This window comes from Pistacia vera, unplaced genomic scaffold (assembly GCF_008641045.1).
Source record: "Pistacia vera cultivar Batoury unplaced genomic scaffold, PisVer_v2 Contig786, whole genome shotgun sequence".
Taxonomy (NCBI): domain Eukaryota; kingdom Viridiplantae; phylum Streptophyta; class Magnoliopsida; order Sapindales; family Anacardiaceae; genus Pistacia; species Pistacia vera.
In genome coordinates, this window is record NW_022196652.1 from 123,182 (window position 1) to 192,558 (window position 69,377).

The 69,377-nt window shown below is 36.7% G+C and overlaps 4 protein-coding genes and 2 pseudogenes across 4 annotated transcripts; 1 reads left to right on the forward strand and 5 right to left on the reverse strand.

Moving 5' to 3' along the window:
- Positions 1-8,966: 8,966 nt before the first annotated feature.
- LOC116116851 lies at positions 8,967-9,691 on the reverse strand. Its single transcript, XM_031402900.1, has 2 exons — positions 9,088-9,691; positions 8,967-8,980 (listed from the first exon to the last, which is right to left on the reverse strand). Exons 1-2 carry the CDS (start codon positions 9,689-9,691, stop codon positions 8,967-8,969), a joined length of 618 nt encoding a protein of 205 aa, XP_031258760.1.
- Positions 9,692-23,028: 13,337 nt separating this feature from the next.
- Positions 23,029-23,697, forward strand: LOC116116853 (uncharacterized mitochondrial protein AtMg00810-like). Its single transcript, XM_031402901.1, has one exon. The coding sequence runs from the start codon at positions 23,029-23,031 to the stop codon at positions 23,695-23,697; it is 669 nt and encodes a 222-aa protein (XP_031258761.1).
- A 4,283-nt stretch (positions 23,698-27,980) lies between these two features.
- LOC116116854 (anthranilate phosphoribosyltransferase, chloroplastic-like) lies at positions 27,981-33,398 on the reverse strand. Its single transcript, XM_031402902.1, has 13 exons — positions 33,275-33,398; positions 32,699-32,709; positions 32,090-32,180; positions 31,590-31,696; positions 31,285-31,380; positions 30,768-30,950; positions 30,574-30,657; positions 29,819-30,003; positions 29,294-29,388; positions 29,093-29,150; positions 28,727-28,898; positions 28,471-28,608; positions 27,981-28,067 (listed from the first exon to the last, which is right to left on the reverse strand). Exons 1-13 carry the CDS (start codon positions 33,396-33,398, stop codon positions 27,981-27,983), a joined length of 1,431 nt encoding a protein of 476 aa, XP_031258762.1.
- An 18-nt stretch (positions 33,399-33,416) lies between these two features.
- LOC116116855 lies at positions 33,417-36,403 on the reverse strand (annotated as a pseudogene).
- A 291-nt stretch (positions 36,404-36,694) lies between these two features.
- On the reverse strand, positions 36,695-40,840 carry LOC116116856 (anthranilate phosphoribosyltransferase, chloroplastic-like). The gene is given in 10 exon segments (XM_031402904.1): positions 36,695-36,856; positions 37,081-37,172; positions 37,367-37,426; positions 37,550-37,640; positions 38,083-38,271; positions 38,824-38,907; positions 39,018-39,155; positions 39,475-39,624; positions 39,743-39,931; positions 40,643-40,840. Coding segments are annotated over 10 exon segments (1,353 nt in total).
- Positions 40,841-45,551: 4,711 nt separating this feature from the next.
- LOC116116857 lies at positions 45,552-52,349 on the reverse strand (annotated as a pseudogene).
- Between the last annotated feature and the right edge of the window lie 17,028 nt (positions 52,350-69,377).

Consider the following 69,377-nt stretch of genomic DNA (forward strand, 5'->3'; position numbering starts at 1 on the left):
TTTACTATCCCACATTCCTTCAGGTATTCAAAAAACCCTGAGCTCAATTATTCACCTCCTCGATCCGACCGAAGAGCTTTAATACTTTTGCCCAACATATTCTGTACTTCATTCCTGAATTTTTTGAACTTATCAAAGGCTTCAGATTTATGTCTTATGAGGTAGACATAATCATATCTACTAAAATCATAATTAAATGTGATGAAGTAGGAATATTCACCTCTAGCTTCAACTATTAGTGGACCACATACATTACTATGGATGATGTCTGACAGTTCAGTAGCCCTTTCATTTTGTCCTGTGAAACGTGACTTGGTCATCTTGCCTAAAAGGCATGACTCGCATACCTGAAATGACTGGAAGTCAAAAAGGTCCAAAACTCCACCGCTTTGAAGTTTTGCAATACGAGTCTGATTAACATGACCCAATCTACGCCAGATGCATGTATGGTTTTGATTGCTATGTTTAGCTTTCTTAGTTTCAATGTTGAGAATATCCTTATTGTTTAAATCAAGAACATATGTTATATAACCTTGCAATTCCAAATAGAATACCATTCAAACTAAAGGACAACAATCCATTAGAAATCTCAAAATGATATCCTATATTATCCAAAGCGTATACTGAAATAATATTTCTAGAAATTGCAGGTACAAAATAACAATCTGTGAGTTCTAATAATGAGCCTATAGGCAAAGATAAACAATAAGTCCCTACAGCTAATGCAACCACACGTGCTCCATTTCCAACTCGTAGGTCCACTTCTCCCTTGGCGAGCAATCTACTCTGCCTTAGTCCCTACACATCAGTACAAATGTGGGTACCACACCCTGTGTCAATGACCCAAGATGTTGAAGGAGAGAAGTTAATCTCAATCATGTGCATACTTGAAGTTGAAGCGTCTGACTGCTTCTTGTTTGCGAGGAAAGCCTTGCAGTGTTTCCTCCAATGGCCAAGCTTGCCATAATAGAAGCAGACTACCTTCCCATCTTTTCCAATACCACCCTCAGGCTTGGGAGCATCCTGTCCTTCGGGCTTGGGCTTGGGATTGGCCTTAGCCTTTCCCTTGCCCTTACCCTTACCTTTTCCTTTACTGGTAGCAACAAGTAAAACAGGCTTGGACTTTTTTATGTCCTCATCTGCAATCCTCGGCATGTTCATATTGAAGTTTATTATGAACGATGAAAAGGAATCAGGTAAGGATTGCAGAATTAAATCCATTTGTAATTCTGCCTCAAATCCAAATCCCAAAGTCTCAAGCCTCTCTATGTACCCAATCATCTTGAACACATAAAGACCAACTTAGGCTCTCTTAGTCATGCGATTTCTAAACAACGCACTCGACACCTTATACCTCTCATGTCGATTGTTTCCTTCGAAAAGCTCCTTAAGGTGTAGAATTGTGGCAGCAACGTCTATATTCTCATGCTGCTTTTACAGTTCAAGTGTCATCGATGCTAACATAAGGCATTGAACAATATCAACGTCGTCAAGGAACCTTTGGTAAGTTTCCTTTACTTCCTGAGTGGCATCAGGATCAGGCTCAACCAAATAAGGCTTATCAAGGATATATAATTTCTTTTTGGACTTCAGTACAATCCAAAGATTTCGATACCAGTCTCAGAAATTAGATCCATCCAGATTGTTTTCTTTCTCGATTATCGATCGTAGGTTGATATTGCTCGTTTTTAAACAAATCTACAATACAGAAAAGTAAAGTTATTATCATGTTTATTTTCAATATTTAATCAAGCCTTTTATTAAATAATCACTCCCACTATTTTCCTCAAGCCAATAGCCCTCACTATTAACTCGGAAAAGCCCGTTGGCTTTCCTAGTGGATTGAAATCCCATCTAGCCCATTTCAAACCTTTGCTTTGGCGAAGAAGCCAAAATGGGTTGATTAGGTAGGCCAACAAACTTAATCCACACTAGTTGATAGCTCCCACTACCAACCTCAAATGTAGAGTAAGCCAACAAGCCAATCACACAATAAAGTGGACACTACATGTTGCCACGTACAAATAACGAGTGTACTTCTCTGCTATGCCCATGACATGTTTATCAACCTTTGCTTTGGCGAACAAGGAAAACTGTCATTTAAGTTGACCTATCACCATTAAGGAAACTCCAATGAATTTTAACCTCCCACTGGCAGAAGTGTACCCTTTGCTTTGGCAAACAAGGTTCCGACGAATAGTGGTTTGATTTAAACCCATGGTAATGGAAGGCATTGTTTGGCATGTTATTGAACATTCAACCTTAGCATGCAGTTTAAACAAAATAAAACATGTCAGTATATGGCCCACTAAAACCGATTTCCTCGAGCCTAGAGGAATCGGTAGGTCAACCTAGGGTTTAAAAGTTAATCTTAGGTCTTCAAGTTGTTCCTCTTCATAGCTTCTTCGTTTCTTCTCCACGATCATTACAAAGAGTTTTATAATAAAAACTCTATTCTAATTTACATCAATAAATTAGAAACCTTTCGTTACATACGAGGGGAGTGAGATGAGAAGAAGAAATACATCGAGATATTAGAGAGAGAGAGGCAAGACACGCAGGTCCTATTTCTTTATAAAAGTACAAGCAAACCCAAAATTACAAAAAAGCATACCAAAAGTCTAAGGCTCATGTACTGGGCACCATGCAATTTCAAACAAAAACATCGCATATAGTCAAAACAAACATTTTGAATTGGGTGGGTGAAAATTATTAAATTACCCTTCTTATATGTGCAGAATGATTATTGACTTTAAAGGTTCAAAAACTGCAATTTGGCCCCTTATACGAAAAATGAAAAGCAAAAACGGAACAGTAGCTTTCTTGTTGCAGCGAAGAAATTATTTTCCCCAGTGAAGTTCATATACACATGGTCGCTACAGCGAAGTTTTATTTCATCGCGGCAAACGCTGTAAACTTCCAGAAAATACAAAACGTTCCAGAGAGTTTTGTGCAACGGCAAATTTTTATTTAGCTGCAACGTGATCTACTTTTCCGCCCCGATGCCGCAGCGAAGTTATATTTCGCCAAGGCAGATTTACTTTTGGCATCTCACCGTGGCGAAGTTTTATTTTGTTGCGGCAAACACCGTAAAACTGCGAATCGCACAGTGATGCCTTTTGCAATTTTTTTACGTAATGACACGGATCAAAATTGAATCAAATGCACAAGCATTCGACCAGGACACCAACCAACCACTAAGTCACTCATCAACACATCATTAGTCAATTGATCAATTAAACCAATCAATATACATAAATCTTTCAGATTCATGAAAACAGTTTATACAAAAACATGTTATCAAACAAATCATGTTATCAAACATCAATGATTAAACAAGACAATCTGATACTCGAGGCTCGGATACCACTGTTAGTAAATGATCAGGTTCGCGTAGCAGAAAAATGAAATTTTAAAATGAAAAAGATCACTTACACATCCCAAAATCTAGGCGCAAATTGTATTATTCACATGTATAAACTTAAAACGTAGAATAAAAGCTATGTAAAAACAAATCCATACGATGATTTAGTTCATACCCACGTTTGGAGGCTCCTCCGAATATCTCTGATTTCGCTCACAAACACTGTTCATAGCACTGTTCACCTGCTACTGTTCATCGACACTGTTCACCTGATTCTTTGCTATTTGATCCAATGTAGGATCGTACTCACGAAAATCCACACAAAGACAATTCATAAAACCCTTGATTATTTTGCTAGAACAATCAAGGGCTTCAAGAATCAAGAAAGAACACAAGGAAAAATATTTCCTTTCACTAAGGAGTGAAAATGTGAGAGAGAGATAACCTTTTGGGTGGCTAGGGTTTTAATTGAATGAATATCACTTATTTCAATTTTAAGTTGCATTTATTTAGTGCAACAATTAAAACCCTATTCCACTTAGGAATAGCCATGGACTCCAACCCTAGTTCACCCTTGCAACCAAACGCCATGTAATTGGTATTTTAAATTAATTAATTATTATTATAATTAAAATCAATTAATATATAATAATATATTAACATTTAATTAATAATAATAATTCATTTAAATATATGCATACATATATTTAAATATAATTTCACTAATTTAACTTTACTATCAAATTAAATACAGGCAACAACCTCAAAAAATTTAATTGCACTACAAGATTACCAAAATACCCATTCGTCTTGAAAGACAAAAATACCCTTCTCACAAATTGATTCTTAAATTATCTTTTAAGTGTGTGACCCGTAGGCTCCTCATCATATCGACAGTGTGTAGTATCGCGATTAACACCAATTAATCGTCTCACTACACATAGACCAAGATTGGCCCCTAGCAAGGCATCATGGCCACCCGATAGATTCAGATTCAGCAAAATTGTAGCCTATCTATAGTATGGTTACCGTGCAATCAAATCATTTCATCAACTGTTATCTCATCGAGACTGAGGTACAGAAATAGTGTCAACCTCAGATATCCTCCACATGTTTGTATTCAGTTACTGGACCAATGACAGGAATATCAAATTGGTCTCACTGTGGCCACATATTTAGTGTCATTGCCATTTACTGAATTACTCATTGAGATAACTTCTCTCATACCCAGGAGTGATGAATCCTTTTGTCGATCCACCATACTCTCGATACACTTCTCAGTATAGTCAATCACTATTGTATTGATAGCTCTGAATAGAACTACGTTGGGCTAGTATCAAACTACACCAATCGGTGTACAAGGCGCTCTGGTGATCTCAAGTCTAAGGATCACATGCACCACCATCCGTTAGAGAATTTATTCCATAGACACTGGGGTTACCATCCATATGGAATCCTCTGGTGGGTCTATCTAGTGAACTTGCCTCTAGCAAGCACCCATGCATTGCACCATGTTGTCGGCAAACAACCTTAACAAGTGAGATCAGTCACTGCCTTTCGACAGGGTCATTCAACACTATGATAGCCTTACCATATCATCTAAAGCAAAAACATATTCATGTCCAAACCAAGCCATTTTTCACCAAAAATGCTACATGCATGCTTGAATTTAACATGCTCTGATACCATTGTTGGGATTCATTTATTTTGGACATGGAAATGGAGAGAAAATGATGATCAATATGATGGACATAAGGTAGAAAGCAAACCATTATAACATTAACATATTAATGTAAGAAAATGATAGAAAATTATGAACTCCTTTTGGTATTAAAAGCTTGATGTTGAAACTTGGAGTCTAGATTCTTCAAAAGAGAATGAAGAAACTCAAAATGAAGTCCACCCAAGCCAAAGATGAGAGAGCTGAGAGAGTGAGAGATTTCCCTTTTCCAATGTTTATTTACGTTCGTCTGGGAACTCGAGATTGGACTATTTTGAGTTAATAGATCCCATCTTAACCATCACTTGTCCTCGCACATGAATAACATATGACCAAACCGGCTTATTACACAAGACATGACTAGTCTCGTGGTTATACACCATATGAACCATATGCATCCTATGTTGAATCTAACCGTGATGTCTCAAGTCTAAGGATCAGTGGTACACTAGCACGATCCTACAATGCATCATTTACCATATCCATGTGATTCATCGTAATCAGTCGTATTCGATAAACAGTTCACTAACCGTTTATCCATGCTAATGCCTTAGTGACATACCTCTTATAATCACCCACACTAATACCATCACATGATATTCAATGGAGACATTAAACATGCCTACTATGCAATATTATCGCCCAATTAACATTACTTGCGTAGGAAATTCTTTGATGATTTGATCTTCTGAAGATCTGTGTCATCCGGACATTTCACATGCAATATTAAATATAATATAATATAATATAATATAAATGAAGCAGAAAATCAACATGTGAAATAAGAACACTTTCTTTTATTCATAAGACATTTACAAGATATAATGTCCTGAAACCGACAACACGATTGGTTCCTACGGCATACAATAACAAAACTCCCACTTGCACTAGAGCCAATCGCTATGGTATCTAATACCCATCTTCTCAAGATGATAGTCCAACTGTTTTTGTGTCATCGCTTTAGTGAGTGGGTTAGCTACATTCTCTGCTGAAGGTGTTTTTTGCACCAAAATTTCTCCAGCTCCAACGAATTCTCTCAAAATGTGATATTTACGCTGAATATGTTTTGACTTTTGGTGTGCTCTTGGCTCCTTTGCCTATGCAATAGCACCAGTATTGTCACAGTACAAGGTTATCGGATAAACCATGTTTGGAACCACACTAAGTTCAGTCATGGACTTGGGCATTCAAACAGCTTCCTTTGCTGCTTCTGAAGCGATAATGTATTTAGCTTCAGTTTTGGAATCGGCAGTAGTTGATTGTTTAGAACTCTTCCAATTGACTGCTCCTCCATTGCATATGAAAATGAACCCGGATGTAGACTTTCTATCATCCATATCTGATTGAAAATCAGAATCAAAGTATCCTTCAATTTTCAACTCTAAACCTCCATAACTTAGTATTAGATACTTAGTTCTTCTTAAGTACTTAAGGATCGTCTTAACAGCTGACCAGTATTTTTCCCCTGGGTCGGACTGATATCTGCTTGTAACACTCACAACATATGCAATATCAAGCCTCGTACATAGCATAACGTACGTGAGACTACCTATGGTTGAAGCATAGGGTATTCCATGCATCAGCTCACGCTCCTGATTAGTCTTTGGACTCATATCTTTTGAAAGATGAATTCCGTGACTGCAAGGCAAAATTCCCCTTTTGGAGTCTTACATGCTGAACTATTTCAGCATCTTTTCTATGTACATCTTCTGGGATAAGCCTATTAATCCTTTCGTTCTATCTCTATAGATACGAATTCCTAGGATGTAGGTCGCGTCTTTTAGTCTTTCATGGAGAAAGTTCCGGATAACCACAGCTTAACGTTAGTCATCATCCCAATGTCATTTCCATTAATAGTATGCCATCTACATATAGTATGAGAAATATGATTGCATGATCCTTTGTCTATTTATAAACACAAGGTTCATCCGGATTCTTTATAAAACCAAACGTTTTTATTATTTCATTAAACCGAATGTTCCAGCTTTTTGAAGCTTGTTTTAACCCGTAAATGGATTTATGCAGCTTGCACACTTTATTTCTTTCAGAACTGGATACAAAACCTATAGGTTGTTGCATGTAGATATTTTCCTCAATAAATTCATTAAGGAATGCTGTTTTGACATCCATTTGCCATATCTCATAATCATAGTGTGCAGCTATGGCTAGCATAATTGTGATTGATTTAAGCATAGCAACTGGTGAGAAAGTTTCCTCATAATCCAACCCTTGTTTTTTAGTATAACCTTTCGCAACCAGTCTTGCTTTGTAGGTCTCTACATTTCCATCTTTGCCAATCTTTCTCTTAAAGATCCATTTACATCCAATAGGAACTATTCCTTCTGGAGGATCAACGAGAGTCCATACTTGATTAGCATGCATGGATTCTATCTCAGAATTCATAGCTTCTAGCTATTTTTCAGAATCGATATCTAATATCGCTTCTTCATAACTTCTAGGATCATCCCCATGACTGACTTCTCGAATCATGATTGATTCAAAAATCTCTTCATGAAGTAACCCATATCTTTCTGGAGGTCGAGATACTTTAGATGATTTACGAATCGAAACCGTTTCAGGTATTAATGTTTCCTGAAAGGCACCACCCATTTGAGTATTTTCGATCCGAGGCTCCTCGGACTCTTCCTGGAGCACAATTTTTCTTCCCACACCACTCTCTTCTAAGAACTCTTTCTAAAGAAAGTGTGCATTCCTACTGATCGAAATTCATTGATCAGTGTGGAAGTAAAAATAATATCCCAAATTATTTTTGGGATACCCTATAAACCGACCTTTCTCAAATTTAACGTCCAATTTGTCTGTCTTGACAATCTTGACATAAGCTAGGCAACCCCAAATTCTCATATATTTGAGACTGGGAGGTTTACCATACTACGTTTCATATGGTGTCATCTCAATAGATTTAGATGGTACCTTATTCAGAATATGCACAGCGGATTCAAGGGCAAATCCCCATAATGACATTGGCAAGTCCGTAAAACTTACCATCGATTGTACCATATCCAATAAAGTATGGTTCCTCCTTTCAGACACACTGTTATGTTGCGGCGTATACGGAGGAGTCAACTGGGATATTATACCATTCTCCTTTAGAAAATCTCAAAATTATGTACTTAAGTATTCACCACCACGATTTGATCGCAAAGGCTTAATACTCTTTTCAGCCTGTTTCTCTACTTCATTCTTAAACTCTTTGAACTTTTCAAAGGATTCAGAGTTGTATTTCATTAAATACAAATACCCGTACCTAGAATAATCATCGGTAAAAGTAATGAAGTATTGAAAACCTCCTCGAGCCATTTCATTAAATGGCCCGCATACATCTGAGTGTACAACCTCTAATAATTCTTTGGATCTTTCCCTTTTACCCTTAAAAGATGATTTGGTCATTTTTCCTTGAAGACAGGATTCACAAGTTGGATAGGGTTCTAAACCTAATGGGCTTAAAAGCCTATTTGCTTCTAACAAGATTATCCTTTTATCTCCTATATGACCTAATCGATGATGCCAAAGTAATTTTGGATTAATTTCATTTCGAGATCTCTTATTTGTAATGGTATTCATTATGTCATAATCATTCATTACCAAAACATACAAACCATTTGTATTAATTGCTTTGCCAACTAATTCATTTCCAAAATAAATTAGACATTCATTTCCATTAAACTATATTTTGTAACCAGATTTACATAAAACAGAAATAGAAACGAGATTTCTAGTTGCTTTGGCAAAATACAAAGTTCTGTACAAATACAAAATGTGTCCTGATGGCAATGTCAAATGGCAAGTCCCTAGTGCCTCAGCCGCAACTTTTGCTCCATTTACCATCTTCAAAATTACTTCACCTTTAACAGTGCAAAACTATTCCACAGTGTCTGCAATGAAACACAAATGTGAGATGTAGCAGCTGAATCTAATATCCAGAAATGATCATTTGAACTAACATTTGATTCAAATTCTATAACATAAGAATGGAACATACCTGCTGGAGCTTTCTTCAAGCTCTTCATATAAAGATGACAATTCCTCTTCCAATGTCCATCTTTCTTGCAGTGGAAACATTGGCCTTTATCATTGACCTTTTCTTTGCCCTTCTCAATCTTAGAAGCATCCTTCTTAAAATGCCTTTTTCGTGGTCCAACTTTTGGACCTTTCTTTTCCTTCCATTGCTTCTTCTTAGTCTTACTAGAAGAAGCTGCAAAAACATCCTCTTGCCCCTTTTCCTTTCTTCCCTGCTTATAGAACTGTTGAATCTCATTCGAGAGTTCTACAAGAGTGTGCTCAATCCTATTGAGATTATAATTTTTGATGAAGGGCTTGAAACTTGGTGGAAGGGATTGTAGAATCAAATTCACCTCAAGACTGTGTGGCATCACAATCTCAAGTGTACGCAATTGCCCTATAATATTACTCATTTTCATAACATGATCATTTGGGGCAACTCCCTCCCTAAGCCTTATTGTGAATAGTGTCAAACACAATTCGTATTGCTTCACCACTGAGTTCTCACCATACAACTCTTGTAAATGGATTATCTCATTCGCACTTTCCATCTTTTCATGCTCAACCTGGAGCTCAGCATTCATTGATGCTAGCATGTAGGTTCAAGTTCGTAAGTCATCCTCCTGCCACTTATCGAAAACTTCATTTTCTTGCGGTCTGGCATCAGGAGACAAAGAATGTGGAAGGGGAGCTTCCAAGACATAATCGGCCTTTTCAGAATTAAGAATAATTCTCAAATTCCTTAACCAATTATTAAAATTAGGTCTGATCAGCATGTTATTATCGAGAATCCTCAAAAGCAAGTTATTGCTCATTTTCGTTAACTAAATATCACAAAATACCGAAAGAGACTGCAAGGAAAAATATAAGTTTTATTAGTGTCTTGTAAATTCAAACCCTTTAATGCTAATCTTATTAGCTCCTACTATTTTATTCAAATCCCATACTGCCCTAAATGATGATTTGGAAATTTTGTTGGAATAAATTTCTTGTGGGGAATCAAATTCTTATTAAATTTAATTAAACGTCACATAATACAAATCTTGGTCAATTAAATTTAACAAGTAGGAAACTATTTCCTTTTATATCACTATATAAGGTATGATTCAATAGTTTTGGATACCTCACATAATAGAAATCTTGGTACCCTAGAGTAGTTAAATCCAACCCATTATGCTTTCTTAAAATAGAATTCCCATTATACCCTCAGATAATAGAAATCTTGGGTACTATGAAAATTTATATCCAAGAACTAAGACAATTAATTCCATGTCATAAAATTAGCATCCCTCACATAATAAAAATCTTGGGATCTCTAATTTTATGCCAAAGAATTAATTGGCCCATAATGGAAGGCTTGGATCTAATATTGTTTGTTAGGGAGATTATTAGGTTTAACCTTTGATTAAAAAATGTTTTACATTTATCACATACATTAATTCAAATGCATCCATATAAATATAAAACATGGTGGGATGATCATGGCGTTTTAGAAAATGAATCCTAATTAGGTAAACTATTCACCTAATTCTATTACTCCTTGCGGATCTTCATCCGGTGATTGATCGGATCTCCATCCTCCGTCCGATCGTACGATTACATAAACCAATTTAGGACACGTAGGCCCGGATAACAAACTAATAATAAAATTAATTATTATTACAAGCCATTGAAAGAATAATTACATGCCCAAATATCAAATATTTTTGGGAAAAATAAATATACACCTATGATCATCCCCTAATTAATATTCATCCATCACATTAATAAATATTAATTCAATCAAGGGTATATAAATAAATATTTATGCAAGTTGCAATATTTATAAATAAAGGACTTCATGCAATAAATGTATAAAATATGTCATGATTAAACCAAGGGTACATGCATAATTTCATCACCATAATATTTATAAAAAATATTATATTACCCATCACATTAAAAAATCTCTCACATCACATTCAATCAAATAAAATTAAAAAATGCAAATCTATGCATCATGCACCGATTTTTACTCAAAGATGAATCAACCAACTTGCATTCACAATACAATCTAAGTCAAATGCATTTATAGACTATCGTATCACATATAACACTTTCAAATATGCATTTAAAATATATTATTCATTTGAATCAGTTTTGACCGAATTCAACCCTTTCTCAAAATCATCAAATTTGCATCAAATATGCTTATATTACACATGCATGTATCATATGAATGAGACATATTCATATTTAACAAAAATGCATCAAGATGCAATAAATCAAACATGCATGTTACATATGACTTCAAGAACAAGAAATTTTGTATTCAAAATATCAAAATTTCATATAAGCATGTTAATAAGCATGAATATCACATATCCATCATCATTTGTATTCAAAATACACAATAACTTCAACATGCATCTAAAGCAAAAACATATTCATGTCCAAACCAAGCCATTTTTCACCAAAAATGCTACATGCATGCATGAATTTAAACATGCTCTGATACCATTGTTGGGATTCATGCATTTTGGGCATGGAAATGGAAAGAAAATGATGATCAATATAATGGACATAAAGTAGAAAACAAACCATTATAACATTAACATATTAATGTAAGAAAATGATAGAAAATTACGAACTCCTTTTGCTATTAAAAGCTTAATGTTGAAACTTGGAGTCTAGGTTCTTCAAAAGAGAATGAAGAAACTCAAAATGAAGTCCACCCAAGCCAAAGATGAGAGAGCCGAGAGAGTGAGAGCGAAAGTGAGAGATTGCTTTTTGTTTCAATTGATTCAATTGAATTAAAATGGTATAAAACTTAATTTATATACCATAGGCACAAAGTGTAATTTTAAATTGTTTTGGGAAGGCCTCAAACAATTTAAAATTAACTTGAGAATAAACATTTATGTCAAATCCTTGGTTTTATGGTTAATTCATAATTAGACCAAATTTTAATTCCATTAAATATTCTAACCCTTTAGAATAAAACCAATGCACTTTTTCCCCAATCATTGAATCCAATTCAATAATAATATTTAATAAATCCTTATTACCCTTGGTTAGTGCTAACTTTCCATGGATAATCATTTCTCACCAATACATTAATTCGGATGCAACCGTTTACGTCCGAATATCATTAATCTGATTAATGATATGTATTACTCTCTCTCCTTGAGCTTGGTTTTATGTGTGACCATTTTGGTTCACTGTGATCTAGTTGTTGGCCCAATATCTGATTTTGATATGTTTCGTTATAATTTTTTATAATCGAAACTCCCACTAATTATGGTAGACGTCTAGTAATGTTCCATAACCCTTAAACCACAATGAAGTGTGAACTCCAATGAACCTATTTTGATCGTACGTACCGTGTAGTCAAATCCCTCTGTTATCTAATCCCGATTAAGAATGGTTCATGGTATGTCAAAACCTTTAACTTAATCTTTAATCGAACTGTCAATCTATACAATGGAACTCGTCAACATGAAACTACTTTTCATCTGACATTCATTATACTCTGGCCAGAGATTTCCCTTTTCTAATGTTTATTGACATTCGTCTGGGAACTCGAGATTGGACTATTTTGAGTTAACGGATTCCATCTTGACCATCACTTGTCCTCACACATGAATAACATATGACCAAACCGGCTTATTACACAAGACATGACTAGTCTCATGCTTATACACTATATGAACCATATGCATCTTATGTTGAATCCAACCGTGATGTCTCAGGTCTAAGGATCAGTGGTACACTAGCATGATCCTACGATGCATCATTGACCATATCCATGTGATTCATCGTAATCGGTCGTATTCGATAAATAGTTCACTAACCGTTTATCCATGCTAATGCCTTAGTGACATACCTCTTATAATCACCCACACTAATATCATCACATGATATTCAATGGAGACATTCAACATGCCTACTATGCAATGTTATTGCCCAATTAACATTACCTGTGTAGGGAATTCTTTGATGATTTGATCTTCTAAAGATCCGTGTCATCCGGACATTTCACATGCAATATTAAATATAATATAATATAATATAAATGAAGCAGAAAATCAACATGTGAAATAAGAACACTTTCTTTTATTCATAATACGTTTACAAGATATAATGTCCTGAAACCGACAACACGATTGGTTCCTAGGGCATACACTAACACTTAAAAGGTTAAACGGCTTCGAAGTACCACGAGCTTGGAATGTTGAACATCTTCGCCCCTATTATCAGTAATTTTGAACTCCCTTACAGCTTTGATTTTTTCTTTGAACTTGTAAAATTGTCCTTCTTGTAAGTATCATGAATAAGATTGTTCCGCTTCTTCTCGAAGAAAAACTTGTGTTGTGATCTCAAGTCTTTTCGTTAATAATCTTGTTCTTTTTAACATTTTGCAAGTTCATTGGTCAGATAAGTTATATTTGTGTTGTAAAGTGCTTAAATTATAAAAGTGCTATCACAAGTGACCAAAGGTTCCTTTTATATATTGAGAAAATGTACAAGGGCGACAAGAAATTATAAAAGTTAAAAGCTGGGAGAACCGCAAGGATAGAAAGAGAGTGATCAATGGTCTTCATTTCCAGGCTCTCTGAGCGCGACCTCCCGATCCTTTGGACGATCGTCAGCCTCTGGATCATCCGCCCGATCTTTGGGGATGTTCGACTGGTCATCTTCCGGGGGAGGTTCCTATTGTTCCTGTTGCTTGACCTCTTCAGCCTCAAGCATGAAAACAAGGATGGGTTGGTATTCGTCCAGAAGGTTAGAGATGTCCATCTCCGGTTCCTCTGCCGTAGGCTATAAATGGCTTGTATTGCCCAATGAGCAATCAACCCCTCGAGCTTGAGGTTTTGTCGCCTCATCTGCTCAGTTAGTGAAGCAACTCGCCCTTGAGACAGCTTGAGGTCCGCCTCTATCACCCTCTTTTGCCTCTCAGAGTTCCCCCACAGCTGAGCCTAACTCTCCTCCACCACCTTCGCGCGATCGGTGCTCACCTTCAACTCTTTCTCTCTCTCGCTTAGCTCCTTGGTAAGTCTTGCCACCGTCTATTGGAGCTCCTTGTTGTCCCCATGTCTCTTTTTGAGCTTGGCCTTCTGGAAGTCCGTGGCCCAAAGTGTAGAATCCCTGTCTACCAGGCACTGATCCGCTTGAATGCAAGCCGCTTTAGCTTCTGCGTCTGTGGCCATAAGGTCCTGTTTTAGCATGGCATTCTCCTCATTCAGCTCGTGGAGATTGTCAGCGGAGTCCATATAGATCTTCTGTTGAGCCACGATCAGGGCAAATAGGGACTGCATAGGAAAAAAGAAAAAAGTTAGTTTCCTTTTCTTAAAATCATAAAAAGCTAGAAAGGTTCTCAAAGGGAACATGTCGCTTTACCTAACTATGCAATTGGAGCGCAGTAGCCACCAGGTCGATAGGTCGAGAAGCCACAAACCCCTCAAAGGCCAAGGCAAGCTGGCCTTCAAGCAGAGTGTGCATTACCAGTTGCAATTACTCTGGTAGTTGCCTTAAAGAATCCAGCACGGACGGGTTTGGCCTCGAGGGGACAAGTGCATCCTTGACCCGTTGATTGCCCGCTCTCTTCTGGGCAACCGTGGTCACTCCCGCTCCCTGGCGTGAGTTCCCAAGGGCCGTCAAAGTGCCAAGAGGGCCCATCGAGGGTACTTCCGAACGAGTGATCGGGTAGGGCTGAATTCTTTCTAGCAGCACCCCGAAGCCTTCTGGCTCCGACTCCGACTCCGACTCCGTTTCCTCTTCGGTGGCCAGTTGTTTCCTTTTCTTGGTTTTTTGGCCCATGGTTTTCTGCTATGTGGCACTAGCAACCACAGGCCGGGGAGCTTCTTTGCGTCGCTCTATGGGTGGTTGCCTTCCGGCGCAGATCTGCACCCCTCCTGTGAGGATAGCGTTGGGGATCACTTCGGCTAGCTCAGTTGGGTTGACCCGGGGAAATACAAACCCCCCAACCCTTGTCGATGGCTTCGGAACCCTTAGTAGCATGGTTACTGCATGCCATGAAAAGGTGTCAGCAAAAAAGTCATCTTTGGCACAAGGCTAAAAGATCTTTTGGATACGAAGATACTTATGGGCCGAAGCTTCCAAAGATGCCTCAGGGCTAAAAAATCGATACTTTCGCAAGTCGTCAGTGGTCACAAGCAATTTTGTGTCGCGACTCTGATCGGGTAAACAACCGAACGCCTCGATACAGCTGAAATCTACTAGAGTCGACAACCTGGTCGTCTTGTTCTCTGCAAAAAAGAAAAAATCACATTAGTCTTAACTATCAAAAGAGAGTTAAAGGGAAGGATAGTCAGTTTGGAAATTAAAAGGGAAAAACCTATTCGGCTCCCTAAATTTACAAACACCATCATACTCGAAGAAGAAATATTTGGTGTCATAAGCCCTCAATCGTAGATTGCTTCGAGAGGTAGAAGGAACCCTTGTCCTTGCTTTTCTTTAAGTAGTAGGTGCATGCAAGTTCCAACGCTGTTAACACACAAAGTTCGTGTTCGCGGCATGCGATATACATAGTAATCGCAATCATGTACATGTTGGGCGTTAGTTGGAATGGCGCGACCTCGAAGTGGTCGAGGATCAATTTGATAAAGGGGTGAAAAGGTATCGTCACTCAGCATTTAAAGATTGCCTTTGAGATCACAGCCATTCCCTCTGGAGGGTCCTAAGTGGTGTGCGACCTATGCTGGTAGATGTTTACGTTGATCGCAAATTGGTCTACCACTTTTTGAATCTCATCCGTAATGGCTGCTAATTGCACCGCCTATGCGAGACCCGTAGAGGTGCTCTGGGGCTACAAACTGGTTCCTTCAGTTGCTCTCATATTCGAAGCGTCCATTGCTCATAAAGTCTAAAAAGATGTGACACATAGAGGTGACTTAGTCTCCGTACACAGTGTTTCATACAACAACTTACAAGAGTAAGAAAAACCCTAATTTTCCTTCCTTAACTCCTAAAAACCCTAAACATCTTTGAGAACTAGTTCCCAAGGATCTGTGCTCTAGGTTTTCGATTCTTAAAGGTGTTCCTTTTTTAGCGCCACCCCAAAATGTGCATCATGTAAGTTTGCCAGGCATTCAAACCCACCATTGCTGTCAAAGAACCGATTTTTTAACAGGAATGAAAAGAAGAAAGAGAAGAGTTTTCCTTACCTCCTGGTTACTGGGAACGCTCTCTTTATTGTAACGGCAAGTACGCATCAACTGGAAGACGGATGAACTGGTTTCTTGAGTGTGAAAACTTTGTTTTTCCCATTGAAGATTCGAGTTCTATGAAAATTCTGAAGTGGGCTTAGGGCTTTATAGGGAAAAAAGCGACGCTTGATTTCCTTTGCAAGCAACGTTTGGGTGGGATGCATTCCCAATCGTTGGATGCAACCACGTGTCGCCAATCCTTGCGAAGAGTAACTTTCACGTTTCATGAAGATCAATCGATGTTTGCTTCCGTTGAAGACACCAAACGTCGGCGTGTTTATCTTCACCACATTAAATGCGCCCTCATCCACATTTAATTCATTAAAAGAGAATGTCGTTTTAGCATGACTTGCATTTAATGCTCATGGTTGACATTTATTGCGCAAAGACACATCTGTCAAATAAATCTTACTTTACTGACCCGGCCAGCTGCCAAGCTCAACGGATAACATCTGAAGAGGTCATTCGAGTGAAACACTCTTCTCTGTGTATTGAGCTCGAAGCGAAGTGACTTCCAATTTTCGGCAAAAACAATCTAAGTGTTTTCAGGTCGCGAGCGATGGGTAAAGTTCCAAGCACATCAGGTCACTTGAGCAATTCGCAAAGCGTTGCATCGAGACTTCCACCTAGTTCGCTGGTCGAGTAAAATCGTGAGATTCATGTTATCTCGGTCGTTCTCCATCAACAATTTGAGCAAGCAATCCTCAGAATGAGTCAAATCATGGCATAATCATGAAGTTCTCAAAATTCAAGCCTTGAACCTTAAGAACTGGGAGGCTTCTGTTATGCCTAAAAAATCAGGGTTGACATAGGCTTATGTCAGTGAGGACCAATTAGAGTTCAGGAAGGCATTGCGCAGTCCAAGCGCTGCCATGTCGTCCAAAGGTAGAAGAAGGTTGTCATCAACTTGGTAGGTAAAGGTATGGCTAGTAAGTGGTTGGGAGTCACCCACTTGTCCAAGCCCTACGCGATTTAAGGATATCTACCATGCAGCCAGCCAATGGGAAGCAAGGTAGGAACTGTACGACACCTACCTATTGGCAGAACCATAATCATTGCCCAAAAACCTCTTACTATAATTAGAGAGCTCCCCTCTCATCATCCGGATTCAGCTTCTGATAATATAAACACTCTCTCTCACTCTCTGTATTTCTATCTCCCTAATCGCTATTTGCGACCTGATTGTAACCTTTCATTTATAAAAAGACAGTGGACGTAAGATTTACTTTGAGCATCCGAACCACTTTAAAAATCGTCTCCCTTTTTATTTATTTTCATTTCCAGTTCATGTGTAATTTCTAAGTCTACTCAGTACTTTGCACGTGCGAATAGTTTTGGTAATGTCAATAACGATTTAGTGCTATCATTAAAAAATTTCAAACACCAAAATGTCATTGATAAAGAATTTATATAAGACCAAAAATTTAACCCAAAACATCAAGGATGAAATTGTTACTTTCTGATTGATTTAATTATATTAGATATAGATTCCTATTCGAAGGCAAATTAAATCTCTATCATATATTTTATGGTTCATCAGTAATATATATAACATATTTATGCAATACAATTTCATTAGAAAATAGTTAATTCTTATTCTTTAGAATTTGGAGATACAAATCAAAATCAACTGCCGTCAGTTATATTCTTTTTGTACCTTTAAAATAGTATATGACAAGTATCATTTTTTTTTTAAAAAGTGTTTTTAATTTTATTATTGCAGTAAAAATGTCAAAACAATGACCACATGACAAGTAAATGAAGATTATTTATTTTAAGTGACTACATTGAGGATGAAAATTGGGATTTTTATTTCCCATTGGAATTGAGTATCAAGTGGGTGGTGTTTGATAATACAATTTCATCTACTATAAATCTGTAATAATAACTGTAATAATAAGATAATAATGGTTTGGAATCAATTATCCATTCAATAATAATTCCAACAAGTATGAAAACAACACTAACAGCAGATGATAATTCACTAAATCAGTATTATCATTTATCAATGTGATGGAAAACTCTTGCCAAAAGGTTCAAATCCACACAAACGCACCAGCAAAACAGAGAAGAAGCAATTCTGCAACAATTATATTAATCAACAAGAGTAAACAAGACCTTTAGATCCAAAAAGAGACTCAAAACAGAACAAATAAAAGAAAACAAGGATAGATCCTAGCATTTCGAGGAGCTAGGGACCTCCATTGATAAACCTTTCAAGAAAAATTACTTAACCCTTTCGCAAGTCTTAAACCCAACTTTATATACTAATGAATCCTCTAAAATATCCCCTTAACAAATCTGCCACGTGGATATTCTCTTAACTAACTCCCCACTAAAGCTCATTCACACTCCTAACCCTTCTGTATCCTTTGTGCCCTTTATGCCCCTTCAATTGGTAGACTTTAGTAATAAGAGGTCTATCAATAGCCCTCCCTTGAAGTGCCACCTTGTCCCTAAGGTGGAAGTAAGGAAATTGTTAGGCAATCACGTCATAAGATTCCCATGTGGATTCGAAAGGAAAAAGGTCTTCCCACTGAATGAAGACTTCTTTAGTTCCATCCATTAAAGAGCGTACTGCCAGGACTGAATTTGGTTGAACCTAGAGTTCCAAATCTTCGGAAAGGAAAGAAGGCAGCGGTTGAATGGGGACTTAACTATGTGGATTTTGCTTAAGCCGAGAGACATGGAAAACAAGATGTAAAAGGGAGATCCAGCCTATAGGCTAGCTGATCAATCTTCTCCAATACCATGAATGGCCCATAAAACCGGGGATTGAGTTTTTCATTCAGTTTCTTGGCTAAAGATTTGAACTTGTAAGGCTGAAATATACTAAATCACTAAGTTAAAAGTGGACATCCCTCCGATGTGAGTTCGCTTGTGCCTTCACGTGGCCTTGTGCCATTGCCAAATTATGCTTGAGTTGATTGAGGATGGAGTTTCTTTCCAACAATTGTCGGTTGACATCTTCAACGAATGAAGGAAAATCAATAAGCTTGAGTAAGAGAGAAGCATCGTGACCATATAAGGCTTTAAAAGGAGTCATCTTTGTTGAACGATGGTACATGGTATTGTACCAATATTCTGCCCACAAAAGCCAAGAAGGTCATTCTTTTGGTTGGGAGCTGCAGAAACACCGCAAATAAGCTTCTAGACACCGATTGACCACCTTTGTTTGGCCATCGGTTTGGGGGTGATGAAGTTGGTGATAACCTGCTGGAAATGGGCCAAAATCCGGCTGAAGGTTTAAATTGTATTTTGGAGCCAAAGTTTCTGTTTTTGTTTTGTTAGGCTGCAGTGGTTGTGGAGCAGATATTAGGCCAATCAAGTTAAGTTGTTTATGACATGTGTAGTTGAGATTAAGACTTGATTTGGTGTATGTTTTTGTTAAAATTCAGATGTAATATTTTAATGTATTGCAGTAGGTAAAATAGTGATATCTTGTTGTATATTTGTCTCTGTTCAATGAATGAAAATGCAGAGAGAAAAACTCTCAATTCTTGTCGTCTCTTTCCATTGCAATCTCTCATTTTTACTCTGATCATCTTCCCAACTGAACTAACAATTGGTATCAGGGCACCACTGATCTTAAGGGACTGATAAACTCATCTCCTCACTCACTTTCTCAACCTCTGTTACGGTAAAACCACCTATCTAGGTCCACTCAGCCTGACTAAATGGCACAACACACAACCTCCCTTACTCCTCCAACCTTCAATGGTGATCAATATCACATTTAGGCTGTCAAAATGAAAACCTTCCTAAGGGAACAAGGTTTGTGGCAGTATGTTGAAGAGGATAAACAACCACCAGTGTTGAGGCCAAACCCCACTCTAAACCAGATCAGGTTCCATGATGAAGAAGCCACCAAATCACCTAGAGCCTTGTCTCATATCCATGTAGCAGTGACTGAACAGGTGTTTACAAGAATCATGGCATATGTGTCAGCCAAGGAAGCATGGGATAAACTCAAAGAGGAGTTCGGTGGCAGTGATACAACCAAGAACATGCAGGTGTTGAACCTAAGGAGGGAGTTTGAAATGTTGAAAATGTAGGAGTCATAATCAATAAAGGAATATGTGGATAGGTTGATGAATGTAATGAATAAAATCAGATTAATGGGAAAAGAGATGATAGATAAAAGGATAGTGGAAAAGGTCCTAGTTAGTCTACCCGAAAGGTTTGAATCTAAGATATCCTCACTTGAGGATTCTAAGGACTTGACACAAATCACTCACACCGATTTAGTGTATGCCTTGCAAGCTCAAGAGCTAAGGAGATTGTTGAGGCAAGAGGACTCGAGTGAGGGTGCTATGGTGGCAGGATTCAAAAGCAAACCAGGTCAAGGTGGAAGCAAGAGGTCTGCGGGAGAAAATAAAGGAAAGGAGAAGATGGCCAACCAGTGGAGCAAACCAAGTGGAATGAGAGAGTTTCCACCGTGTGCTCACTGCAAGAAGAAGAGGCATATTGAAAAAAGGTGCTGGTTCGGGCCTAACATCCAATGTAGAGCATGCAAACAATATGGTCACATTGAGAAGGTGTGCAAAAACAAACCAAATCAGTCAACACAGCAAGCACAGATCGTTGAAGACCAGCAGCCAAACTCAGATTCTGAGCAACTATTTATGGCTTCATGCTGTGCAGTTCAAGCTCACAGTGATGATTGCCTGATAGACAGTTGGTGTACCAATCATAAGACAGCAAACCTGGAGGACTTTGTGAATTTAGACAAGTCATACCAATCCAAAGTTAAAGTTGGAAATGGGGAGTTTGTGGTTGTCAAAAAGAGAAGTGATATTGTTGTGCAAACAAATTCAGGTATCAAACTTATCCCAAATGTTTTGTATGTGCCTAATATAAGACATAACTTGTTGAGTGTTGGACAGATGATAGAAAAGAGGTATGCCCTGCACTTCCAGGATCAGTTTTGCACAATCCTAAATAGTGAAGGCAATGAGTTAATGAAGGTTAGAATGATGGGAAAAAGCTTCACTATTAGGCTGAAAAAACTAGAATCAGAAGCATATGTTGTTGACGTGGATGAGTCAGAATTGTGTCACAAAATATTAGGCCACTTCAATTATCATAGCCTTAGGGAAATTCAGACCAAAGAGTTGGTCTATAATCTACCTGAAATTGTAAAAACCAAATCTATATGTGCTACCTGTCAACTTGGCAAGATGAGTAGACTATCATTCCCTGTAAACAAAGCCTGGAGAGCTACTGAAAAGCTCCAGCTTATCCACACGGATGTGTGTGGACCTATGCAAACACCATCCCTAAATGGAAGCAAATATTTTATCCTTTTCATTGATGACTACTCCCAGATGTGCTGGGTTTATTTTTTGAAACAGAAGAGTGAAGTTGCAATGGTGTTTGAAAGGTTTAAACTGCAGATTGAAAAACAAACTGGTCTAAGCATTAAGATTGTCAAAAGTGACAATGGGAGTGAGTATACCTCCACTAAATTTGAGAAAATCTGCAAGCAAGCTGGAATTGTGCACCAGATCAGTAGTCCATATACTCCACAGCAAAATGGAGTCAGTGAGAGGAAGAATATGACTATCATGGAGATGGCCAAGTGCATGGTTGCTGAGAAGAAGTTGCCCAAATCCTTTTGGGCAGAAGCTGTAAATGCATTGCTTAATAGACTCCCTACTAAGGCCTTAACTAATCAAATACCCTATGAGGCCTGGTATGGAGTGAAGCCTTTGGTTAGAAATCTGAAAATCTTTGGGAGTGTGTGCTATGCACTCATTCCAGCAGCTAAGAGAAGCAAGTTGGATGAGAAGGATATGACAGGGATTTTTATAGGGTACAGTCAGCAGTCCAAGGCCTATAGAGTTTATGTTCCAGGAACCAGGAAAATCACATCACTAGAGATGTGAAAGTAGATGAAAGAAGGATCTGGAACTGGAAGAAAAATGAAGCTAAAGAAGACACAAGAAAGCAGATTGCAGACACAACAGCAGGCAGATTTGATGATCCAGAAGAGGCAGATTTAGATGATGATTTTCCAATCAGCGGTACAAGGTCTCTGGCAGAGGTTTATGAAAGATGCAATGCAGCCTTGCTTGAGCCTACAAATTTCAGGGAGGCTGCTAAGTTAGAGGTCTAGAAGAATGCAATGGAGGAGGAGATAAAAATGATTGAAAAGAATGGCACATGGGAATTGGTTGACAGACCAACTACTAGAAGAGTAATGCAAGCAAAATGGATTTATAAAAAGAAGCTGAGGCCTGATGGATCTGTGTACAAACATAAAGCAAGATTAGTAGTCAATGGGTTTGCTTAACAATTTGGAGTGGACTTCTCGGATACTTTTGCACCCGTGGCTAGGCATGATACAATTAGGCTTCTCCTTGCCTTGGCAGCCCAATTTGAATGAAAAATCTATCAACTGGATGTCAAATCAGCCTTCCTAAATGGTTGGCTCAATGAGGAAATCTATGTGGAACAACCGGAGGGCTATGAAGTGGAAGGGTAGGAGCATAAGGTCTATTTGTTGAGAAATGCCCTATATGGCCTAAAACAGGCTCCTAGAGCCTGGTACAGTAGAATTAATGAGTATTTGATCAGCTTAGGATATTCAAGGAGTGTTAATGAACACACACTATATGTGAGAAGGCTGGAAAGTGAATTCACTAGTGTCATTGTATGTTGATGACTTACTCATCATGGGAAGCAGCTCAATTCAACTTGAGGAGTTTAAAATGGCCATGCACAATGAGTTTGAGATGACTGACCTTGGGGAGATATCCTATTTTCTTAGAATGGAGATCCACCAAAGTCACAATGGCATATTTGTTAATCAAATGAGGTTTGCCAATGAAATTCTGCATAAGTTTGACATGGACAGATGCAAACCAGTGGACACAACATTGGTTGTAAATTTGAAGCTGAGCAAGGATGATGGGGCTGAGAAAGTTGATGAGAAAATGTATAGAAGTGTGATTGGTTGTGTACTGTATTTGACTGCCACCAGACCAGATTTGATGTTTGCAACCAGTGTTCTCTCTAGATTCATGACCAGCCCGAGTGAAATCCATCTCAAGGCAGCCAAGAGGGTGCTAAGGTATGTCAAAGGAAGTGCTGAGCTTGGAATATGGTTCAAGAAGACTGAAAACCTTCAACTTATTGGGTACTTAGATAGTGATTGGGCTGGATGCATTGATGATATGAGGAGTACATTAGGTTATGTTTTCTTCTTAAATTCAAGAGCCATATGTTGGCATTCCAAGAAGCAAGAAACCACTGCTCAAGTCTACGGTAGAAGCAGAATACATTTCTGCTGCTGCCATAGTAAACCAGAATATATGGCTGAGGAAGATTATGCAAGATTTGAGGCAAATTCAAGAAGAACCAACTGTGATATTTTGTGACAATCAGTCAACTGTTGCAATGGCAAAGAATCCAATCTTACACGGCAAAACAAAACACATCAAAATTAAATTCCATGCGGTGAGAGAAGTAGAAAGTAATGCTGAAGTGAAATTAGTCCACTGCAGGGGTGAAGAACAAATTACGGATATTATGACCAAGGGCCTATCTAAAACCGAGTTTGAGAGTTTGAGACTTAAACTTGGTGTTTCCAACAAGTTTATCAAGGAGGAGTGATGAAGTTGGTGATAACCTGCTGGAAATGGGTCAAAATCCGATTGAAGGTTTAAATTGTATTTTGGAGCCAAAGTTTCTGTTTTTGTTTTGTTAGGCTATAATGGTTGTGTAGCAGATATTAGGCCAATCAAGTTAAGTTGTTTATGACATGTGTAGTTGAGATTAAGACTTGATTTGGTGTATGTTTTTGTTAAAATTCAAATGTAATATTTTAATGTATTGCAGTAGGTAAAACAGTGATATCTTCTTGTATATTTGTCTTTGTTCAATGAATGAAAATGTAGAGAGAAAAACTCTCAATTCTTGTCGTCTCTTTCCATTGCAATCTCTCATTTTACTCTGATCATCTTCCCAACTGAACTAACAGAGGGTGATAGGCTAAGCTGAATTTTAGATTTGTACCTGCAACTTTAAAAATCTTTTGCCAAAAGTGGCTCATAAAAACCCTATCTCTGTCTGTCACTATAGATTGAGGAAACCTATCCAATTTCACAATCTCCTTTACAAACACTGATGATACATCCTTGGCGTTATAAAGGTGGGACAACGGAATGAAATGATTGAATCTGGTAAGCCTGTACACCACAACTAAGATAGTGTCATACCTTTTAGCTCGCGGCAAACCCCCAACGAAGTCCATTGTGAGGTCTTCGAAGTAGCCTTGAAGGCTTTAAGGTTGAATGCTTGCTAAGTTGGCAAGTGGCACAATTCTTGACAAAATTCTGAACATTTGATCTAATCCCCTCCCAAAATGCTATATTAGCCACCCTTTTATAAGTTCTATAGAATCTTGAATGACCTCTCCGAGGGTTGCAATGAAACTCTTCCATTGGTGATGAACCGAGAGCCCTTAAGGAGAACCAATAGGTATTTTTATAACAAACACCCATGCTGAAACTTGTAATGTGGTTCCACTATCACATCCTGAATAATGACCTAAAGTTTAGGATCCTTATGGGCCTCAGCTGCCAAATCCTCATATTTTGAAAATTTGACTACATAAGTTGCATTCAAGGTTGTTGCATCCTCCCTTCAAGACAAAGCATTCACTACCCAATTGGTGTTTCCAAGGTAGTAATGAATTTCAAATGAATATACCATGAGTTTGGCTATCCACTTCTATTGTTCAAGAGTTTTTACCCGCTGATCGATAAGAAACTGGAGACATTTTGATCCGTTTTAATCACAAACTTTCTACCCAAGAGATAGTGACTCCATTTCGCAAAGACTATAACCATAAGGTCTTGCTCGTACATGAATTTTTGCTTGGATTGGGGGAGAAAGCTTTAATCAAAAAGGCAATGGGTCGAGATGCTTGCACTAAGAAACTCCTATGCCAAAACCTAAAGCATCAGTTTGTACTTCGAAGGAATATTGAAATTTGGATTGCCAAAACAGGTATGGTGGCCATGGCTATCTTAAGCTTATTAAAAGCTTGTTGGGCTTCCTCATTCCACCCGAAGGAATCTTTTTTGAGCAGCTGAGTTAAGGGTTGTGCAATTGTCCCATAACAATTGACAAATTGTCTGTAATACTCGATAAGTCCCAAAAATCCCCTCAAGTTCTTCACATTGCTAGGGACAGGCCAAGAAAGCATCGAATCGACCTTTTGGGGATCACTTCCACTCCATTTTCAGAAATCAAATGCCTTAAATACTTTCTCTGACCAAAAAGACACTTCATCTTGTCAACCACCAACTCATTCTCTTGTAGGATGCTGAAGGTTTGATGGAGACGAAGAAGAAGAAGATGGGAGTCTAAATCTAGGCTAAAGACCAATATGTCATCAAAAAAGACTAGCACAAACTTCATTAGAAAAGGTTTAAAGATAGTGTTCATCAAGCATTGAAAGGTAGAGAGAGTGCATTAGTCAAGCTGAAAGGCATGACCAAAAACTCATAATGCCCTTCCTGGGTTCTAAATGTTGTTTTTAGTTCATCCCCTTGCTTAACCCGAATCTAGTGGTATCTAGATTTTAAATCCCATTTGGAGAATACAATAGCCCCAGCTAATTCATTCAAAAGCTCCTCAAATGTGGGTATAGGAAATTTGTTAAGTATGGTAATGATATTAAAAGCCCTATAGTCAATGCAAAAACGACAACTCCCATCTTTTTTTTTTTTTTTTTTTTTTTTTTAACCAACAAAACTAGACTTAAAAAGGGACTGGTGCTAGGTTGGATAATCCCCACTACTAACATCTCTCCCACTAATCTCTCAATTTCATTCTTTTGAAAGTAAAGGTACCTATAGGGTCTGATATTGGGTAGTTAGGCTCATTGTTTTAGCACAATGGCATGATCTTGCTGCTTAGGGGGTGGTAATCTCGCTGGTTGATTTAACAAGTGGCTGAATTCTTTCAAGACCAAAGCTACTCTTCGATCCATAGGTTCCCCAAACTGGTCTGACTTATATTCTATAGAACAGAATTCCACCAAATACCCAACTCTTAAAGTCTATATTATCTTCAACATAGTTCTAAGGGACACCACTATCTTGATCAAAGAAGGATCTCCCTCTAACGTCACCCTTTTACCCTCCACTTCAAATTTCCTGGTTAAGTTCTTCCAATTAGCATAGACATCCCCCAACGAGCTCAACCAAGTGATTCCTAACACTGTATCAGCTCCCCCCATATCAAATTGGAAAAAATCCTGGTTAATTCTGACTCATTGAACTTTCATTTGGACATTTTTACATACCCTTTTACCTTCACCGTGACTCCATTGTCCACCATCACACCAAACGACTTTCCCTTCTCAGTTTCTAACCCCAATTTTTGCACCAACTCACGTGAAACGAAGTTGTGAGTGGCTCCACTGTCCACCAACACAATCACTTCTTCTTCCCCAATACTCCCCTTAATTTTAAATGTTTTATCTGAAGTGATCCTCAAGATGGATTCATGAAAATAGTTTTGTTGATAGGAATACCTTCCACCGTCGATTACTCATCTGATTCTGTGGCTGACGCTTCTTTCTCTGATTCTTCATCATTAAATGCTAAGAGGATTTGGAGAGATTTACTCTTGCACTTGTGATTTGGGCTGAACTTTTTATCACAATAGAAACACAAACCTGTTTCCCTCTTATACTGTATGTCTTCTTCTGTCAGTCATCGAAAATTGTCCCCTTTGTAGCTCGAAGCTGCCGTCTCCAGCAATTTTTCTTTTCGGTCGGGAGTTTGATTTGAAGAAGAGAATCCCTGTTCTGAGTTTTTAGAGGCATTGGGCCACTAACCCGGTTGCCCCACTTATGGGCTCTAAGACACCCTTGAATAATTTTCCCTTTACACTTTAGATCTTATTGAATTTGGGCTTGGCCCTTTCTAACACCCAATTCTTTTCTTCAATCATGTGGGCCTGCTCCATAACCCCAAACAAATTATTTGGTTTCATCAAACGCAACTCAACTCTCAATTCTTCTTTAAGCATGTTGATAAAAATCCCCATTAACAGCTCCTCTCCTCTCTCTTTCAACAGTGTGGCATGAGCTTCAAATTCTTCTCAGAATTCCATCACAGACGCCGTCTATTTCAAGGCCACCAACGCCTCATAAGCTATCCCTTGGAAAGATGGACAAAATTTGGTGAGAAGAGCCATTTTGAAGGCTCCCTAGGAATGGATTGGTGTTCGAGAGTCCACCCACTGGTACCAATAGAGTGCCCTCCCCTCCATGCACACGGCGACGGCCTCCACCATCTCAGTTTCTTCGTAATGGTTGATATCAAAGAAGTGACATACCCTGAAGGTCCACCCATATGGATCATCTCCATTAAAAATTGGCAACTCAAGCTTTTTAATCCTCTTGTCCTCTTTCCACGTCTCACCACTTTTGAATCGATCTTGCCCACTGTTTTGACTCTCCGATGATGCTGATTTCTCCTTCTCACGATTTCGCACCTCTTCTCATTCCTCCCTCAATCGCAACCGTACTCGTAGCTCAAGTAAGTAATCCTTAACACTTCCCAAATCTTCCTTAATAGTACCCATTTCCTTTCCTAAACTATCAATTCTGTTTTCCACTCTAGTACTCACCATTAACTACACCTTAGCTTCGATACAAATTTGATGGAAAACTCCTGCCAAAAGGTTCAAATCCACACAAAAGCCCCAACAAAACAGAGAAGAAGCAATTCTGCAACAATTATATTAATCAACAAGAGTAAACAAGACCTTTAGATCCAAAATTAGACTCAAAACAGAACAAATAAAAGAAAACAAGGACAGATCCTAGCATTTTGAGAAGCAAGGGGCCTCCATTGATAAACCTTTCAAGAAAAGTTACTTAACCCTTTCTCAAGTCCAAACCCAACTATATATACTAATGAATCCTCTGAAGTTCCTTGTCAACTAATCGTTGAGCGACTCAAGTCACATGGGGCTACTTTTCCTTTTCTGATCACTCATTCCTTCGCTTAATTAGAACAATTATCTTGTGTTAATCTGCCAAATCTTCTTACATGTTCTGCTTCAATCAAGTCCACACAGGAAAATACTAAGGCAAAATCAACTAAGATCTAGATTGTACTTGTACTAACCCTGGAAATCTCTATCCACAAATCCAGTATCTTAAGAGCTAGTGTTTCGCATGCCAAGGATACTCCTTCAACTAAGTTGCTCACATGGCTGCTCACCAATAGTGCAGTTGTAGCATTTAGGATCTGCCCAATTGTTATCTGATTAATAGTTAGTCCTTAAAATGAGCTAACTCACAGTGCATACCAGGGTACTGGAAAATAATATTACCTTCATTATATACCATGGATTAGTCTAGAGGCCATAACTGGAGCTGACCCAATGGGACATATGTCCATAGCTAATTCTGGACACAACAAGAAACAGGGAGCATTCATTTGGGCTTGAAAGCAAGCAGAGAAAACTAACAAATGCATCTAGAATTGGCCCTCTCTTCACATTATAAACTAGCAAGTTAGCAAAAGTGCACCAAGGAATTCTGAACTTCAGTATCAAATACAGATACTCATTTCACTGTAAAATTAAAGTGTTCAAAAAATAAAAGAAACTATTTCAAAGCAGAAAAAAGATGAGCTCTAACATAATCTACATCTAGTATTAACTCAATTGCAAAACAAATGTACCAATTCAAATGGTTAAATAATAGGAAAAAATCAACTATACATCAGAGATAAGATCTTACAGGGATCAAAGGAGAATCTCTCAATCTTCTCCGGGGTGACATCAAGCACCAGACCAGGTCTTGGATTCAGATCATTGTGCATGATCAAAGTAAATTCATGAGAATAAAATAGGAACAAATAAAAAAATTTGGACAGTTTAAGGGAGCTAACATCTCTCTTTGCTAAATAAACATCTATGTTTATTGTCGAGAAAGAATCTTACCAAGGGGACTCATCTCATCTAAGCCCTCTGAGTCAACAACTAATGCTCTTTTCATGCCAAACCGTTGCAACATGTTGGCAATTTCGAGTACCAAAAAGTGACTTCCAAACATGGCAAGTTACTCACCAGTCAAAAACAACTAGAGCTCTCTTTACCAAATCAAACAACTCATGATATTATTATAAAGCCATTACACAATGCAAGATCCATTGACATCATAATTGCAATGGAATAAAAGAAAAGAGAACATGGTTGGATAGATATATGAATAATCTTATAGCTAAATTTATTGATTAATCTGAAAAGCATAGAGAACCTCTCAAAATAACTCCAGAATATTAGATGCCTTACAACCCTAGAGTGAGTTACTACTGTAACCTTTCATCGGCCAAGACATTGAAATTTTAACAAAGAAGTAAATGATCAAGAAATGTTTTGGTTAATGATGTTGAATTAAGAGAAATCTTCATACAGGATATGATATTTACGTTATGGCTACAGCGCACAGTAAAGGCACTTACCAAGTCTTCACTGTATACACCAACCACAGCAAAAGGCACCTGTGCAAGATTCAACATAGGGCCCAAGATATTGAATACAATTTTTACTTTCAGCGTTTTCCTCACTGGCCTAACAATATTCATTACTGGGTGATACTTTGGAGACATCATGAAACCAATCCCTACCTCATTTACACACCTTGTCACATCCTGTTTCCAAGAAATAAATAAGAGAAAATAGTTTGAGCCAATAGCATATATTATAAATAAAGTTATGTTCTAAATTTGTGTTCAAAGGTTGAGTTAACCAAAAACTCAGTGGTCTGATTTTCAACCTAATCTGTGGTTTATGAAGTCTGCTTTGAAAATACCAAAAAGAGAAAAGGCAAGATTTGCTGCAAGAACTCAATTATAGACAAACAACTAACGTTCGGCAAGGTTTTGATCCACAAATTGCCCAAATATTGGCCTAATGTCCAATAAACTTTTGACAGCGAGTGAGGAGGCCATTTAGTTCCAAAAAAAAAAAAAAAAAAATGATGCAATCTATCATGCCATTCATAGTTACTATTGTTAATGTTGAAACCATGAAGCATATCAAGTTGAGACACTGACCATTTTCTTTGTATCATTTGAGTTCCAAGTAATTGTTATGGGAAATACTGTTTACAATAGCAAATACTTGGTAACACACAGACGAATTAGCCACAAATACATGAATAACACCATACTATAACATCAATTATTTGACAACAAATAAATTGATTCATGAGCACCTACCTCCCGTCCCAAGTCAAGAACTACACCTAAAGCTTCTAACACATCAACACTTCCACATGCACAAGAGCTAGAACGACTTCCACACTGTTCAGCAAATAATCAAACAGTTATAGTTTGTAGCATAAATTAGGTCCCTAAGTATCATATTAGGAAAATATTGTAAGGCATTACATAAGGATGAAAATGACTCCAACCTTGGCAACTTTTGCACTACAAGCCACAGCAAGTATTGAAGCACCAGTTGAAATGTTCACTGTGTTTGCACCATCACCACCCGTTCCAACAATGTCAACCACACCATCCAACCCTTCCACCTTCCTAGCATACTTCCCCTTCAATTGGTGCACTTTAGTAATAGGAGGTCTATCACAAAGACCCTACAATTTATCCAACTTTCAATCCAATATAGGACTAAACAACAATATCTCCCAGTGAGATTACTTACAAAGAAGTTCCTTGTCAACTAACCGGTGAGTGACTCAGGTTGCATGGGGCTACTTTTCCTTTTCTGATCCCTCATTCCTTCGCTTAATTAAAACAATTATCTTGTCTTAATCTGCCAGATCTTCTTACATGTTTGGCTTCAATCAAGCCCAAATAGGAAAATACTGAGGCAAAATCAACTAAGATCTAGATTGTACTTGTACTTGTACTAGCCTTGGAAATCCCTATCCACAAATCCAATGTCGTAAGAGCTTTTCTTGATAATACTGTTGAGCATGCCAAGGATACTCCTTCAGCTAACCTGTTCACGTGGCTACTCATCAACAGTGCAGCTGCAGCATTTAGGATCTGCCCAGATGTTATCTGATTAATAGTTAGTCCTTAAAATCAGCTAACTCACAGTGCATACCAGGGTACGAGAAAATAATATTACCTTCATTATATACGATGGATCAGTCTAGAGGCCATAACTGGAGCTGACCCAATGGTACATATGTACCATAACTAATTCTGGACACAACAAGAAATAGGGAGCATTCAGTTGGGCTTGAAAGCAAGCAGAGAAAACTAACAAATGCATCTGCAATTGGCCCTCTCTTCCCTGACAGTACATCCCTTAAGACCTTCACATCATAAACAAGCTGGCTAGCAAGAGTGCCCCGAGGAATTCTGAACTTCACTATCAAATACAGATGCTCATTTCACTATAAAATTCAAGTATTCAAACAATAAAAGAAACTATTTCAAAGCAGAAAAAAGATGAGCTCTAGCACAATCTCCACCTAGTGTTCACTCAATTGCAAAACAAATGTACCAATTCAAATGGTCAGATTATAGGAAAAAATGAATTATAGATCAGTGAGAAGATCTTATAGGGATCAAATGAGAATCTCAATCTTTTTTTGGTTGACATCAAGCACTAGACCAAGTCCTGGATTCGGATCATGTGCTTGATCAAAGTAGATTCATGAGAATAAAATAGGAACAAATAAAAAGATTTGGACAGTTTAAGGGAGCTAACATCTCTATTTGCAAATAAACATATATGTTTATTGTTGAGAAAGAATCTTACCAAGGGGACTCATCTCATCTAAGCCCTCTGAGTCAACAACTAATGCTCTTTTCATGCCAAACCATTGCAATGTGTTGGCAATTTTGAGTATCTAACAAGAAAACCGAAAAGAGACTTCCACACATGGCAAGTTACTCACCAGTCAAAAACAACCAGAGCTCTCTTTACCAAATCAAACAACTCATGATATTATTATAAAGCCATTACACAATGCAAGATCCATTGACGTCATAATTGCAGTGGAATAAATGAAAAGAGAATATGGTTGGATACATATATGAATAATCTTGCAGCTAAATTTTTTGATTAATCTGAAAAGCATAGAGAACCTCTCAAAATAACTCCAAAATATTAGATGCCTTACTACTCTAGAGTGAGTTACTAATGTAACCTTTCATCGGCATTGAAATTTTAACAAAAAAGTAAATGATCAAGAAATATTTTGGTTAATGATGGTTGAATAAGAGAAATGTTCATATAGGATATGATATTTATGTTATGGCTACAGCGCACTGTGAAGGCACTTACACACCTTGTTACACCCTGTTTTTACTTTCAGTGTTTTCCTCACTAGCCTAACAATATTCATTACTAAATTCATTTACACACCTTGTTACACCCTGTTTTCAAGAAATAAATAAGAGAAAAAAGTTTGAGCCAATAGCACATATTATAGATAAAGTTATGTTCTAAATTTGTGTTCAAAGGTTGAGTAGACCAACAACTCAGTGGTCTCATTTTCAACCTAATCTATGGTTTATCAAGTCTGCTGTGAAAAAACCAAAAAGAGAAAAGGCCAGATTTGCTGCAAGAACTCAACTATAGCAAAACAACTAATGCTTGGTAAGGTTTTGATCCATAAATTGCCCAAAAATTGGCCTAATGTCCAATAAACTCTTTGACAGGGAGTGAGGGGGCCATTTAATTCCAAAAAAAAAACGATGCAATCTATCATGCAATTCATCATTACTATTGTTAATGTTGAAACCATGAAGCTTATCAAGTTGAGACACTGACCATTTTCTTTGTATCATTTGAGTTCCAAGTAATTGTTATGGGAAGAAGTACTGTCTACAATAGCAAATACTTGGTAACACATAGACCAATAAGCCACAAAAACATGAATAACACCAAACCATAAAATCAATTATTTGACAACAAATAACTTGATTCATGAGCACCTACCTCCGGTCCCTAAGTCAAGAACTACACCTAAAGCTTCTAACACATCAGCACTTCCACAGGCAAGAAAGCTAGAACGACTTCCATGTTGTTCAGCAAATAATCGAACAGTTATATTTTGCAACATAAATTAGGTCCCTAAATATCATATTGGGAAATTATTGTAAGGCATTGCATAAGGATGAATGAGTCCAACCTTAGCAACTTTTGCACCACAAGCCGAGACAAGTATTGAAGCCCTAATAGAAATGTTCACTGTGTTTGCACCATCACCACCCATTCCAACAATGTCAACCACACCATCCAACCCTTCCACGTTCCTAGCATACTTCCCCTTCAATTTGTGGAGTTTAGTAATAGGAGGTCTATCACAATTACCCTACTATTTATCCAACTGTCAATCCAATATAGGACTAAACAACAATATCTCCCAGTGAGATTACTTAAAAATAAGTTCCTTGTAACTAACCGTTGAGCGACCTAGGTCGCATAGGGCTACTTTTCCTTTTCCAATCCCTCACTCCTTCGCTTAATCAGAACAATTATCTTGTGTTAATCTGCTAGATCTTCTTACATGTTCTGCTTCAATCAAGTCCACACAGGAAAATACTGAGGCAAAATCAACTAAGATCTAGATTGTACTTGTACTAACCTTGGAAATCTCTATCCACAAATCTAGTGTCTTAAGAGCTTTTCCTGATAATAGTGTTTCACATGCCAAGCATACTCCTTCAGCTAAGCTGCTCACATGGCTGCTCATCAACAGTACAGCTGCAGCATTTAGTATCTGCCCAATTGTTATCTGATTAATAGTTAGTCCTTAAAATGAGCTAATTCACAGTGCATACCAGGGTACTGGAGAATAATATTACCTTCATTATATACCATGGATCAGTTTAGAGGCCATAACTAAAGCTGATCCAATGGTACATATGTACCATAACTAATTCTAGACGCAACAAGAAATAGGGAGCATTCAGTTGGGCTTGGAAGCAAGCAGAGAAAACTAAAAAATGCATCTGCAATTGGCCCTCTCTTCCCTGATAGTACATCCCTTAAAACTCTCGCATTGGAAGCTAGCAAGAGTACACCGAGGAATTCCAAACTTCACTATCAAATACAGATACTCATTTCACTATAAGGTTAAAGTATTCAAACAATAAAAGAAACTATTTCAAAGCAGAAAAAAGATGAGCTCTAGCACAATCTCCATCTAGGATTAACTCAATTGCAAAACAAATGTACCAATTCAAATGGTTAAATTATAGGAAAAAATGAATTATAGATCAGTGATGAGATCTTACAGGGATCAAATGAGAATCTCTCAATCTTTTTTGGGGTGACATCAAGCACCAAACCAGGTCCTGGATTCGGATCATTGTGCATGATCAAAGTAGATTCATGAGAATAAAAGAGGAACAAAAAACATCTGGACGGTTTAACGGAGCTAACATCTCTATTTCCTAAATAAACATATATGTTTATTGCCGAGAAAGAATCTTACCAAGGGGACTCATCTCATCTAAGCCCTCCGAGTGAACAACTAATGCTATTTTAATGCCAAACCGTTGCAACGTGTTGGCAATTTTTAGTACCTAACAAGAAAACCAAAAAGAAACTTCCAAACATGGCAAGTTACTCACCAGTCAAAAACAACTAGAGCTCTCTTTACCAAATCAAACAACTCATGATATTATTATAAAGCCATTACACAATGCAAGATCATTGACATCATAATTGCAGGGGAATAAATGAAAAGAGAGATCCATATATGAATAATCTTGCAGCTAAATTTATTGATTAATCTGAAAAGCACAGAGAACCTCTCAAAATAACTCCAGAATATTAGATGCCTTACTACTCTAGAGTGAGTTACTACTGTAACCTTTCATTGGCCAAGACATTGAAATTTTGACAAAGATGTAAATGATCAAGAAATGTTTTGGTTAATGATGATGAATTAAGAGAAATCGTCATATAGGATATGATATTTATGTTAAGGCAACAGCACACTGTAAAAGCACTTACCGAGTCTTCAGTGAATACACCAACCACAGCAAAAGGCACCCATGCAGGATTCAAAATAGGGCCCAAGATATTGAATACAGTTTTTACTTTCAGCATTTTCCTCACTGGCCGAACAATATTCATCACTGGATGATACTTTGGAGACATCATGAAACCAATCCCTGCCTCATTTACACACCTTCTTACATCCTGTTTTCAAGAAATAAATAAGAGAAATGTCTGAGCCAATAGCATATATTATAGATAAAGTTTGTTCTAAATTCATGTTCAAAGGTTGAAGAGACAAACAACTCAGTGGTCTGATTTTCAACCTAATCTGTGGTTTATGAAGTCTGCTATGAAAATACCAAAAAGAGAAAAGGTAAGATTTGCTGCAAGAACTCAATTATAGCAAAACAAAAAAAATGCTTGGTAAGGTTTTGATCCATTAATTGCCCAAAAATTGGCCTAATGTCCAATAAACTCTTTGATAGGGAGTGAGAGGGCCAATTAATTCCAAAAAAAAAAAAAAAAAAAAAAACACGATGCAATCTATCATGCAATTCATCATTACAATTGTTAATGTTAAAACCATGAAGCACATCAAGTTAAGACACTGACCAATTTCTTTGTATCATTTGAGTTTGAGCTAATTGTTATGGGAAGAAGAACTGTTTACAATAGCAAATACTTGGTAACACAGACGACTTAGCCACAAATACATGAATAACACCATTCTATAACATCAATTATTTGACAACAAATAACTTGATTCATGAGCACCGACCACCGGTCCCAAGTCAAGAACTACATCTAAAGCTTCTAACACATCAGCACTTCCACATGCAAGAGAGCTAGAACGACTTGCATGTTGTTCAGCAAATAATCAAAAAGTTATAGTTTGTAGCATAAATTAGGTCACTAAATATCAGATTAGGAAATTATTGTAAGGCATTGCATAAGGATGAAAATGACTCCAACCTTAGCAACTTTTGTACCACAAGCCGAGACAAGTATTGAAGCACCAGTAGAAATGTTCAGAGTGTTTGTACCATCACCACCCGTTCCAACAATGTCAACCACACCATCCAACCCTTCCACCTTCCTAGCAAACTTCCCCTTCATTGGTGGACTTTAATAATTGAAGGTCTATCACAATGACCCTACTATTTATCCAACTTTCAATTCAATATAGGACTAAACAACAATACCTCCTAGTGAGATTACTTAAAAAGAAGTTCCTTGTCAACTAACCGTTGAGCAACTCAGGTCGCATGGGGCTACTTTTCCTTTTCTAATCCCTCATTCCTTCGCTTAATCAGAACAATTATCTTGTGTTAATCTGCTAGATCTTCTTACATGTTCTGCTTCAATCAAATCCACACAGGAAAATACTGAGGCAAAATCAACTAAGATCTAGATTGTACTAGTACTAACCTTGGAAATATGTATCCACAAATCCAGTGTCTTAAGAGCTTTTCCTGATAATAGTGTTTTGCATGCCAAGGATACCCCTTCAGCTAAGTTGTTCACATGGCTCCTCGCCAACAGTGCAGCTGCAGCTGCAGCATTTAGGATCTGCCCAATTGTTATCTGATTAATAGTTAGTCCTTGAAATGAGCTAAGTCACAGTGCATACCAGGGTACTAGAGAATAATATTACTTTCATTATATACCATGGATCAGTCTAGAGGCCATAACTGGAGCTGATCCACTGGTACATATGTACAATAACTAATTCTGGACACAACAAGAAATAGGGAGCATTCAGTTAGGCTTGAAAGCAAGTAGAGAAAACTAACAAATGCATCTGCAACTGACATTACATCCCTTAAGACCTTCACATTATAAACTAGCAAGCTAGCAAGAGTGCACCGAGGAATTCCAAACTTCACCATCAAATACAGATACTCATTTCACAATAAAATTCAAGTATTCAAACAATAAAAGAAACTATTTCAAAGCAGAAAAAAGATGAGCTCTAGCACAATCTCCATCTAGTATTCACTCAATTGCAAAACAAATGTCCCAATTTAAATGGTTAAATTATAGGAAAAAATGAATTATACAACAGTGATAAGATCTTACAGGGATCAAATGAGAATCTCTCAATCTTTTTTGGGGTGACATCAAGCACCAGACCAGGTCCTGGATTTGGATCATTGTGCATGATCAAAGTAGAACAAATAAAAAGATCTAGACAGTTTAAGGGAGCTAACATCTCTATTTGCTTAATAAACATATATGCTTATTGCCCATAAAGAATCTTACCAAGGGGACTCATCTCATCTAAGCCCTCTGAGTCAACAACTAATGCTCTTTTCATGGCAAATCGGTGCAACGCGTTGGCAATTTTGAGTACCTAACTAGAAAACCAAAAAGAGACTCCCAAACATGGCAAGTTACTCACCAGTCAAATACAGCCAAAGCTTTCTTTACCAAATCAAACAACTCATGATATTATTATAAAGCCATTACACAATGCAAGATTGATCGACATCATAATTGCCGTGGAACAAATGAAAAGAGAATATGGTTGGATACATACATGAATAATCTTGCAGCTAAATTTATTGTTTAATCTGAAAAGCACAAAGAACCTCTCAAAATAACTCAAGAAAATTAGATGCCTTACAACTCTAGAGTGAGTTACTACTGTAACCTTTTATCGGCCAAGACATTGAAATTTTAACAAGAAGTAAATGATCAAGAAATGTTTTGGTTAATGATGTTGAATTAAGAGAAATCTTCACATAGGATATGATATTTAGTTTATGGCTACAGCGCACTGTAAAGGCACTTACCAAGTCTTCAGTGTATACACCAACCACAGCGAAAGGCACCCACGCAGGATTCAACATGGGGCCCAAGATATCGAATATAGTTTCTACTTTCTGCATTTTCCTCACTGGCCTAACAATATTCATTGCTGGATGATACTTTGGAGAAATCATGAAACCAATCCCTTCCTCATTTACACACCTTGTTACATCCTGTGTTCAAGAAATAAACAAGAGAAAAAAGTTTGAGCCAATAGCATATATTATAGATAAAGTTCTGTTCAAAATTCGTGTTCAAAGGTTGAATAGACCAACAACTCAGTGGACTGATTTTCAACCTAATCTGTGGTTTATGAAGTCTGCTGCGAAAAAAACCAACAAGAGAAAGGGCAAGATTTGCTGCAAGAACTCAATTACAGCAAAACAGCTAATGCTTGGTAAGGTTTTGATCCAAAAATTGCCAAAAAATTAGCCTAATGTCCAATAAACTCTTTGACAGGGAATGAGGAGGCCATTTAATTCCAAAAAAAGGATGCAATTCATCATTACTATTGTTAATGTTGAAACCATGAAGCATATCAATTTGAGACACTGACCATTTTCTTTGTATCATTTGAGTTCCAAGTATTTGTTATGGGAAGAAGTACGGTCTACAATAGCAAATAATTGGTAACACATAGAGGAATTAGCCACAAATACATGAATAACACCATACTATAACATCAATTATTTGACAAAAATATAACTTGATTCATGAGCACCTACCTATGGTCCCAAGTCAAGAACTACACCTAAAGCTTCTAACACATCAGCACTTCCACATGCACAAGAGCTAGAACGACTTCCATGCTGTTCAGCAAATAATCGAACAGTTATAGTTTGTAGCATACATTAGGTCCCTAAACATCATATTAGGAAAATATTGTAAGGCATTTCATAAGGATGAAAATTACTCCAACCTCAGCAACTTTTGCAACACAAACCACAGCAAGTATTGAAGCACCAGTAGGAATGTTCACTGTGTTTGCACCATCACCACCCGTTCCGACAATGTCAACCACACCATCCAACCCTTCCACCTTCCTAGCATACTTCCCCTTTAATTGGTAGGCTTTAGTAACATGAGGTCTATCACAATGACCCTACTATTTATCCAACTTTCAATCCAATATAGGACTAAACAACAACATCTCCCAGTGAGATTACTTACAAAGAAGTTCCTTGTCAACTAACCATTGAGCGACTCAGGTCGCATGGGGCTACTTTTCCTTTTCTAATCACTTATTCCTTCGCTTAATCAGAACAATTATCTTGTGTTAATCTGCCAGATCTTCTTACATATTCTGTTTCAATCAAGTCCACACAGGAAAATACTGAGGCAAAATCAACTAAGATCTAGATTGTAATAGTACTAACCTTGGAAATATGTATCCACAAATCCAGTGTCTTAAGAGCTTTTACTGATAATAGTGTTTCGCATGCCAAGGATACTCCTTCAGCTAACCTGTTCACGTGGCTGCTCACCAACAGTGCAACTGCAACATTTAGGATCTGCCCAATTGTTATCTGATTAATATTTAGTCCTTAAAATGAGCTAACTCACAATGCATACCAGGGTACTGGAAAATAATATTACCTTCATTATATACCATGGATCAGTCTAGAGGCCATAACTGGACCTGACCCAATGGTACAGTCCATAACTAATTCTGGACACAACAAGAAACAGAGAGCAATCAGTTGGGCTTGAAAGCAAGCAGAGAAAACTAACAAATGCATCTGCAATTGGCCCTCTCTTCCCTAACAGTACATCTCTTAAGACCTTCACATTATAAACCAGCAAGCTAGCAAGAGTGCACCGAGGAATCCCGAACTTCAATATCAAATACAGATACTCATTTCACTACAAAAAATTCAAGTATCCAAACAATAAAAGAAACTATTTCAAAGCAGAAAAAAGATGAGCTCCAGCACATTCTCCATGTAGTATTCACTCAATTGCAAAACAAATGTACCAATTCAAATGGTTAAATTATAGGGAAAAAATGAATTATAGATCATTGATAAGATCTTACAGGGATCAAATGAGAATCTCTCAATCTTTTCTGGGGTGACATCGAGCACCAGACTGGGTCCTGGATTCGGATCATTGTGCATGATCAAAGTAGATTCATGAGAATAAAATAGGAACAAATAAAAAGATCTGGACAGTTTAAGGGAGCTAACATCTATATTTGCTAAATAAACATATAAGTTTATTGCTAAGTGTTACAGATGTACATGACTTCCTAGATGATGGGGATCACATTAAAATCCTTGATTATAGGGATCACTTCTATCCTAATTTAGATTGATCACCTACCTAGTTTAGAACACTGCAAGTGTATATAAATATGTATCCTTTTAAGCTAATAATAAGTAGTGTGAATATTCATTACGTTTATTTTACATGGTATCAGAGCCTTAAAAGATAAGTAGGGTTTGGGTCTCAAATTTGGGATATTAGGGTTTAGGTTTCAAAATTGGGAAATTAAGGTTTAGGTTTCAAATTGGGAAAACCTGTTTAGGTTGAGATTTGTTCAACACCGCCACCCAAGGGAGATTCAGAAGCCGCCGATCGGCAAAACCCTGAGTTCCGGTCATCAGAATCACCGCGCGTGAGCTCCACGTGCCACCCGAAACTCTGGTGAACAGTAACACGCGCCGGTGCGTGAGAGCGCGTGCACAACTGACTTCTCCTCCGATTCTCTTTGTCTGCTTCGTCGGTACTTTTACAGCACATTTTCGTGCTGGATTGGGTAATCTCTTACTGGTTTATTGATGTTCTTTGTTTGGATATTTCTGAGGACTTAGTTGTGATCTTTCGGCACTTTGTTTTCGTTTGGTTATTGGTTTTTTGCTTGTTGTGGCCTCTGGTTGGTGGTGACTGTTGATTGATTTGGTGTGTCACTGAAATTTAATTAGTTTGCTTTGTTTTAACCGTTTGGTGGTGTGCATTGGGATTAACATCTGTTTAAGACATGTCTAATACAAAGCCAGTAATGGAAATGATACTGACGATGTCGAAAATTACAGAACATAAGCTCATTGGTATAACTAATTACCATGATTGGCGTAAAACTATTATACTGTATTTCCGGAGTATTGATAAAGATGATCATATGACTGATGATCCACTTGAGGATGATTTGAAAAAGACATGGCTCCGGGATGATGCTCGGTTGATTCTACAAATACGGAACTCTATTGACGGTGAGGTACTTGGCCTAATTAATCATTGTGAGTTTATTAAAGAACTGATGGATTATTTGGAGTTTCTGTATTCTGGAAAAAGGAATGTTTCTCATATTTATGAAGTGTGTAAGGCATTCTACCGAGCAGAGAAACAAGATAAGTCACTTACAGCTTATTTTATGGAGTTTAAGAAGACTTATGAAGTGTTGAACATGTTGTTACCCTTCAGTGCTGATGTCAAAGTTCAACAAAAACAACGGGAGCAAATAGCAGTCATGAGTTTTCTTGCAGGTCTTCCTTCTGAATTTGAGACTGTTAAATCTCAGGTTCTAGCCAGTCCAGAGATCTCTTCATTGCAGGATGTCTTTAGTAGGGTACTTCGCACAGAAGGTACCCCACCGGTTCAGTTTAGTAGTGCTCTCGTCAGTCAAAAGAATGACTATGAATCTGGGCCATCACAATTTGGAAGTGGCAACAAAGGAGGAGGGTCAAATAGTAATATGGGAGGAATTGTGTGTCACTATTGCCATAAGCCAGGACACATGAAGCGTGATTGTAGAAAGCTTCAGAACAGAATAAATACATCCCTCTGCCCATGTTGCATCCACCAAGATACTTCGGATCAGTCAGTTCTTATCTACTTGTAGATGAATTTGCCAAGTTTTCATTGTACCAGGAATCATTAAAGGCTTCACCTACTCCTGTCACGGCTATGGCTGACTCAGTAAGCCAAATACATGTCTCTTTTCCTCATCCTCCAAATTCGTCATTGACACTGGTGCAACAGATCACACTGTCAGGTAATCCCAGTCTCTTTGTCACTTATCAATCAAAAACCCTTTCGAATGTGACTTTAGCAGATGGTTTCCATCCTACGTTCTTGGTCTGGCACAGTTACCCCTACTCCACAGCTTCCCTTGTCAAATGTCTACATTTACCAGATTTTTCTTTCAATTTGATTTCTGTTAGCCAACTTACTTGTGCTCTTAACTGTTGTGTTTTATTCTTTCCCGATTATTGCTTGTTTCAGGATCTTACGACGAAGAAGATTATTGGTAAAGGACATGAATCTGGAGGTTTATACATTCTCGACAGACCAAAATCTACACCTGTCGCTTGTTCTAGTGTTGCATCCCCGTTTCAAGCACATTGTCGTTTGGGCCATCCATCTCTTCCTTCACTGAAAAGATTGTGTCTCAGTTTAATAAAGTGTCTACATTAGAGTGTGAGTCATGTCAGTTTGCTAAACAATCATCGTGTCAGTTTTAGTCCTAGAGTCAATAAAAGAGCTAATTCTCCCTTTGAGTTAGTTCACTCTGATGTTTGGGGTCCTTGTCCACTTCTGTCTAAAACTGGTTTTAGATATTTTGTTACATTTATGGACGATTACTCTCGTATGACTTGGTTATCTTAATAAAAAATCGTTCTGATTTGTTTCTTATTTCTGTGCTTTTTGTACTGAGATTAAAACTCAATTCAATGTTTCTATTCATACATTGCGCATGATAATGCAAAAGAATATCTGTCAGTTTCTTTTCAAAATTACATGACCCAGAATGGCATTCTTCATCACACTTCATGTGTGATACTCCATCTCAAAACGGAATAGCAGAACGGAAAAACAGACGTCTTCTTGAAACTGCCAGAGCCTTATTATTCCAGATGAATGTTCCTAAACCATCTGGGCTGATGCCGTTTCCACCGCCTGTTTTTTGATTAACCGCATGCCGTCTTCTGTCCTTCATGGTGAGACCCGTACAGTATTCTTTTTCTAACAAAGCATTATTTCCTCTTGAACCTAGGGTATTTGGTAGCAATTGCTTTGTTCGGGATGTTCGACCATCAGTCACTAAATTAGATCCCAAGTCATTAAATGTGCTTTCTTGGTTATTCTCGACTTCAGAAAGGATATCGGTGTTATTCCAAGTCTTAATAAGTATCTTGTTTCCATTGATGTTACCTTTCTAGAAGAAACACATACTTTCCCTTTCTCCGCAGATCGTCCGAGGATGTGAGTATGATGATTTGTTAGTTTATACCTTCACTTCCCCTGCACCAATATCTGAACCAGCATCTGTCTCTGACCCTGTCACTATTCCTACGATTCCTACATCGGCTCCTATCTCTGATCCTGCTCCTGCTCCTGTCAAAGTTTACTCTCATCGTCCACCTCCTCCTGTTTCATGTCCGGCACCAACTTCTTCGTCATCCGATCCAGTTTCAAGTGATGATCTTCCTATTGCATTGCGAAAAGGTAAACGACAGTGTACTTATCCTGTTTCCTCTTGTGTTTCTTATGATCATTTGTCACATTCTCATGTTCCTTTATTGCTTCCCTTGATTCTATTACTATCCCTAAAACTTTCATGAAGCCCTTTCTCATCCTGGTTGGCGTAATGCAATGATAGAGAAATGAATGCCTTAGATGACAATGGTACTTGGAAATTGGTAGATTACCTCAGGAAAACGGGTAATTGGATGCAAATGGGTGTTTACAGTTAAAGTTAATCCAGATGGGTCAGTTGCTCGACTAAAAGCTCGTCTGGTTGCTAAAGGATATGCTCAGACTTACAGAGTTGATTATTCTGATACTTTTTCCCCTGTGGCTAAGTTTACCTCTATTCGGCTGTTTATCTCTATGGCAGCTACTTATGATGGCCTTTCATCAGCTAGACATCAAGAATGCTTTCCTTCATGGCGATCTTCAAGAAGGGGTATATATGGAGCAACCTTCTGGGTTTGTTGCTCAGGGGGAGTATGGGAAGTATGTTATCTTCGCAAATCTCTGTATGGTTTAAACAGAGTCCTCGTGCTTGGTTTGGAAAGTTTAGTCAGGCTGTTGAGAGATTTGGTATTCTGAAATGTAAAATTGACCATTCTGTTTTCTACAACGGTCTGAAACTGGCATCATTCTTCTAGTTGTGTATGTGGATGATATTGTTATTACTGGGAGTGACAGTGTGGGCATCACATCTCTTAAGTCTTTTCTCCATACCCAGTTCCACACAAAAGACTTAGGGATATTGAAGTATTTCTTAGGGGTTGAAGTTACAAGGAGCAAACGAGGTATATACCTCTCCAAAGGAAATATGTGCTCGACTTATTAACTGAGACAGGGAAATTGGGGCAAAGCCATGTAGTGTTCCGATGGTTCCTAATGTGCAGCTTACGAAGGATGGTGAACTATTTGGAGATCCTGAGAAATATAGAAGATTGGTCGGGAAGTTGAACTATCTTACGAACTCGTCCATATTGCATATCAGTAAGTGTTGTCAGTCAGTTTATGGCCTCCCCAACAGTTCATCATTGGGCGGCTTTGGAGCAGATCTTGTTGTTTTGAAAAGAGCCCCTGGACTGGTATATTATATGTCAATCATAGTCACCTCATATTGAATGTTTCTCAGATGCAGATTGGGCAGGTTCCAAGGTAGATAGAAGATCCACATCAGGCTATTGTGTCTTTGTCAGAGGAAATTTAATATCATGGAAGAGTAAGAAGCAGAATGTTGTGTCACGATCAAGTGCAGAGTCGGAATATAGGGCTATGGCACAAGCTGTTTGTGAAATAATGTGGATATATCAGTTCCCGACTGAAATAGACCTTGAAACTTCAGTACCAGCGAAATTATGGTGTGATAACCACGCGGCTCTTCATATTGCACTAATCCAGTGTTCCATGAACGAACAAAACACATTGAGATCGATTGCCATTTCGTCCGTGAGAAACTACAACAAGGTCTGATTTCCACTGGGTATGTGAAGACTGGAGAACAATTGGGAGATACTTCACAAAGGCTCTAACTGGGATTCGAGTTGATATCTTTGTAACAAGCTGGTATGATTGATATCTATACTCCAGCTTGAGGGGGAGTGTTACAGATGTACATGACTTCCTAGATATGGGGATCACATTAAAATCCTTTATTATAGGGATCACTTCTATCCTAATTTAGATTGATCACCTACCTAGTTTAGAACACTACAAGTGTATATAAATATGTATCCTTTTAAGCTAATAATAAGTAGTTGAATATTCATTATGTTATTTTACACAGAAAAGAATCTTACCGAGGGGACTCATCTCATCTAAGCCCTAACAAACTACTAAAACTCTTTCATGCCAAACTGTTGCAATGCGTTGGCAATTCCGAACTTAACTAATCAAATACAGATACTCATTTCACTATAAATTCAAGTATTCAAACAATAAAAGAAATTATTTCAAAGCAGAAAAAAATGAGCTCTAGCACAATCTCCATCTAGTATTCACTCAATTGCAAAACAGAGACTTTCTTTTGAGCTGCCTTTGTGGCCACTGGTTTTTTACCCACCGGAAGTCCCTCAACAAGAACAGGCGTCTTATCCACATTAACATAAACTTGTTTCTGTGACTCAAAGGAACAAAAGAAACCAGTTGTTAGCAAAGAAGAGCAGAAAGAATCAAGTGAAAGATTGAACATTTGGGTTAAAAAGACCAACCTTGTTATTCTCAGCAGCTGGTGCATTGGCGAGTAATTGAGCGCAAAAACTCCTGGTGATGGGGCGAGTAATCTGAGGCTGAGGCAGAAGAAAAAAAAAAAAAAAGAGCAAAAGGGCTTCAGATAAAATATTCAAACCATTGAAAAATTTAAAAAAAAAAAAAAAAAAAAAAAAAAAAAGGGTCACCAAGAATCAAGAGATTCACCGTAAGTCCACATTAATCAAACGTAAAAAGGGCTCAAAATCAAAAGGGTCATAAAAATAGAAAAACCAAACACAAAAAAGAACTCAAAAGAAAAAAAGAAAACAGAAGAAGAAGAGAGAAATCATCAAGAAAATTAAAGATGTTTATCGTCGATATACGAAATATACCTCTGGCTTGTAGTGGAACAATGGGTCTTGAAGCCATGTCTTATTTTCTTCTTCTTCTTCTTCTGAGAATGTTCCTCTGTCAATTAGTGCGAAAGAGGCGAAGAGAGAATGCGAGAAATGGGTCTCTTTTGAAAGCTATAATAAGATACAACGGTCGAATTCCTTTTGATTTTAGACCGTCAAGTCTTTCTTTATGATCCAACGGTGAACGATGCGCTGAGTACTGCGGTTTGTGTTGAATTATGAAAATTTTCCAAGAGAATTTGACAAAATAAACACACGGATCATCAATGTTCTAATCCTCTTCCCTCTAAAAAGAAACTTGCAAGAACCAAGTAATTATATGTCCCCTTTACCCAAAGAGAAGTGAATACATGGGCTCTCACCAAAAGGCTCAATCTTCTTTCTCGGGATATTACAAAATAGAAAAGGCTTATGGCACCCCCAATAGGTTAGTCCATGTAATGGGCCTATTTTGTTCATTTTATTACTATTAACTGACCAAACTACGATACTTTTAATTAACAAGGATGGATCTATCCTATTAATTGACCTTTTAATCAATTTTCCATTATAAACAACATATTCAAATCTGCTCAAACTCCAAACTAACCAACCAATCACTCCACACTTATCTCATGTGACCTGCTACAGTTTCTTAGACCAATTTTGTCCCCCACACGCCTATAAGATCTCAACAGAAGCATTGTATAATTAATTTCCCTAAGAATTGATTGCTCGTCAGCTAGTCAAACCGAGTTTTGGCTTGTTCGAACTTGGCTCAACACTATAGCCAAGCTGCTCGAGATCAAACTTCGCTCGACAAAATGTCGAGTCGACCTCGAGCTTTTATCGAGCTAAGACTAAGCCACTCGCAAATAATTCTGATTGAGCCTATATAAGCAAATGTCAACCCTCTCATTATTCATTCAATCACAATCCCTCTATCTAGCTTACTAAGTTCTTGCTCCCAAAAACCATTGCCTTTCTCCGTCATAGAGTCAAGTTTTGACCAGTCTAAGCCGATAATTGTCGTAGAGCTGAGTTCTTGCCACTCTACACCGATAGGTCACGCCCTAACTTCACACACTCCCTATAAACTCTTTTTCGCTCTCTGTTTTACTAAATATCCCACAACTGTGCTGACTTGAGTGTCGGAGTACCTATGATAAACACAACACCGGTGTCCCCACGTGCTTCACGTTCACTCTTTTTTGTCTTTGTAGATCTACAAGATTGTCAGTAGCTCAAATCTAAATGACTTTCGAGTAGATTTTACCATCTGCAACCACAACCTTATTCCTCCATTAATTACTTGAAACTGATTTCTTGTCATCTTCTTCACTTATGAATATGAAAATAAAGCATGTAATTAAATTGTTTGGGGGGCAAATATGGATATTCATAAAAGAGGTGAACATGGACATTGATATCATAGTACTCAATCCAACCCACCTTATGGACATCCCTAATCACATATACTATTGTTAAATTTTTGGCATTCAACATAAAGCAAAACAATAAATTACTTGTGCAGGATATAATCATTTGACATTTGTGGTTTGGTTAATAGTACAAACTCAAATATTTTAGATTAAAACAAATACTGCAAGATAAAAAAAAAATCACAAATGTATCCTTCTTACCTAAAAAATTAAATGAAAAATATATAATCATCTCCGAAATAATTGTAATCGTAAAAAAAAAAAAAAAAAGTTAAAAAATGGCCTCCTCTAACAAATCCAAAATAAAATAATTTCTACCAAAACAATAATTTTTAAATGGTTTAACGACGGGCAATAATATAAAAAATTATTAAAATAAATGGGCAACAGTAGAAGTTCCCTGCAGTGGATCTCTTTCTTCCTAGAAACGTCGCATGCACTGCAAATGAGAATGAATTATCAGTGACAATGCTTAAATATTAGGCAAGGAATTACAACAATGATGGAATAGAAAGTATTGTATATACCATATATGATTTACAAGTGTTTTCTCCACGTTTATAGTCTCCCCAACCATAATAATAGATGAAGAATTCCAGACTTCTAAAGGCTTGAACCTGAAACAAATCAAATTTTTTTATTAGCTTGTTTATTTTTTGAAATTGAGGAAATCTCATTTCTGATTGATTCACAGCCAAGAGCACTTCACAAACCTGGCTAGTTAACTGATCCGCCAAGAAGAAATCTTGTAGTGTGACCTGCAATATAGAAATATAAATAATCAGCATACTGATTCACTTGTGTTCATTTCCTCTAATGTCAGGAGCTGGGTACTCTGTTTTAATTAGATTGTTGTGTTGTCTGCCTCCGAGGGGGTGATGAATCTCAAATCACTAAAATTGAGATTTTAGGGCAGAGACGCTTGTACATTTGATATGCATTGAACTAAACCAAGTGAAGTTCATAGTCCTGTGTGTAACAAAAAACATAATCTTCACACCTTAACAACTTAGACATATGTATTTTAATCCTAAGTGGGTAGTGTACCTTTAATTTGTAGACTGCACTCGTTGACTAGAATAGAAGGTGAGACTATTGTTTAATGGGTCAATACCCTAGTTGATTGAGATTGTAGTTCTATAGGATTGAGAATACTATTCCATAGATATGGAATTCATAACTTTGAAAGGTTTACGAGATATAGTCTTGCGTGTTTTACAAGGTCTTGAATGATGAGACTTGGCCAAACGTTTAATGAAGTGTTCATTAAACATTTATCATTCAATAGATGTAAAACTAGACACAAGAAAAAATGTAACTAGAAGAGTATATCGGTATATTGACCCAGTTCCGTTTATCAATGTTTCATAATAGTATATATATATAGTTGTCGCTAAGTGGTTAGACTTTAATGAAATAATTTAATTGGTTTAAATTATTAAATTTTTTTTATAAACATAATATTTACTTCAAGAGTGCATCGTTGTCTTTATAGTTGAGTCGGACAACATTAACACATTTGGTACCTTACGCTTATGAGATAAAAGGGTGTGAAATCGAATACATTGAAGCCTATTATTAACAATTCCATATGGGTCCCTTAGGAAGCCAATAAAAGTTATCCTAGATAATATGTATGTAAAATAAATTGTTCCAACTTAATGTGATCTATTTAAAATAGTTTGGGAAATTAAATTAGACAAGTTAGGGAAGGTATTCGGAGACATGCATTAAATATATTAAATGGTTTAATATATAGTTGTGGGCTAAAACATGATATAACTAGTGGAGGAAATCTTGCATAAGTGTAATGTAAAATTTGGACTAAAATGAAATTGTCCAATTCTACTAACCATATAATGAAGCCAAAATCACTATTACATGCAATTTGGGTTTTAGACCAAAATTTTTTATCTCAAATTCTCTCCTCCAAGGCCGAAATTCTTGCTTTTGGTTCTTCTGATTTTTGTGTTGAAATTTAGTTTTAAACACATATTAGTACATGATTCACTCATACAAGCTGGAAAAGTATTTTAGAAGCGAATACGGCCACACGTTACGTCCACGAAGCTTTGGGAATACCTTAGGAAGGTCCATTGGTTTTGAAACTTCATTGGAAGGTAACAAATCTTCACATATGTTGTTTAGATATCTCATTTTAGTTTATCTGAGAGATCTGATCGTGATCTGAGAGCTCTAATGCGCGCGATCTGAGAATATATATATATATATATGCATGCTAGAAAAGTAATTCAACTGTTTCTATTCCAGGTCTTCAAGATGAAGATAATGCAGAATATATTTAGGTACTTCTAATTTCTGAATTTAGCTAAATTAGTAAAGGATTCACTCATACAAAAATGTTCTGAAAGTGAATACTGCCACACGTTACGTCCATGAAGCTTTGGAAATACCTTAGGAAGGTCCATTAGTTTTGAAACTCCATTGGAAGGTAACAAATCTTCACATATGTTGTTTAAATATCTCATTTTAGTTTATCTAAGGCATATTATAGCGTTGGCCGAATATTGGATTGTTTTGTGTGTGTTCGGCAACTTCCCTTTAACCCCATTAAAATTCTGCATTTTGCATGAGGAAGGGCATTTGGCACCAAGCTCATCCACTATATAAAGATTAATTCACAAGTGAAAGGGGTAATGAAAAAAAATCTTGAACAAAAGGGAGTTCCATTCTTCATAACTATTGTCATTATTCATTCTCACAAATATATTCTTGAAAGTTATTGCTAAAATATATATAAAAAACCGGGGGAATCAAGGGGCTTGGTGAGTCCAATATCACAGGATGGTTAAATGTCCATTGTCCAAGTAACTAGTTTTTGGTAGTACTTTGAACTCAAAAAGACACGATTGTATTGACTTGAACATAGTAGGGTTCTCGCTAATAAAACCTCCACTGACTCCCTTTTTACTTTGTTTCTATCTCGTAGGTCGAAATCCACACCATAGAAGGCAAAAACCATTAGGTTCCAGGTGAAAAAATACAGTTTACCTGGACGACCAAAATTCAGAACCCTAAACCCCCCTCAAAAGCAACTCTCTAGAAATCCTATACGGCCCAGTGTATGAACATTATAAGAAGACCAAAGAGAGAGTTGATCGATCCTATACGGCCCATTATAAGAAGACCAAAGAGAGAGCTGATTGTTCCTATACGGCCCACTCTGACCAAAGCAACTCTCCAGAAATCCTGAACGTTGTCTTGGTGCACTGATTGAGCTCGCCTTTGCCTTTGTCGATTGTGTTGTAGCCCTGTAAGTTAGAAAAACAGGGGAATTTAAGCCAGAATTTTCATCTCCGGACGTATTGATATTCTGTTGCGCGCGACAAAATGATCTTCGAGGAAATGAATGTGGGGAATTCAGTCCATCTAATGATTCATGCATCCACATATTTCTGAGTTTAACTTGTGTTGGAATGTATATTTCACAAGTAATGAGATTTGGAAGCACAACCGGTTTTAGAAACATTTCTTTCTCCACCTGGCAGCTTGATCGTCTTTCCTTGTTGTGTATTGATTCTTCCAGTGTATGAACATTTCTTCTTTCTTGAAAATTTGCTGAATCTAAGTAGAATAGAACAAAATAGAGAAAAAGATGTTTGAAAGCTTGGAATAAAATGGTCGTAAAGATTTTCAATTTTTGTAAATTTTGTGGAAGATGGGAACTAAGACATAATTACATGGTAGGAATAAGAGTATTTCATCATCCTTCTCTTTTGACAATGGCCTCTTGCTTTCTTAACCATACGGTTTCCATGTCTTCCTTTGAAAGCACACTCAAATCCCAATTTCTTTCACTGTTGTTACCTTGAGCCTGTAATGAACAAAATGTTGAGTTGACTAAAACGAGTAATAGAATCCATTTGTCACATTATATGTCGATAATTATAATAATATCACTTACCATTATTTCCTTCTTTCCCAAGTCCTCTTTTTCCAGGACCTCTGATTGCTTTTCAGCATTAGATGACAAACTCTTGAGGGTGGTTTATGCTCGGCGTCTTACAACTCTGCCTCGAACAATTGCTTGTAGCCTCACCAATCCCTTCAATGCTCGCAATGCTTTCCTTGCCTGTTTCACTCCAATTCCAAGTTCACAATCTATTATTACCACTTCATTTCACTGTTTCTTCTTTAATTTGACAAACCCAACCGCCTGTTTATACAAAATTTTCAGCTTTCTTAAATGCATTTCCATTTGGCTTACTTTCAATATCCAAAAAGTCAGTACTCAAAAGAGAAACTGCATTAAAAATTGAGTTCATATTATATCTTATGTTAACTTCAGAGCAACCATAAGTTCTAATGAAGAGAAAAGGTTAAAGAAGCTCACTGGATATGCTCGGAAAGCGCTTTGAATCTTAATGGCAGCCAAGTTTCTCTGTTTGCCAGTGAATTGATGGCAAGATTTGGAAGACCCCATGAGGCGAACAACCTCAGCTGCGGCATGAGCAGCAGCAACATTCAAAGCATGATTTCTCTGCTTTTCGGTTGCTTCATTCAATGATCTTTCAGGGGTTGTAAGCGCACCAAATTTTCTAAACTTTAGAAGCCTTCCCGGAACACATTTCCGCCGCTGAATTTATCATTAACAAAAAACAACTAAATTAACATCATACCTTTCGGAAACTAATATTAATGGGTAGACTGCAAGGAAGTAAACCTTTTCTGGTTTTGTTTTAGCCTCAGAAATGAAGAGTTTCTCACCCAATCAAACCAGCTACTCCTCTTCTTTGCCATTGAATGCTTAGAAAAGCATCATTTCACCTAAGTAAATTTGGACACCTTAGTGAAGAATTATTTCATGTTGATATAAGGGGTCCCTTTGCCCCTCTCTCCTCCAACTGTCACTTTCAAAACTGGTAATGACCGGTTCAGATGTTTGTTATAATGAATTTTTACCCCATTTCATCATTCCATAACATTCATTAGTATGACTATTATAAGAAATTTCTATAATAAAATGAGCTTTAAGATTATTATTGCATGTGGTCTCAATTGAATTTGGGATGATAGTTTTACCCCCATTTAATCGCCAACTGCCGGGTCCATTTAATTGAAGTGTTAAGAAATTCGGCATATGCAATCCATATGCATCTTTTTTTGGTGTTATATATCATTAATTTATGGTTTCATCTTTCACCGTATTAGGGTTCTTTCCATGGTAACTATATATATATAGCTCAAATTATGTTTTTGAAGCATAATTTGGTAAACATGATTTCTCGTGGGGCTGGGATAATGAAGAAGCATTCAATTTCCTTGATAGAAATTGTTGTTGTTATATTAGTAGTTTTAGGACATTTTTTGGTTTACAATTGAGGGTGATGCACTTCTACACTAGTTAAATTAAAAAGAGTGTAACGCCGGACCCACTATCTCTTACCCACCTCAAATAGTGGGATTCAAAGTGATTCGAATCAATTGAGACTCTCCACTCTTGATGGTTTATGATAAACCATGCATACAGCAACGAACTTACGCAAAATTGCGGCACAATTTGTAAAAGAAATTGGAACTTTATCCCTTGGCATCCCAAATTTAGTAGGCAGCTTAGTAAGGGTAACGTGGATTTTGAGTTGTTGATGTCCCAAGAAGAAGAGTTAACAATTGCAAGAGTCTGTGCAACTTTTGCTTTGCGCTGCCCTTATAATAACAAGGGAATAATGTTTCTTTTGAGCTGTCAATAATGGCCCATGGATCAATAATTCTCATCAACTTTCCTAAACACTAATACTTCTTTTATATGTTTCCATACTCATCCAAATTCAATTCCACATATATGTTAATTAATCAAGTGGAATTTGAATCAATTAGGTTTGAATTAGACTAGACGATTTTCATTCAAATTACACTCTTACCTATATGTAATCAGGATTTCATTTATGTATGTTCTCCACTACTGTTGACAATATTATTATATGCATTACTTTTGTGCTGAACTGTAAATAAACAACTATGTCATCTTCTGGTTCATGGTCTCTGGTCTCAAAAGCACATCAAAAGTGATGACAATGATCTATCCCTAAATTCCCGTAATGAAACTTTTTTTTTTTTTTTTTAATGACGGAGTGTGTCCGGGTCAGCTTACAACACTTCAACTAATCCTCGAGACCCTGAAACTAACCACTTGATAAGAGTACTTCCAATGGCTACCTTTATTAACAACTAAAGAGAGACTCGAACTCGGAACTTCTTGAATAATACACCCAAAAGTCCCTATTGAGCCACTCAATCATCCAAAAGTAGTTACCCGTAATGAAACTTTCATATAAAAGATGTTGCAATAATATTATACGTCAATTAATCATCACGCAACCAAAATGAGAACTTTCAAACATGTAATCATTAACAATTGTATTAAAGTACATTGAACGTATGCATTAAGTGAAAGAATTTGTATGAATATTTAAGTGAAACCCCAAGTATTATTATAAAAGTGAAGTCAGTATAAGTTGCCAAGGAAATATAGTAAAAGTTAGTGAGAGTATGATGAGAGTCACACACCCCATCCGCAAACATTGATGATAATTCAAAGCTTGATGTTGTAATCAACTGAAGTTGTATGATTATGTTTACTTCCTTAGATTGGATTGAGGTTTAAGTAAGCCTTTGCTAATTATATCATCCATGCATTGGGAATGGCAGACAACAAAGCTTTTAGAACATTCACATAAATTAAAAGGATCGAAACACCAAAAGGAATGATAAGCATGTAATTTTTTTTTTTTGTAGAAAGGAATCTTTCGCTTCATGGCTCACATTATTTCTACCTTTTTCTTAAAGATAGGTTATCACTTTAGCATTTTGGGTCTAAATTTAACATTGTTTTAAAAACCGGACCAAAGGACAACCCGTTCTGCTGGCCGGGTCACGGTTCAACCGGTCCAACCGGTTGCACTGATGATGTCATCACACATCATGATGACATCAGTATATTTTTTAAAAAAACTTTTTTTTTTTTTTTTCAGATTTCTACTTTTTAATAAGACAACAACAACTTAATTACTGTCTAATATGATTCAAAGTTCAAATTCAACAATAATCCCAACATAATTTAAGTATTTAACAACAATTCAAAGTCTAAATCCAAATATGATGTTGTATTTACATATTAAATGACAAAATACATAATAATTACTAACAAAACATTTGATACAGTGTTTTTTCTTTGATCCATTTCCATGTTGATTGAACTTCACACACTAGCATCAAAATTCATCACCATCATCATCATCATAACCATCACCACCATCTATGTAAATTTCAGTAAAAAAATAGAAATCATAAGTTAAAACTTGTAATTTAATTTAAATAGATACTAAGTTTAAAATATAATATTCCAAGTAAAAAGCTTATAATATACTTTTTAAAAATGTAATAATACTTAATGTCGTATGATTTTCAAAGTGATAGATGTTGCTGCCGTTTTAATAAGATAGCTTGTTGGCTTTACTTGTTTTGGTTCATGAAAACAAAAGTATGACATCATTAACAGAGAAAATTGATTAAAAATTGGTATGAATTGACCATATCTAATGCTTGCCGGCTTCATAAAATTCAAACCAATCTTATTGTTGACTCCCAAAGCAAACTTTGTTGACCACATCTTATTGTTTTACTAACTCTAAACCACTCATTTTCCATGGCGAATCTCGTCACATCCACCTCATCGTGAACAATTTTCCCGTTCTCAAGAACCTGCCTCGGCATCCCCTTTCTCAACCGATCATACGTGGGCAGTCGTTCGATTGCCGCCCACCTCAGCTCCTCTTCATCACCCTACCATTGGCTCGATGCAAACACATTTGTTTGTGAATTCCATGCCTCCCGGATGCTCGCTGACGCCAGACTTGCAGACACCATCCACTTCCACCGACTCCCCGACTGCATCGTTGGACAACGGCTCATCGTTCTCGTTAGATCTTCTCCAGCCAAAGCCACAACCATCTTAGTTACAGCTTGTTTGTAATTTGAGTGGAGTTGATTGCGATTTGAGTGGGATTTCAGAGAGAAATTTTCAAAGAGAAGCTAAAGAATCTGAGAAATTTTAGTAGAGAAACTGAGAAAGAGAAGAAGTTGAGAAACAGAGAAAGGAAATCAGTGGAATGAGTTGCGATAGTGCGATTGTGTAAGGTTAGGGGTTTTTGAAATCAGACCGGTTTATCCGCCGGTCTGATTGGATCGACAGTTCATTGACTTTATCCAGGTTTTGACCGGGTTAAAGCGGTTTAATGCATACTAACGAGTTTAATGTTGACTCGAATCAAACACATGACCGATTCTCGGTCCAATCGGTTGGACCGACCGGTCCAGTTTTTAAAACAGTGAAATTTAAGTCCAAATTTTAAGTTAAAAGATCATGTCCCATATATTAGTATAATATAACGACATTATTTGAATTACTTTTGAATAGAATTATATTAGTTTAGTTTGAAAAATATTTCTATATTATAAAAATTATTACTTTAAATAAAAAAAATATATTAATTTTGGTGACTAGAGTAAATTTACCAAAGCTTATATAGTTGTTTTAAAAATTTGCAGCTTTTTTAGAAGACAAACACTTGTTAGTTTTAGCTACCTTAAATATTTTGAGAGCAACTTTTTTTTTTTAATAAAACCCAAAATTAATTTTTCAAAGTGATTCCAAACGAAAATTAGTTATAAAAAAGCAAAAATGAAAGAAGTTTAACGTAGGAATTCAAAATGAGTTTATATTTGTTCCAAATAAAACTAATATATCATTATAAAAAATTATCTTCAGATTGTAACCAAAATTTCCCTAAATTAATTTAACCTGTCAACATGACACAAATATTCTGCAAATTGCAAGTCGTAGAGAGTTTATTTGCCACAGAATTCAAATCAAAATGTTTTTGCATCCTCATCACAAATAAGTCATGACAAAGACATGTGCCATTATCAAAAGTATTACTGGAGAACTTAACTTTTCTCAAACAAATATTATTATTTCATCAGTGTTGGAATGACCACCTACTATTGTGGCATGGCAGAGTATGACAAAATGTGCCTTCAGGTCCTCAAAATAACAAAGAAACTTGTGATCCTCAGTTAGGGTGTCTACATATGTCCTAAACGTTTAACAGGACCCAAAACACACAATGTCCCACACTCAAGCAGCTTGGACACATTAAGATGTGAACAAGGTAAATATATACATATTAATCATGACAAACAAATATTTTAACAGCTACAAATAAATAGAATAGACAAAAAATTTTGAAAATCTGAAAACAGTTCGGTTCACATGATTCCAACAGATTTATATGACAAATAAACCAAATTAGTAGAGACATCTTTAAATGTCGCAGCCTAGAAGTGTAATCTTATCACCAAATTAAGCAAATTACCATTTTGGATCTTGAACTTAATAAAGATACACAATAATAGCTAGTATGTGTTACATTAAAGTTCTTAGGTCATAAAATTTTCTTAAAACAGTCAAATAATTTGTGAAATTTATCGTTCTACACCAAATCTTATACTTCAATCATGCATACTGAATATGATTCATTTTCATATTATTTTTAATGAATGAGAAAGAAAATTATGTCAATCAAAACCTTGCAATTGAGACAAGACTTGCTCGACTTCTGCCGTTTGATCATTGGCAATTTTCAATGCCATTTCATGATTCCTCAAATTCCTGCAACAAAAGCAGTCCAAACAACATTTGGCACATGACAACAACTCAGTTAAGTAGTAATGTTGAACACTGATGAGGATAATGAAACACAAAAACAGTAGGAAAAGTTCTTTTACATGAATGAAACATGGAAAAATTCAAGTCTCCTTTGACCAAGGCAATAAAAACAAGTGAAAACAACTAAATCAAAGGCAATGAAGCACCTATTCCAGCATCAAAAATGTATTTGCATAATAGAAAAATTTCATCATCAAAAAGCATTTACAAATTAGAACCATATTTGAAATTACATGCTAAAGTTCCTGCAACAAAAGTAGTCCAAACAAAAAAGCTCGGGTTAAAACCAACTATCAATTAGTACGCAGCATCACCACATTTGGCACATGACAACAACTCAGCTAGGGACACTGAAACTAAAACAGTAGGAAAAGTACTACCTGAAATTTGGAAAATTCAAGTCTTCTTTGACCGAGGGATTAAGAACAAGTGAAAAGAATCTCTATCAGGAACATATAAATCAAAGACAATGAAGCATCTATTCTAGCATAAAAAATGCATTTACATCTTAGAAAAAATGTAGAGATGGAATTTGACACAATACCTTCTCAGTCTTCCTTATTAGCTAGACAAATAAAACCAAAAGCTACAAAGTAATGAGTGACTAAGAATTTTCCATCAACCAATGTCTGTATCCTTGAAATTACAGTACACAACTAAAATATGAGATAACCAGTACTAGATAGCACTAAGCGTTTAATATGTTACTATTTCACTGGACTAGTATTAATAACATCAAGTTTCTACACTAAAATCAAAGGTTAACAGTATACACTAAGTACCACGAGTTAAATGAAAATACATTGTGAAATAACGTATGTAGTATTAAGGAATACCCCATTAATGTAGTTGATATGCTTAGGTTGCCAAATAACATATAATTATCTGTATAATCAATTGTGTTCCCTATACAATATATACGATGTCAATATATAAGACTTGACTTTAACTGAATTCCGCTAAGCCCCACCTTTATAAGATTAATCTTTGAGACTAATGATTTGTCAACCACTCCAGTTTGCTTCATTAATCTACAATGTACTTAATTACAATAATAAGACATTACAAATTTTCCAAAATAAGTCTAGCCATGAAAATTATATCATCCCCAGAATACCTCAAATTTAAGCTGCTTAACCACAGAGCCTGGGAGCAAATTGTTCCCAAAATTTGGTGATTGGATAGTGACATGCTTTAAAGATCCAGAAATAATTGATACATATATAAACATACGAGTACAATGGCAAGATGATGTTAGAAAAAAGATTGAAACAAGTTCTAGATGCAAATCTATTAAGATCCCTGGAATACCTTGACACGGAATCGAAACTGATGTCAATTCATATTGTGGAGATATCACCCAGGCAGCCTCATAATGTGGCTGGATCTTGTCCAACTCATAGCTTTCAATCAGAATATCTTGTAGAATTAGGATAGCTTAAACAAGGAGCTAATGCACACCAAAAACATATTAACACTATTTAAATAAGAGGCACTTCTTTAAAAGGGCAAATAAACGATATTCATGGGTGAACTCATACCTCAATATTAAGAGTCAATTAAAGGTCTATCTTGAACTTGTCTACATGTATATTAACACTCGTGCTTGTATTAAGTTTGACTATCACCACAGTAACAGATGCAAATGGAATCCGATTATCATAGATGTCATAGCATGCAATGGATAAAGGTGGAAAGCACGAACCAACTATGTGGAAAGTGGTCATTTTATGAGAAAGGGGGAATATAAAAGTTTGTTAAGTCCAATTAGAAATGCTAGTTAAGGGAAAAATAATAGGACGAATAAACTCCCTAAGAAGCATTACAATATGCATGATAATTGATGTGAAAGTTAAACAGAATTATTAACTACTTAAACCAAAAGTTTAAGCTTATAGGTTTAGGCCCAACAATAATATTTAAGCTGTAAAGTCTCGCCATGCGTAATGCAGGTTAAAAGATGAAAAGATGATGCTTTACTAGTCATTAATCCTATTTAGAGAGCGTATTGAGATTGAGTGGATGATAAAGAGTATCATACTTAATCCTAGGAATGAGTCAATAAAACTGCTTTTCGTCTTTCTACAATACACCTAGGATGGGAAATTGTGCAATTCATTCTTATGCAATACATGAAGCATCTTGTGATAACTTATTTGGGCTACTTATCATCCCTTAATTTGTACTCCAGGCTTAAGACCAGCGAAGAATAATGTTATCGAAAGTTTCTTCAAAATTTTGTATGAATAAGTAATCTCAGCCAGAAGATGGAAATGATTTTACTGTGAGTTTCATTAACAAAAAAAATTGATAAGCTGATTCGTTAAAAGTTTTCTTACCTAACACAGAACTTTGGGCTCTGTTTACAACTCAACAGCCTCCAATTTCAGACCTTAGAAGATTTCCTAACTACCGCCTGTCTCTCACAACTCTTACAGCTTGACTGAGGCTAAAGCACAAAATTCCATCATATCAGGTTATATAATCATAAAACACAAGAAACGATATCATATTATACTGCAACGAACAAAAAGAAATAAGAATCTTTTGTATCCCTTACAAGGTGAAATGAAAACCTATTCATCCAGCATTCTGAAAGAAGCTTGGTAGCTTGCACCCGAATTCAAATATATATAAAACTTGATACCCTTTCGTATAAGTAGGTGGTACACAAGCTGTGTAGATGTTGATACCCTTTTGAAGATTCTACCTTTCACCTATGAATCCGACTTCCATGATCATCTCTAAATTATTCTTAACAATGTGCTTTTGGTCCAACTTCTCTAGGAGGTACTTCTCCATCTTTAGCATTGAAAGGTAATGCCTGAAATAGAAACTAATTAGTTGTGTTTAAATATCTTGATGGAAGAGAAAAGAAAGGGATTGAATTTTTGTTCCGCAAGCTAAGTGTCAAAAGAAATGGAGAATATTTTCACATATATACAAGATGTGACATTCTATATTTATGAATTTCCAGATAACTTAATCATTGTTCTCATCTTTTATAAACCAAAATAAGAGAAGTTTGATAAATACAGACCCCATCAGCATCTAATTTTTGACATCGTGTTGTGTTCAACAAGTCAATCCAAGCAGGGGTTTTCTGAAGTTGCTTCACTAGTTGCAGTTCCCAATCAATATTGTCAATACATACACACTAATGCCAATGACAAAAAAAAAAAAAAAAATACTTAGGCTCCGTTTGGTTCACTTTTTTACACTTTTTAGAAAAGTTTTTGGAAAAAAGTTAAAAAAAATTGAATTTGGCGGGTATTACGATGTAGGATTTGAAAATAAATAAAAATACCCTCTATATTTGTTTATTTACTAAACACCCCCCCTATGTTTGCTTATTTTCTAAAAACCCCTATAATAAAACATTAAAAGTTAACAAAAACACCCCCAACCCACCCATTAAATATGGACAGCCGGCCACCACCGTCGGAAGGTGGCCAGAGTCGTCGTATCGGCGCATGACCGGCTGGATCTTGCCGGTCTTGCGCCAATATGGCCTTTTCCGACCAGATCCACGGTGGATCTAGCCGGCAAAGGCCAGATCTACAGCTAGATCTGGCCGTATTTGCTCGTCAACGACAGCCAAAGATACGGCCGTCGTTGATGGTCAACAACGACCATGTGTTGGCCGTCGTTGACGACTGACTACGGCCAAAGACCTGGCCGATCTTTGGCCTTAGATCTGGCCTTTTCCGGCCAGATCCACGATCTCTTAATTATGTGCGAGGAATTGCCCTCTTTTTTAATGGGAAGCGGGCTAGTCCCCGAAAATGCCCGTTCCTTTGTCGTTGGGGCCAATAATCTTACTTGCTGAGACTTGACTTGTAGGATTGCACTTGAAAAGACCTAGAGAGATGAACCCGCAGCCAATGACTCCGCGGAATCACAAAGAGTGCATAGTACTGGGGTTTTTTTGCAATTTCTAAAAAAATATTTAGGGCTATTTAATTAAATTAACAAATTTAGAGGGTTTAAAAAAAGTTGAATAATATTGTGAGTTTTTGCAATTTTACTGTTTAACTTTATTGGGAATACTAATAGTAGTATTCCCAAATGTGAGCCAAACGAAGCCTTACTCTCAAGTAAAATTTGCAAATATCAAAGAAACAGAAATGTACGTAGCAATAAAGAGAAAATTGAAATTAAATGGAAAACCTTTCCAAAATCAATTAAGCCAATAGGAGACAATAGGAGCCAAAAATATCCAAGCTGACAGCCCCATTGTTCTCCACGAGGACACATCCTTCCTTATCCATTAGACCTATTGGCCTTTCAGACCATAAAAGATATTAGACATCACATGTTTGTGAAACAAAAAGTACAAGGATTATATTTCTACATTAACAATAGAACTTTTAGAGCCACAAATGCACAAGATAGCATACCTGCATATAATTTGAGCGTCACCTATTAGAAATGTACAAAAGAGAGGGTGAAAATTATCAAATTTGCAAGAAGATTAAATTATGTAAACATGTCAATAATAGGTTTGTTCTATTAGGAAATGATAAAAAGCAAACTAATAGTCATGTTCTATAAGTCTAAGAGTCTTAAAACAATTGCCTACCAACAGCATCCCCTTGAAGACCTTCAATTAAAAAATATTCTATTGTTGCATAGATATTGTTGTTATGAACTCCAGCACATGCTCCCTTGAAAACCTTAACTCTTTGACCTCTTTTCCATGTTAAACCCTTCCTCATTAGTACTTGGTGCACCCTTGCAACTATAGTTGAATAATATATATATGATATGTCATCAGATAGAAACAGCAGGTAAACAAACAAATCAGCAACAAAAGAATAAAAAAGAGACCCAAGGAATTGAACAAAGTATATGAAAAGCAAACTATGCAAAATGGAAAATAATGTTATGTAAGTTAAACTCCTTATCAACCGAAGCCCACCATCAGATGAAATGCCTAGTGACTTTTTGTTTTTTGGGGCTAATGATAAAAATTGGTTGATCTGCTCCAAAGTTATTTTCTTCATCATAATGATCATGCATCTATAGCAGCCAGTCCTAATATTCCTTTTCCAGTTGCAAAGGAGTTAATAGTTTTCCAGCTCTATAAATTTCAACATTGATATCTGCAAATTTGGAAATTATACCATTGGGAAGATAGTGTAACAATTCAAATAAACTGATTAAAACTAGCCCCATATTTACAATTTGCAAATAAGAATTACCTTTGTCTTCCTTACAAGTAATAACACCAAAATTCTTCAAAGCTATGGTAAACGGATTCTAGTGTGCTAAATCAGTCTGTTAAATCATCGTCATTTGAACAAAAAAAAAAAAAAAATCAACACAAAAAGATTATGCAATTACTTCACTGCATCCACAAACTGAATTTAGAATTATGTTAGTTTAGTTGCAATGTCTGTAACCATCTTTGAAAATCTTGGTGAGAGAGAATTGTACATTGTAGGCATATGCTTAAGGGTAGAAACAATTAGTACTAAGAAATGTTTTTTCCAAATTAATATTTAGAAAGAAAAATATAAATTAGCTTTTAAAGATACACTAATCTGCCCCAATATATAAAATAACATTGGTAATGAGGCCTTAGCAATTCACAGTCAAACAAAACTGTAGAAAAGACAGGTTGCAGCATGAGATGGTACAAACACATGGAAATTTCACTACATTCCTTACCTTAGAAGGAGTCGGATTAACACCAGCACAATTGGCTCACACAAGGAAGGAAAGGAATAGCTTAGTATCTACAACCAAACAGATTTTGTAAAACATGTCTTATATAAGAGGAAAACAAATCACATCCCAGTGAGTGGTAAGTACATGGATTGTAGTGACTTAAAAAATATTCAATTACCCTACCAATGAAGCATTTTGCTCTTGAGCAACATCTCTTCAGTAGGTGAGCCTTATCTCCCTTTTTCTGCCTCAAATCCATAAATGGAAGCCATGCCTGGTGTAAATCAGAAACGTGAAAAATTACCTTGGGAATTTATATCAAGTGGCAGATGATACATAAACATTGACCACATTGTGGATGTATGTCCACATAGGGTAGAATTTGAGGTGAGTCATTATGTGATTAAAACAATTGTATTTTCACTACTTAGCTCAATCAACTTCTTTTGAATTCATAAGATTTAGAACTTACCCAGCGAGCATCTGGAAGAAGACAACCAAGACGACGGATAACAACATGACTGAAAGTTTAATAGTTTTCAGGAAATCCACATCTTTTAGAATTTAACTTCTCTATAATCATTACAATGCTCTCTCCCTCCTGTATTACACAATTTCAAAATTTATCTAGCACACAGAAATAAGTTGTGCTATGTATGGCACATACCTCCGTAACTGGAAAATAAGCACATTTTAAGCGTGCATTTGCTTCTTGAGATGTCCATGAACCTGACAAATACCAATTCTTAAGATATTAAAATCTACCAAAGATTGCATTTTGTTGACAATTGATATGCCATTGAAAATCATGACAAAAGAACTGCAATTTGCTACCAGGACTTTTGGCTGTAGAACAACCAAGTTTAAGGGAAAAGTTAAGTTGTAAAACAAACTCAGAACCATTGCATGAATGCATGTTCGTTATTGCAGCCTCCCCACCTGCAATTTCAGCTGAGTCAACACCATTAACCTGCAAAGATGAAAATCCTTTTTTGTTATTTTCTTTTTTTATTTTAAGAACCATAAAAAAGAATTCTATTAATAACATAAATAGAGACAAAGCTGCATTCCAATCTCTATGACTTTTGTAATTCCTTCTCATGACTTGTAAAATTTTCTTTAAAAAATCCCAAGTACTTTGGTGTATGTATACCAATCACTTGAAGTATTGGTAAGAAATTCAGCAGGTAAAATAACAGTAACAAGTTAAACCTGGAGCTCAATTGGTGTGGTGGTCTTCTCTGTCTTAAATACTTCATTGCACTGCACGTCAATAAGGATAATATATGAGACACAATAATTATTAATATCTAAAAAGATTTGCATATTGATAATGTCTACAATCAAATTAATTTTGTATGGTCAACTGAATTGTCATGATAGTGAATTAAAAAAAAATAGCTTTTTTACAGAAAAAAGAAAAAGAAAAGAGCTGGATAGGTAAAAAATGAGAAACAACAATAGGAAAAAACAGAAAAAATAGAAACGTTCTTATCATTAAAATCAGACATTGAGGGGAGACAGGAATTTTACAAGTGAATAATCCAATTTATTTTCCCCAAAATAACTACTAACTACGATCCAGAAGCTGTAGATAAAAACAAAACAAAATGAATTTCATGGATGACAATTCTCTACATGAACCTCATCAATTAGCTAAACTTCCAAATCTAAGGTGAGAACCTAAGGTAAAGCCTTACACCATCAGCAATAATCTTTAAAATGCTTCAGTCCAGTAAGCAAATATACATCAATTTGAATCCCCTTAAAGAAGTAAAACCGGCATACTTCTGGGGAAAAAACAATTTCAATAAAACATTTAATGCTTTGTCAATCTTTATTACAATTTATTTATTGATTATTCGGAAAAGGTTAGACTTCCATAAAAATACTTCACTATTGTTTAGTCAGTTCTTTGTCTCCTTTTGAGTCATTTGGGAACTAAGACACAAGGAGAAGATTCAAACTCCTAGAAGAACATGAATGATTTTCTATGTATAAGAATCACCAATTAGTATATTTGATACATTTTCTTATATTTACTTCCTTATTTATCATCCAAAAAGAAACTTATTTTTGTTACTGCCATATCTTGAACTTTATATTTCCTAAACCATGGTACTATATTCGCCAAAAACATCCAAAAAGAAATTCATTAAGTGTTTGAACATAAAAGAAGGAGGTCTTTTTGACGAATATAGTACCATGGTTTAGGAAATAGAAAGTTCAAGATATGGCAGTAACAAAAATAAGTTTCTTTTTGGATGATAAAGAAGGAAGTAAATATAAGAAAACGTATCAAATATACTAATTGGTGATTCTTATACATAGAAAATCATTCATGTTCTTCTAGGAGTTTGAATCTTCTCCTTGTGTCTTAGTTCCCAAATGACTCAAAAGGAGACAAAGAACTATATTTTATGTTCAAACACTTAATAAAGAACTATATTTCCTAAACCATGGTACTATATTCGCCAAAAACACCTCCTTCTTTTATGTTCAAACACTTAATAAATTTGTAGTGTACTCTATTCACATGCCAGGAAAAAAAAAAAAAGCAAATAAAGTTGCCAAGCATTACATGCAGTAAACCCTTAAAAGAAATTCAAGCACCAAAAAATATTCCTATATGTTGGGTGTACCTATTAGGTCATAGTCAACATAACATGGAATTAAATTTGTCAAGCAAAGAAACACTATAACGACAAGGAAAATGAATATATACATGTTTGTACTTGCCAAGGAATCGTACAACATTTCTTTATAGGCATTCTCTAAAATGTCTCAAATGCTTAAGCATCCTCACTATGCAGTCCAAGAAGAAAAAACGAAGCAAACCTTTATCAGTAGTTGTGTGACATCTTCTCTTATCTGGAAGGAGAAGCAAAACAGGGTCAAGGAAAACTGAATTTATATAGGTCTTTTATTGGATGTGAGTGCTTCTGTTACCTGAAGATTTCTTTGGCTTGGATCCAACAAATCTGTGATTTGTTCATTGTAAATCTACAATAATATGTGGATATATTAGGACATGCAACATTAAATTACACAAGACCAAAAGGGATATTGTCCAGTCACAAAACCTCAAGAAAGAACGACATTGGTAATTTAGCTGCTTTTCAGGATGCTTGATTTGTTCCTAAGAAGAAAGTACAAAGGTTTAACATCAAGAAAATGCAAAGGATTAATACCTTGACAAGTTGAATCCTGAAAAACTTGAACCTCACCTCATTTATGCGGGAAAAGAGTCGCTCAAAAATATGGAGAGTTAAGCCTTGTTGATCACTTGATAAGTTTTCTTCCAACAAGGCGTTAGCTGGTCCCCACATGGTATAAGTCTTTCCACTCCCTATCTGGTGTAATCAATTTTTCAGATACATGAAGAAAGCTATTGGCATAATTACATGTAAAATAACATATGACTGGAGAGGAAACAAAAGCAAGATAAAAGGTACCTGCCCATAGGCAAACACTGAACTGTTAAATCCAGCTAAACAATTTTCAATGAGAGGGAGTCCAACAAGCTGGAAAACATCCAGCTGCAAAACAAACCTATATTTGAGCGCCTTATGGTAATAATGCAAATAGTCAAGTAGAAAAGAGATAATACCTGTGTCGAATCAACGTCAGCAACTGAATCAAATGTGAATGTCTGTCCATTGATTTTCAAAGAATCATTGCCAACTTACTGTACCATCATCTCCCCTTGTTCCTCTTCCTTATTTGCAGGTTGCATTCAGACTATCACCTAATCCACACCATCCAAACTAGAGACATTAGAATCTACTCTGTATACAATTGGGCAGTAAAGCTACTTAATAACATTCAAGAATATCAGCAATATATAACCTAGTATTTATTTTTAACCATGTACGCAAATTTCCAATTTCTCTCTCTCTCTCTCTTCTCTAATACAGAACCAAAAAAAAAAAAAAAGAAACTCAACAATTTCTCGCTTTTCCTCTCAGTAACAAATCAGAAGCTTTAAAATTTACATTTTCTCAAGCTTGAGTCACTTTTTCCCCAAATACTGTCAAAATTTAAAAAAAGATAATATCAAATAACCACTGAAAAGAAGAAGATCGATATAATTACTTGAACACCCGAGTCGGGGACCCCAACCATTACGTTCTCGGGAAGTGTATCAGTGGCGAGCTTGCGCTTGAATGGATTGGGCGAGCGTGGGGGCAGCGGACTCTTAATCTTGGAAGATGCCTGAGAAGGTGGAAGAAGTGAGTTCAGATCTGACGGTGGAGCGTTTTCTTTGGATAATTTTTGCTTCTGCAATGACTTTAATTTTGAATTAGGGTTTGGAGACGACGAAAATGGCGACTCATGAGTGGGTCTCTCTCAAGATTGTGTTTCTTGGCTGCATGAAGTGCTTCATTCCGATCGATAAACTACAGAGAGAGTAGGGTTTGTTAATTTGGGCAAGATTGCTGAGATTGAGAGCGTCGGAGACAGGAAGAGGGGAGGAGAGAGAAATGTAGCCGTTAGAGAGGGGTAAGCTTCTGAAATTGGTAAACAGAGAATGAGAGTTGATTATTCACATTGTGCGGAATTTATACCCACAAAAGAATAAGAAAGGGAAGATCGGAAAAAGGGAAAAGTTGTTTTGAAAGCGTGATAATCCAAAAAAGAAGACGGTTTTGATTAATTTACAAGCGAGGGAATGAAGATGGTCGTCTCGGAAACATTTAATTTAAGTAGTGCACGAGTACCCCACACGAATTAGTGCTCAACTGCACACCGTTTGATCTGAAACCTCATTCCACGTGCCACACAATTATTCCTCAACAATCTCAATACATTGAAAACCAACACAAAACTTCTCTTGGATTAACCAATCAACCAAATGTCTCCACTTTCCTCCACCAATCCTTCGTCGTAGGAGGTCCTCAACCTCCTTGCTCACCACCTTGACCCCAAAGCCCTGGCCATAGCCTCTTTCGTCTCCAAGTCTTGGCTCATTTCGTTCTCCTCCGACCAAATTTGGCAACCCATATGCACCACTCATTACCCTTCTCTCTCTAACCTCAAACTCACCCACCCATCAATCCCCTATCACCGCATCTACGTCGTCGCCTACTCTGCCACCAAACGCCACCAAAAACCCCCTTCCAGACCTCGCCTTTTCCTCCACGACCTCATCTTCGCCATCGACTTACGTACCAAGAACAATGTCCCGCTTGTGACCGTCGCAAAGCCTGTGAATGAACTTTGTGCTGACGCCAATGGCGTGTTCAAGTTTGATGTTAATGTTGACGATTGTGAAGGTTTATGGACGGTTGAGTTATCGGAAGAGGTGAAAATCCCTTGGAATGTGGTGTTAAAGGGGTGGGGCGGTGCTTTTACGATGATGGATTGCGAAGGGAAGTTAAGCTTTATTCCAAGAGTTGAAGGGTGGTTCTCGGAGGAGCTGTCGTCGCCCGGGTGTTGTTCGAGTGAGTGGCAAGTGGGATCGTGGCGGATATGAAGTTAGGGATTTGTAGTGGAAGAGGAAATGGTGGGAAAGTAAGGGTTGAGAAAGTGAGCGTGGGAATGTTGAGTATTGTAAATCGGAGAAATGTTGATGACGGACTTAGATACTTGCAACAACTTCTTTTGCCAAAGGATGGTGTGTAAAATATTTTTGTTTATCGCTTAATGAAAATTTTGTTCCATGGCTGAAGAAGGTCTTTTATTCAATATGGATAATATTGAAATCTTCCCTTTGGAAGCACTTTGTTCAATTATTTGGGGTATTATTTTTTAAATATTATTATTAGGTAGAATTTGGTGGTTATTATGAAATAGGATTTGAAAATTAAAAATAGTTGAAGGTGTGTTTGGCTTATTATTTCTACTCATATGCTTAATCTTATTCTTCAAATATTGTTTGGTACATTATTCTATAAATATTATTATATTTTTTTAATTACTTTTAGACCTCTTAAGTTTATTAATTTCATAAATATCCCTAGAAAAAAAGTTTAAAAATTAACAAAAACACCCCCATCAACCCATACTTGTCAGATTCTGGCAACCACCGTCGGTGGTAGCCGGAATCTGTAGAACTTGTCGGCAGTTCACAGATCTGGCCTTTTCCGGCCAGATCCACTATGGATAGGATTAAACCAAACGCACCCTAAATAATTTAGGATAGGATTTTCATAATAGGGAAACAAATATGGGTGTGTTTGGTTTATTAGGGAATAATATTGGATGGTTGAATAGGGGAGTATTACGAGGTAAAATTTAAAAATTTATAAAAAAACCCTTAGGTTTGCTAATTTAATTAAACACCCCAACATATAAAATGACAAAAACACCCCCACCACCCGCAGTGTCAGATTCCAGCCACCACCGCCAGAATCTGGCCAGAAAAT

Excerpts from the sequence above, each read along its gene's own strand:
- LOC116116851 (XM_031402900.1), bottom strand. The coding sequence starts at position 9,691 with ATGAATGCTGAGCTCCAGGTTGAGCATGAAAAGATGGAAAGTGCGAAT.
- LOC116116853 (XM_031402901.1), top strand. The coding sequence starts at position 23,029 with ATGGCCATGCACAATGAGTTTGAGATGACTGACCTTGGGGAGATATCC.
- LOC116116854 (XM_031402902.1), bottom strand. The coding sequence starts at position 33,398 with ATGTTGCAAAATATAACTGTTCGATTATTTGCTGAACAACATGGAAGT. Across the intron at positions 30,004-30,573 it reads TTCTTGACTTGGGACGGGAG|GATGTGACAAGGTGTGTAAA; the intron begins GTAGGTGCTCAT and ends TCTTGGAAACAG. Across the intron at positions 29,151-29,293 it reads AGATGAGATGAGTCCCCTTG|GACCTGGTCTGGTGCTTGAT; the intron begins GTAAGATTCTTT and ends ATCTGAATCCAA.